The 65,012-nt window shown below is 37.5% G+C and overlaps 1 protein-coding gene across 1 annotated transcript; it reads left to right on the top strand.

Moving 5' to 3' along the window:
• The first annotated feature begins 9,004 nt into the window (after positions 1 to 9,004).
• On the top strand, positions 9,005 to 58,052 carry RHOBTB3 (Rho related BTB domain containing 3). Its single transcript, XM_016159778.2, has 12 exons — positions 9,005 to 9,139; positions 9,318 to 9,543; positions 14,268 to 14,454; positions 24,143 to 24,297; positions 27,216 to 27,327; positions 29,610 to 29,975; positions 36,848 to 36,960; positions 39,860 to 39,980; positions 44,291 to 44,464; positions 46,070 to 46,236; positions 50,650 to 50,746; positions 56,947 to 58,052. Coding segments are annotated over exons 1-12 (1,836 nt in total). The 5' UTR covers positions 9,005 to 9,137; the 3' UTR covers positions 57,063 to 58,052.
• Positions 58,053 to 65,012: the final 6,960 nt, after the last annotated feature.

The raw sequence follows: 65,012 nt of genomic DNA, 5'->3' as shown, positions 1-65,012 counted from the left end.
AGCTCTGCTTCACTGAAATTAGTCCAGAAGCACCTTTGCTTTGTTTTCCTTTATCACTTCACTGAGAAAGCATGAATACCTTTTAGTGGATTGAATTGCCCTTGTCTCACCCTGGTCTTAAGACCAGACAGAGCTTGTAACAGTAGAACATCTTGAGAAGCCCACATAGAACAAGCCTCTTCATTAGTAGAATGTGGGGAAGGGTAGGGCAGTTACTGGTTGAGGAAGGGGTTTGGATCTGGTAACTACAGTGGGGAAAGGAACTGGTAGCATAGCGGGAGACATAATAATTACACAAGTCCAGATGTTTTAATTTGAAGGTGAAAGGAGAGAATATCAATCAAAAACAATATTGAAGTCCTAGATTAAGATTTTAAAAAACAGAATGGGCTCTAAAGAGGAACATGGAGATCAGTGTAAAAATGTGTCCATGGGAATCTCTTGAGAAAGTGAGAAGCGGGAAGAAAGGAAGAGAAAAAAATGTCCCTCAGATAAGCCAAAAAATTTAAAGGCCTCTGCTAGGCGATTTGTTAGAAAGTCAAAAGGACGATTCACCAAGGATACAAACTGCCAACTTCATATTTAATTGTATCAGCTGAGCTTTCCTCAGAAATAAAGCTCTATAAGAAAATTTCAATTGCTGTTCACTGTAAAATAGAGTTTTAAACTGCAGATGGGATTATAGATTCGGACATGAAAAGTAAAAAGCAAGTCTAGAAAAATAAGAATCAGAAGTATTGTGTGAGGGCCCAAGTCAGGTTAAGTGGCTTGTGACAGCTGCTGAATGAAAAAAGAGAACATTTCAAAGCATATGCTTGTGAAACGTCCCAGTTGGGATAATTTCCAGCTGATGGCCATAGCAGGGATGCATGAGCATGACAAGTACAAGGAGTACAAAAGATGGAGAAGAATAAGAAGATTTGCAATTGTAAATGAAACAGCTTTTAATATACTTAAAATTAGAGCCAGATCATAGTAATACTGAAAAATAATCTATGTTTTAATGTATTTGAGTTCTTCAAAAAAAGGTCTATCCTCAAAGTATTATACCATTTAAATCTAATATCCTTTATTTCTGTATTTAGCTACAAAGGGAAAATGTCAAAAAATATTGTACATAAATAAATGATATAATCCATAGTGTTTGCTTATGATACTTGTATATATATTTTTCCAGGGCTAAATAACAGAGCAGGCATACTAAAGGCCAAATGACCAGACATCTTTGAAGTTCAATCCTTTGAAAAATGCTGGTAGAAACAGGCAGTCCTGGTTCAAAGGAACATATGCTCTGTTATTTTAAAGTAGCATTTTAACTGAAAAACAGAACAGTTGTTTGAAAAACTCAAGTGCGCACAATGATGGAAGTAGGTGGATAACTTAAGTGCAAACATATAAACAAATGAACATTTTAGACTTTTCTGAAACAGCTTAGGGTAGTTGCATTTTGCATGTAAATGACATTTTGGATTCCCACTTTAGTGTCTCCAAACAGAACTAATAATATTGTAGCCTTGCAATTTAGAAGTAATCCACAATTTAGAAGACAATTGTCAGCTCTTTTTCTGGGAAAAATTACCCAGGTAAAAAAACAAGTAGGCTTTTCTTACGACTAACTGTAATGGTTACCGACCTTGGTACATGACTTTGCTTAGGTTACTCCATATGAAGTGTATACCAGCTCTTGAAAAAAAAAATAAAAAATAAAAAAAATAAAAAGCTAATCTTAAATTTTAAGATTTTTGTGTAAATTTGCAAACTTTATCTCTCGTTAGATTATTTAATACAAACACATTTTTCACCAGGCTGATTTCTAGGCAAGTAGGTCTGCAGTTTATCTGTGTTGCCTTCTGCTATCTCCTCCTTACTTCCTCTCTCACAGCCTCCCTCACTCCCAGCAGCCAGATGCCAGACCGCATTCTCTGTTCTGCTTCCTGGCAGCCCAGGACTGCACCATGGTGTCTTCTAGGCTTGCTCTCTAGAGCACAGCCCTAGGCACGGCACCAAACTGGGAGGTCTGCAAACTTTATTATTTAATTTATTTTTTTTTATTTTTCAGTTACAGTTGACATTCAATGTTGTATTAGTTTCAGGTGTACAACATAGTGGTTAGACATTTCTATAACTTACCAAGTGACCTGCAAACTTTTTTAACTGAGCACAATAACAGAAAGAAATTTGCACACATCCCAGTATCTTTAGAGATTACATGCATACATTGTCAATATATTGAACACAACAAATTTTTAATAAATTATAGTTTAAATCATTGAAAATGTATGAATAATAACACAAAATACATTTTCCCCCTAAAATGCTATTGTTAATATGCCTTATTATTTTTAAAATCTTGGTTTAACATTTTGTGATACAGCAATGCAGATAGATGTCTGCTTTTACATTCAGTTTACGTCCAGGCTCTCTGAGAAGAGCTCACAAAGATATGTGGATTAAAATGAAAGAACTGCTTCATTAGCTGGGTTGCTAAATCACAATACTTATTTTTCAGGCCCGGCACTCATCATGCAAAGATTCTGGCTGAAATCCGATGACACCATCTTGTCTACTGCTATTCATTTGTTCCTGCGAGTTAGAAGGTGTTATACATTTTTATATTTTTAACAATTGGCTTCAAAATCCAGAGAAATCCTATTTGGAAAATGTTTGGGTTGGTTTAAAAATCCTATGAGTTTTTATAGGTGACATGCATTATTTTTGATCCCAAGAATTACACAACAAGGAAATAACAAACACCAACACAGCATAGTGAGGAAAGGCAGAGACTGGAGCCAATCACCTGAGTCGGAATTCCAGCTCCTCTACTCACTGCTTGCATAGCTGGGGGCAAGTTACTTGGCCTCTTCATGCCTCAATTTCCTCTCCCGTAAATTATGAAGTAATAGAACCTACTCAATGGGGTTATTATGATAATTAAATAAGTCAGAATTTGTAAAGCACTTAATATAATATCTGGCATATAGTAAGTATATGTAAGTATGTAAAGGATTATAGGGAGAATTCTAATGCCCTGCAATTAGAAGCATAATCATTAAAATCACTTTTGAAATTTGTTGGGTATTATTTACCAAAGTAGGACATACACACAGCCTGTGACCTAGCATATCAAGGAACTATATTTTAAAACTAGAGTAGTCCTGGCAGCTTTGTAATAGGCAAAATCTAGAAATAACCCACATGTCCATCTACAATGGAATGGATAAATAAATGGTTGCATACCTATCCATTGAATGCTATTCAGCAGTAAAAAAAAATTAAAAATAAATAAATAAAAGAAAGAAAGAAAAGAAAGGAAAAAATCACAGCTACATCAATATGGATAAATCTTACAAATGATGAGCTTAAGAACCAAGGCACAAGAGAATATATACATTATGATGCCTCATATAAAAATTAAAGAGAAGTACAGTTTAGGAATGCACAGTTTAAGATTGCACATATAGGTAATAAAGCTATAAGGAAAAATAATCCTCACAAAAGTCAGGCTTGTGATTTTCTCCGAGATAAAGAAGAGTGTAACTGAGGCAGGGCAACCAGGGGTATGTGTACATTCGCAAGCCTCAGCGTGTGGGTGCGTGCACGCTGCATGAGTGCTGATAATGCTGTATTTTCTGACTTGGGAGATGTTCAGAAATGTTTATTTTATAATTATTTATTAACTTATGTACATAGGTATTATGCATTTCTCTGTGTTATATTTCACAATGAAGAAATTAAACTGCTATGCAAATCTTGTTTTCACAGAATTAACCACATTGATAACATTCTATACAGTAATGTGTTCTGGCTCCAGTTTCTTTGCTGGAATAAACTATATATATATTTTTATGTATATATATGTATGTACGTGTATACACACACACGTACTGTGAATCTTAAGTGGTTGCTCTCATTCTAACCTTAGCTTAGATTCCTTTATTTAAAAACAATTTTTTTTAGTCTAAATAACTAATCCATCAGAGGTTACACTTACACAAGTTTTGTAAGTATAAAATAGTTTTATTTCTTAAAAATCAATTATTATTTCAAATATCATTGCAAGATGTAGGAGATGGAATACCTTCTCTACTATAGCTCTCCTCTGATGGCTCACACACAAAAAAATGTCATTTTAAAATTATTTCATTATTAAAACACAAGTTAGTAAATACCGCACTGAAGCAGAATCTATTAAATACCATAGCATGAGACATATTAAAAACATCTGTGGTTTCAGTTGACTCTTGTTGTAAACTTCCCACACTATGTAACTTGTTCCAAAACTTTTATCCTTGGGTCTAGGGTAATGTTTTCTATTCTCAAGGTATTTGTTCTCAAAAGAATGCAGTTATTTTTTTTTTTTCCATTTGTGTTCCACAGTATATTTCAGCCATTTTTATCTTGGCAGGAAGAAAACTGCATGTTGCTTTTCAACTTTCATTTTTAAGAAGAGGCTTTTTAGTGTTTATACTGTGTTTCATTTAAAATATTAGCCTGAAGAGTACTTTACTTAAATATCCTGGAAATAGTGCTGTTTTATCTTCGTGTTTGAATGTCTAGTTTTTAAATGGCTAGCGAATTGTGATAGTTGATAATATTGCTATTACTATAACACATATAGTTAAGATGATGTTAGTAAAAGTCGATGTAAATTCATACTTAAAATAGTGTTTTTGTAACTTCAATTATTATGGCCAACTTATTGTCATATCTGATCTGTCACTAGTTTTTCACCTTCCATTGTGGCTCCCAGAAGTTGTCAGAAATGTCAACTTTGCCAGTTCTAGCATTATTAACACTATGTCTATTGATCCATGTTGTGACAGTTAGTTTAAATATCATCCATAAATCTACTTAGATTCAGAAATTGCAACATGTGGCAATATGTTGAAAGTGACTGAGGAGAGAGCCTCCCCCTACTCCCCATGCTGTGTTCTCCTCTACTCCCAAGAACACTGGGTGACTGCCTACTTATGGACCAAGTGGGGGTGCCAGTGCCAATACTCACATTAAATATTAGTAAAGCTTAATTTCTTTCCCTCTTTTTGGAAGAAAAAAACAACAGCACAAAAATATGTTAGTAAACAGAAGTTCAAATATCCTGTTCTAGAATTTCAGGGGTCATCTGTACTCCACTCTGGAGACTCTTACTGTAGATTAGTACTCTTACAATTTTATTTGTTTTTAATGTTAGATACCCCCTCTTTTTAATGAAAATCAACATGAAACTCTAATATTAAAAAGATGCAATAAGACTGCTCTGATTGGCTTTGAGATGGGAGGAGTAAGTGCTCAGACTTCTGCAGGCATTTTCCTCCCCCTGCCTTTTCAGGTAGACTTGAAGATTCCTCTGTGGAAACCTAGTTCCCTTGAAACACAGTTGGAAACATCCTATCCCACGCCTAGCTCTTCAGAACTGCCCTTACAGACACCTGCTTCCTCTTTAATGATTAAAGAACCAGCATTTTTTTCAAAGGCTGGCATATTAATATTCATCATCTGGAGACCAATAATAGCTCACTGAGTTACCTTATAGATATCTTACACTCATACGTGGCTATATGTTATCTGAAAATAAGAACACCTATCGAAATGAATGGGAAATGGTAGCATTTCAGCCATGACAAGAGGAAAACATATTGCTGCGTGGAGGCGCTTCCTTTGTGTTTTCCCCAATAACCTTGAGGTTGGAGGGCATATGATAATCCAATTTGTTACACCACTGTTTAAAAAAATATATATATGCTACTGATGAGGGAAACTATAACTATATAAACCAAACACAAATTGAAAATAAAGGAAAATAATTAAAAGTCTTAAGATAATTATGAAAAGAATCATTAAGATATCAGGAGGTGAACCATCTGTGATATTGTATTACCCAAGATAAGTAAGACTAACTGCTGTAATAACTGAACCCAAAATGTCTAGCTTAACTTAATGAAGTTCTATTTTCTCACTCATATCACAATACAATTCATGCTGTGAGGAGGCCCTGCTGTGACCAGTCATTCAGGGACCCAAGCTTCCTGGACATTACAGACAAACCAATTCAAACACATGGTGTCAAGGTTGACCTGGTTTCATCGGGTTGGTAGATGGAAAGATAAGAGAAGGCACACCCTCTCTTAACTGCTCAGCAGGGATCATGTTCCACTGATGAGAACTAAACCTGCGGCCCTTCCTACAGGCAAAAATCTTTGGGAAATGTGGTTTAGCTATGGGTCCTGGAGGGAAAAAATGCATTTTGGTCAGCATTTAGTTGGGCTTTGTCATATATACAGAGGTCAGTCTAGGTTTTACCAATTTCTAACTTGAACATCAAGTGTGCCTTTGGAAAGCTCTCAGGAAGTCTCTACCACTCTCTTTTCTGCCTGCTGTAATAAAGGAATCTATATGCCAGCACTGACTTTAGCTCTGTTCCAGAAGCCATGATCATCCATGTCTCTATACCTTTGCTTGTGATTTACATGATATCTATCCATTCTTTCCCTTCCAACCTTCCCTTTCTCCAAATCTAGCAAGCTCTTCATCTTTGAAGACCTGAGACAATGCTGACTTCCTCTATTAACTTCTTTCTGATGACACTGAAGACAGATCTCTTCATAAGGTTCACAAGACTTTATCCTTGTACTTTGTACCTACCTCTATTGCTAGATTCATTAGCCTATATTATAATTATTTAAGGAACCAGTATGTTTTCAAAAGGATCGGGTGCATTAATATTTACAGTAGAGCGACCATTAATAGCAGACTTAGCTTCTCAAGGGTAAGGACTGAGTTTTAGGAATGTTGGTATTTCCCATGCATACTCAGCACAGGTCTGGCTTACATACTCAATAACCAAGGAAGAAAAGGCATGCTATCTCCCTTCCTGCCAATTCCCAGTGTCTGCCTCCCCCCCCCCCCCACCTCCCTATCCCCGCCTTTGGTACTGTAGTAAAAACACACAACATAAATTTAGCATCTTTATCACTTTGAAGTGTATACTACAGTACTCTTAACTATATGCACCTTGTTTACAACATATCTCTAGAACTTGCAAAACTGAAATTACACTCACTGAACAACTTATTTCCCCTTCTTCCCAGCCCCTGGTAACCACCATTCTTTGTTTCTAAAAGTTTGACAACCTTTGCTACCTCATATAAGTGGGAAAATACAGTGTTCGTCTTTTTGTGACTGGCTAATTCATTAGCATAATGCCCTAAAGATTCATTCATGTTGTAAAACATAACAGGATTTCTTTTTTAAGGCTGAATAATATTTTATTCTAAGTATATACCACACTTTTTTTTATCCATTTATTTATTATGTGTGTGTGTTTTCGACCTGTGATTACTGGAGAGGACTATGAGAAAATATATTTTCTTTTAACCCAAGAGAAAAAGTGATCCTGTACTTTTAAGTATTTCAGGATGGCTTAGGTTCTGGAGACTAAAAGAGAAATTATACTGAATGCCAAGGGAAATTATATTTTTTAAAAATCAGTGACTACAGGAAGAATGCCTCCCAGTATACCCTATCTGAGCATAATAAACTATCACACTACTTTCATTTGAGCAACGAGGGCCCATAACAAAAAGCTGTTCACATTCCAAAGGCCTCTTACCACAGCCTTTTCACTCCCCTATTCAGTACCTCCTGTTTCATACCCTAACAGCTCTGTTGAGAAAAAGCAGCAGCAAAATTTTAAAGCAGGGCAAAATAAATGAATAAAGAGATAAACAAGAATTCTTTCAACAGAGAGCACTTGTAAGAATTTTCATGTTTATGGAAAAGCTGAGCCAGAGTAACCTCTGGCCCTTTCCGGTATTAGTGGATTTCAGTGTTCATTTGCATTGAGGTAGTTTGAGGCCCTTTTAGGGACATTGTAACCTTTACTTTAATGCCTTATCATGAAGGAATCTGAAGTATCCTTGCAATTAGCATGAACATTATTTTTTCAGTTGGTCTGAGGAGCTAGCATGAAATATGCAGCCATGTGTACTGAAAAATCTCCAAATAGCATTTAGCTTGTAAATGCATTAAAAACCTCACGTATAACTTGTTTAAAATCACTGAAAGAACCTCAGCACTTAAAATTCTGCCATTTTTGGTAAAATATGCCAAATATACCTTGAAATAGCAAATAATATACTTTGAAATAGTAAATAATCCTTCCCCCGCCCCAGGGCAATATTAGCAAACTGGTGTATAAACAAAGAGCCCTTTCTGTACCAGCATGAACGTTGCCTTTTTTCCCCCTCACAAGCATGATTTTAGAAAACAGCTGTAGTGCATGCTGACAAATGACAAAGCGGTAGACGTGGTAAAACACTTTTGGTCAAGGCCAAGGGGTGGGGGGCTGGGTGGGGGGATGCGCTGCTTGAGCAGCCAACGTGCATGAATCCCTAGCTTCACGAACCTCTCTTTTCCAGTCTCAGGGAGCGGGGGCCTCACCGCCCCACCCCCCTTTCCCTGGCTCTGGTTACAGCCTTTAGAGTTGAACAAACTTGCTGCAGGCGGATTGGCGATCGGGAGCTCTCTGGCTTTAGCGCTGTATTTATTAATTTATATTCCGCGCCCGCCGCTCCTTTGTATCCGGCCGACGCCTCCCGGGCTCCCCGGCCATCGCCTGGAGCGCGTTCCCCGGGCCCGCCCGACCCCCAAGGCCGGCACGTGCTGCGCCCGCCCGGCCCGCCCGGCCCGCCGAGGGGGCGGGCGCCCAGCTTTTCTTCTCACCCCCCTTCTGCCAGGAGGCGGAGCAGCAGCAGCAGCAGCAGCAGAAGCAGCAGGCGACAGCTGCCCGGCCGCGGGAGCGCGGTTTAGAGGGGCTGCAGCGCCCGGCGCCGGCGACTCGGCGCGCGAGGCGGGGGGCGGGGAGCGGGGGGCCGGGAGCCGGGAGCGGCGCGGCCGCGGGGGATGTTCCCCGGCACTTCCTGACTGGCTGGCAGCGCGCGCCCCGCGGGACCCGCAGCCCCCGGCCCCGTCGCCGGCCCGCCCGGGCCCGCTCTGCGTCGGCCGCGCCGCGGTGGAGGCGCGCGAGGGGGCCGCGGCCCGGGATGAGCTGACTGCGGGTAAACACTCCGCGGACGGGCCGCGAGGCCGCGAGGAGCCGCCTTTCTCCGAGTCGCGGCGCTGCCCTTGGCTTTGGGATCATGTACGTACGCGCCGCGGTCCTGCCATTGTCTCTGCCCCGTCGCGCTGGGGGCGCCCCGGGGCGCGAGGCTCGCGCCCACCCGCGCCGCGCGCCGCCCCCGCGCTTCCTGTCCGGATTAAAGTGCTGCTCGCGCTGACCACGCGCCTCTGCTCCCCTCGCCCCGCTCTCTGCCGTGCAGGTCCATTCACATCGTGGCGCTGGGGAACGAGGGCGACTCCTTTCACCAGGACAATCGGCCGTCGGGGCTCATCCGCACTTACCTGGGGAGAAGCCCGCTGGTCTCTGGGGACGAAAGCAGCTTGTTGCTGAACGCGAGCAGCACGGTCGCGCGCCCCGTGTTCACCGAGTATCAGGCCAGCGCGTTTGGGAATGTCAAGCTGGTGGTCCACGACTGTCCGGTCTGGGTAAGGGGCGGCAGCTGCTCTGTGATGAGGCTGACGGAGCTTTCCTTTCATTTGTTCCCCCCTCCTCCCTACTTTTCCTCTTTCAGGAATGGGAAGTGTCCGGGACACCCGGGTAGAGTTTTCGAACATTTCGGCGTAAATCTTTGGTTCTTTGTTTTCATCAGGCGGGGAGCAGCCCAGTCAGAACACTTAAAAGGCAGAAAGCCCCAGTGGGAAAGTGGAGCGCTTACTCTTCACGACTGTGGGTTGTCCCTTGGTAGACGCTGACAGTTGAATATGCCAACCCCAAGAGACGGGGTCACTAAGTTTCACCAGCAGAGAGCAATGGGTTTTTTTGTTTTGTTTTGCTTTGTTTTTTAATGCCTACCCTGTGGGTGATAGTGTAATATTAGTATTCTAAAAATAAAGTCCTCTGAAGGCTCAACACAGGCAAAAATACATTTCACTGGAGCAGTTCAGAAATAGGACTGACCGCTGGAAAGGAGGAGGAAAGACAGGGACTGAGAATTAATTTTAAAAATCTCATTTATATTATCTGCCTTTGAAAATTTTAATTAGTTTTTAATTTTAATAATGCAGATGCCCTGTTAGGCATTTGTTTTTAGTGATTCATAAATCAGAAATGATATTACGAATACAGCTTGGAATTTTTTTTTAAAGCTTTAAAATTTTCAATAGTTGACAAATCATAATTAAGTCGATATATTCTTGTCTAATTCTTGAGTGTTTGATAAAAGGAGAAAGGAATCTACTCCTTGACACACATGTTTTCTGTACACAACGTATTTTGAATGTTTTCATTCAATCTTATTTGAAAATGTCTGATTCTTACTGGTTTTGGAATTATATTGCTGATCTTCACATATTGCTGTTACATTTTGTAACAAAAAAGTTTAGCGTTTGGAAAAGAAAATACAGATTACCATTATGTGAGATTTTTACATTTAAACAGCAATTTTTAAAATGAATTAGGGGCTGTAGTGAACTAATACCTTTCTAAAGAAATGAATAGAATGTACATAGAAGAATTTCTTACGCAAATTTCCGTATTAGAGAAATAAAAGACCACTTGCTCAATAAATTCTCCATTAAAGGAAATTTATGTTAATAGACTAAAATGAAACACAGGCCTTTCCAATTACAGGGGTGCTATTAAACTCCTAGTTATGACAGCAGAGACGTTGATCATAAGCATTGATAGAGAATTTATTGGCTAGAGTCCATGCAAGCAAATGAAACACTTCTTTAAACCAATCATTTCATTGTGAACGATCTTACAGTCTTAAAATCTTACTGGTTCTACATCAAGTTGCACAATTATCGAATGAGTAGAGGAAATCGAGGGAAAATAAAATAAGCTGAATTAGAATCTTAGGACTACCTTTTACATTTTTTCTTTGAGCTGTTAATTCCCCTTTATGTTGTTAATTTAGCAAAAAACAATACTGTGATCCTCTACTTTGTAGTAAATGAATCTTTCAAATGGGTTAAAATAAGCCTCAGTAGTCCGGACTTTTCCCATATACTCATTTGTTATGTTTTATTATGCTAATCACCTTTTGTTTGGTTAGACTCTTGCCCTATTTAAAGCATTGAGTTTGTAACCAATTGTAATTTTCTAAGTTGTTACGGTCTTCAGACATAGTAGAATACAGTTACAGTGTTTCTCTTATAAGGTGTTTTTCTCTTGGTGGTAAAAATCCCATTAGAGATATCAAAGTTGATGGCATTCATCAGCTGATATTTGTCATGCACTGAATCAGAATATTAGATAGAGCAGAGCAGATAGAGCACAGGTTTTGATATAAGAAGAACCTGATTTCAGATCCCCACATTGCTACTTAGTGACTATGTTCCTTGGTAAGTCACTTGTCCTCTCTTAGCCTGTTTTCCCCGTGTATAAAATAAACAATAATTTCTTCTTCCTAGAGCTGTGCTGAAGAGTAAATGAGATAGTACATGTAAAGTTTATACTATAGAGGCTTCCACATTGTAGGTACTCAATAAATGGTAGTACTATAATAATAGAATATTTATTGCAACTTTAGTATAGCCATGTATTATCTAAGCAAAAGTAAAGTTTTCCCATCATTCATGATTTACACAAATACAGTACATTGAGGCAGCAGTGTTAGTAGGTGGTGTATTTTTAGCCCCACAAATCAAGTAAAATAAAATTGTTGTTTTGCTGTAAAACTTCATTTTTTAAAAGATGAATTTTATACTCCAAATGTGGCTCCAAGCCTTGTGTTGCATAACCTCCTAGAGGAAATCCTGGAACTGATTTACAAGGGGTGGGAGAATTTGATTTCCTTCATATTTCTAGAAACCAGTGGAGCATTTTCTCTGACATAGTTTGGGAAGAAATGTGGTATTGTTTCCTTAGAGTTGAAATGAGATAATTGGGCTTCTCTTTTCTAGTTTTCTTCTGTAGATCTGTAGCCTTACTTTGGATCCTTGCCATATATAGTTGACACTTTTAAATAAATGTGCTTCACATTCATTTTATGTAGCTCATTATTTAGTATGTCTCTCTGAAACCCGCCCCCCCCCTTTTGGGTGCAGTTATATTATTATTTCATTTCTAGATCTTTTTCTGTTTACCTAAAATATTCCATAAGAAGTGATTTGTGCACAGTTTACGTGTGCAGGATTTGAAGCTCAGATTTGTATTAAAAATAAAATTATTTATATGTCTTTTGTATCCTCAATAGTACAGTGTGATGATGCTAAAACCTATTTATTTTCTCCTGACATTTTACCTCAAATATTTTTCCCCACCTTCCGCATCTCTCCATCAACTCTGCAATTTTGAACTATTTGGAACGCAAAGAGCAGTTACTTTGATTTATTCTCTCAGAGTTAAATGACTGCTTAATATTGGTCCCACTTATGTTTAGTTTCTGTATCCATTCCTCTGACGTTGCCCTCTTTCTTTGTTACACTTACATACCCCATTATACTTGTATACTTTGAGCTTGGATACTATAACAAATATAGTTGGAACAGAATGGGTTTTGTGGTTTGGGATTTGGAAATTAGCATAGAGCTCTGCTGGGAAGCTTTCACATTTTCCTGGTCTTTGTACAGCTTTACTTCTCCCCCCTCTTACACCCTCTACTGAGTGCAAGACTTTGTACTTTATATTCCCACAGTTTGCCTTTTTTTTTTTTTGGTTCTTTTAATCTTCCTTTAAAAATGCTCTATCCTACTTTCAGTAGGGTATTCATATCTAAAAATTCTGTGATTCTTGGTAGGTACTCTTGAGTGCACATGTAGGAAATGGATGGGTTGGGAGAGCATAGGGACTTGGGAAAGGCTTTGCTGGGGCTGAGGAGGTACTGGTGAAAAGCTCTCCCTGCAAAAGATCATTGCTGTATAACACTTTTCCAGAATCTTCCATTATAAGATGGACACAGATCTTGATTGATTGATTCAAACACTATTGACCCTGTTTTTGTTGTGTTTCCAAATGCAGACTCTCATAGCCCAACAGCGTTTGGGCCTGTTAGCCAGGTCTAGCTATCTGTTGTCTTCCTCTCTCCCTCTCTCCCTCTCTCCCTCTCTCCCTCTCTCCCTCTCTCCCTCTCTCCCTCTCCCTCCCTCCTCTCTTTCCTCCCTCCCTTCCTCCCTCCCTCCCTTCCTCCTTCCTCCCTTCTTTCCTTTCTTTCTTTTTTGGAGGTGAAGGGTGACAGTTTCCAATAAATCTTTATTCACAAAAAAACAGGCATTGGGCCAGATTTGTCTGCATAGCTGTCTATTTTCTTAATCTAACTTTATTATATCCTAGAAGTGCATATTAAAGACCACATGAAAGGATAATGTTTAATAATTGACTAGACTATGAAATCTACTCATGCATATTTAGCAGTGATATTAAGATAAAGATTTTTTTTTATACTACTATTATACAGAATCTTTGAAAAATATTTTAAAAATATTAAAGCACTAAAATTTAAGGAATGGGGTCTGTAATAAATTACTTGGCCCCAATTCTAAATATAAATATTAGTAACTGTAGCACAAAAGCAAAGATCTTCAAACTGAAAAGATTTATGTTGAATTTTTAATTTATATGAGCAAAATACATGAATTGCCAATATATTCCTTACCATTTTAACACCTTATAATACAGTGTTTTTTATTGAGGCACCACCTCATGCATATGGTGTATTCACTGTATGCATGCAGTGCTGTCCAAAGGATATATAAAGTTGAAAAAGTATCCATGTTTTGAAAATATGGATAAAATATATGGAACTCCACAGAATTCACAGTGCATTACAATTCAAAACACTGAACAGTCCTGCAGTGTATAATTGGGTCACGGAAAATCCTTTGAAGCTTCCTTACTCATACTGATGCTTTTGCATCTAATGTATAGTGTTAAATTTTTGAAATTATTGTGATAAAAATAAGGTTTAATTTTAAAACAAAGTGCTTATTTTTAAGCAGATATTAAAAGTGTGTGTACTTATTTCATTGGACTCAATGTCTCTAGCTCTTCTATTTATCCTCATAGTTGTCTAGGCCAAGTGAATAAATAAAAAGTAATAAAGTAGACTTGAAACGTTCAATTTTATGTACTTTTTAGTTGCTTTTATTAAATAAAATTCTTTATTCCAAAAGTTGAAATATAGATAGCAAAAAAATTAAACTATTATAGTTTATTTGATGATCAATTTGAAGACAGACTAAAGATTGCTGTTTGCATTTTGGTTTAGGACATTTTTGACAGTGATTGGTACACATCTCGAAATCTAATTGGGGGCGCCGACATCATTGTGATCAAATACAGTGTAAATGACAAGTTTTCATTCCACGAAGTGAAGGATAATTATATTCCAGTGATAAAAAGAGCATTAAATTCAGTTCCAGTAATCATTGCTGCTGTTGGTACCAGACAAAATGGTAAGTATTTAATTTTCTTTTTTATGATGAGAGTACAGATACCAAATTAATTTTAAGTAGACCTAAGTTTATTAATATTTAAAGAAAAAAATGACTGGATTCAAATGCCAACTATTATCATTGGATACGATAATGAGGAATCAAAGAAAAGTATTGCAAACTTCTGCTATGATTATGATGGGTAAAAACTTGTCTTCTAAATTGCTCTTCTATAGACGTGAAAGAAGTTAGTAACTGTGTTCTTTTGATTAGGAGAGGTATTAAATGACACTGAGCCCTAGAAAACTTTTCGATCATCTAAAGCAGCCATCTCCAACCTTTTGGCACCAGGGACCGATGCTCCTAAGATAATCTAATGCCTGATGATCTGAGGTGGGGCTGAGGTAGTGATGCTACTAGCTCTGGGGAGCAGCTGCAAATACAGATGAAGCTTAGCTAGCTCACCAGATGCTGACCTGCTGTGCGGCCCAGTTCCTAACAGGCCACGGACCAATACTGATCCGCGGCTAGAAGTTGGGGATCCCTGATCTAAAAGTCTATGCATTGGGAAGGCCAGATTGTCCACAAAAGGATGTGGGTTTAGGAGCAGTTTTTAGGGAAATGGCAATGAGTGAGCTGAATACACCTCCTCAGAGAAAGAGTGTTTATTCGGTAGCTGATGGGCTAACTTGGTTCAGTAAGTTTCAGTAGTTGCTGGTATGCTCCTGTTCTTTGATTTACGGGGTATTTTTTTTTCACAAGTTTTTTTATACGAGGTAAATGTTGCACCCACCCACCACTCTTATTTACATGGACCTTTTCTATGCAGTTTCCATTTTTATGTGGTCTTATTTTACGTGAGTCTTTAGATCAAGGTATTATTTCCACCTTTAAGATTAATTATATTAAACGAAGTTTTAATGATATTTTTAATAAGCTTGAAGATAATGAATAATTTACAGAAGCCTGGAATAAATACACAATTTTTAAGTTGTATCAAGACTATTGCTTTAACTTTGAATGCTTACTGGAAAGAAATGCGGCTGGAAGCGATTGTACCTGAGAATATGATTCCAACAAGTGAAGAGGCATTAATTGACATTATTAATTAAATAAATTTCAAGAAGAAGACTGTGACAATTTGTAGATATTAACGAATTACCGGTCGATGACGAATTAACTGATAATGAATTCATTTAATATCTGAAACCCATCCTGCCAGTGAATACAGCAGTGACCTTGAACCAGTTTCATTCACTGCAGAAAATATTTACAAAGTTCTTCAATTGGCCACAAAACCTGACACTGAAATTCTAGATATTAATCCAAATATCCAACAAGCCTTAAAGTTTTGAAAAGTTATTTAAAAATTTTGCAGTGAATATTGAAGAATTTATGAAAACTTAGCAAGAGATGGGGTTGCAAAAGATCATCCAGAAACATAAACATAAATGATGAAACCAAGGTAATTCTAAATATTTCAAGCTATGAAGACAGTGATTTAAAGAGATTGATTGCTTTAGATTACAGATACCATCAGTGAATAAAATTTATTTTGTTTTCTCTGAATTTTCATTATCCTTTTTTTGAAAATATGTGAAATAAATGTTTTTGTGACTTACATTGGCCTATTTCTTTAGCTGACTCTTTTTACAGTTTTCTTCCACATTAAAAAGTGTGGATGGATAATCTGCATAGATCAAGGGATAGGTATATGTATTATTGCCAAATCTCCGGACCACTTAAAATTCATTTGGTGGTATTTTATAGTTCTTCTTAGTGATATTACCTCAGTGAAGCTGTCTATAAAATTTTATTGTTATTTTTATTTTTTGCACTTTTTATTGTATATAGCAAAGGAAAAGAGGTGAAGTTTACTAATCTTAAAGTGCAGCTTAGTGCATTTTTACATATATATATACTCATACAACCATCACATAGATCAGGATATAGAACATTTGCAGCTCCTTGGAAGGCTGTCTCATACCTCTTCCCAGTTAACACCCTTCCCCAGAGGTAACTACTGTTCTGACTTCTAACCACATAGATTAGTTTGACCTATTCTTGGACTTCATACAAATGGAATTACACAGTTTGTAGTGTCTGGTGTCTGACTAATTTCAGTTAGTGTAATACTTTTGAGATTCATCTATGATGTGCTTATCTTAATTTGTTCTTTTTATTGCTGCATATTATCCCTTTGTATGAGTGTGCTATAATTTATCCATTCTTCTTTTGATGATGCTTAGGTTGTTACCTAGGAAGAAGATTGTTGAGTCATAGGGTAGGTATATGTTTATCTTTAGTAGATACAAATAAAGCAGATTTGATCCTTCCTTGATTCCATATTCCCTCTATTTCCTTACGTTTCTTTTTATTCCTGGCCATAATTCTTGAAAGAGTCGTCCACACTACCTCAGTCCACTTTCTGACTTCCCATTCGTTCTTCACTTCACTACAGTCTGATTCTGAATTTTACAATTACAATGAGGTTGTTCTCAGGATTGCCAGGTTATGTGCTCATTGCCAAATTTAATACATTTTAATAATCTTTTTTTGAAATTATTCAAGCATATCTCTTCCTTCTTTTAATAAAGCTACTCTTTCTCAGTTGTTTTAATTCTCTATCTTCTTTACTGGTCCCTCCAACTACCCCCACCACACACACGCACACCTTATACACATACACCAGCATATCCTATAGTCGTTGCCCAGAGTTCCATCCATTGACTTCATCTTTTCTTGCTGTTCACTCTGACTATAAACCCACTAATCTCTTGCCCTGATGATTACCTAGTTTGTTTCTCTGGCTCCAGACACTCTCATGACCCATAGCTCCACAGATATCTTCCTGTCTTCACTGAATTCCCCGTCTTGGTGAATGATGCCAAAGCTATCCATTCACCCAAACTAGAATTGTCCGACCCAACTTTCTCTTCCATTTCTCATATCCAGTTGACTAAGAAACTATTTTGATTTAAAATTTTAAGTAAAACTCATTGAGTCCTCTTCACCTTCACTGGATTTCAGATCCTAGTCATTTAATTATCTGTCATAGTGACCTTCTTTTTGGTCTCCTAAAGGGGCAGTTCCAGATTTTGTTGCGTCTGAAACATACAATTTTAGAGTTTTTTTGTAAGGAAAAAAACTGCAAAAATTACAGAAACATTTATGTACAAAAGTGAATGTTTATTTAGAAAGAGAAGAGAAAGCACAACAAACTACAAACCTGAAAAGGCTGTTAAATACTACAAATATATAAAAAGTATTTCTGTTATTTAACAGCTTGATACTTTAACTTTTCTTATATTTTTTGGGCTGCATAGTCTTTGATCATCTTCATATGATAACCACTTTTTAATATTTTCTATAGAGAGAAGAAACTGATTAATCAGTTTTCTTCCAGCATATTTCTTCTCTCTCCAGTTGATCTGGGCCTTTCGGCTTGGTATCTTTCTGTCATGACACCAAATACATCAGCACAGTGGGTGCCAGAAGCATCCCTAAATGCCATTTCATATACCAGGACACTAAACAGTACAAGGAAATGACTGCAAACTACAAGTAATATCTCACTAAACCTAAATTTAAAGTCGTCTTAGCGTGATCCTCAAAATGCCTCTGAAGCGAGTGGGAAGAGACAGTGGTCTTAACCACTGTAATTAAACTATCTTATTTTGCAAATTTTACAAAAGCATATGACTGTGTGAAAGAGTCTATTGCTCAGGTTCCTCCTAGGGCTGTGGGAAGGACCCACAAGAAAAGGGCCTGAGGCTTAAACTTTATCAGCTTCATGATAAATTGGCCTCTCAGTCTTCTCTTCCTGCTTTGCCTCTTTCTGAAACAAATCCTCTCATGATAATCATCCTAGAATACAAATCAGATCATGACACTCAATACTTTAAATTCTCTAGTAACTTCTTTTTTCCTAACTTTCATTTGCAAAATTTCAAACCTGAGAAAATTTGACAAGAACCACCCAAATTTCTCTCTCCCTCTCCCTCCCTCCCTCTCTTTCCCTGGCTAGTTCTCTCCTCTTCCCCTTCTCTGCCCCGCCCCCCTCCCCCCCCCACACTTCTCATTTGAACCATTTGAAAGTAAATTGCAAACATTATGGGATTTCTTCAATCCTAATTATTTAGGCCTGTATCATTTAAGAACAAAGCCATCCTCCTATTAATAATTGTAATGCAATCATTACTCAAGAAATGTAACTATTATCTATTATACTACTATTTAAAATATAATTTATATTCACATTTTCCCAAATTGTTCAAAGATATTTTGTTTTTTAATCCAGGATGAATGAAATTAAGGACTACACATTTCATTTAGTTGTCATGTCTTTCTAGTCTCTTTTAATCCAGAATAGTCCCAGCCTTCTTTGATTCCATATTCCCTCTATTTCCTTATGTTTTCCTTACGTTCCTCACCCAAGGAAGGGAAGGAGGTGTCTTTCATGACATTACCATTTTTAAAGAATCCAAGCCCATTATTTTGCACAATTTCTTCAGGTCTGATAACTGTGGTTGCAAAATAGTGATGTTTTGTCATTTCTTCTACACTTATTAGTATTCTCTGTAATTAGAGCTTTCCTTTCTGCTCCCATATCTTTTTTTTTTTTAGAATCATTGTGATTCATGGATTTGCACTTTAAATTCAATATTTTATAATCTGTTCTTCTCATTTTTCTTTCTGATGCTCAAATTACCCCAAATTTGCCCAGAGGTAGCCTCTCTGAGCTAGTTCCAATTAATTTTGGGGTCCTTCTGATTTTCTGACACAAGATGTTCCAAGGCTCACCTTAGACTTTGCCGGCCCCTGCCCTGGAATCAGTCATTTTTCCAGGAAGCTCTGGTTCTTTATAGTGAGTAATGATATTTGGGAACCAAGATCTGGGCTGTAGGGGTATTCATTATTTTAGGTGTCATGGCTTCTAGGCCCTTTCATTGGAGAGAGCCATATACACACACAAGCATGTATATATGTATATATATGTTTTTTACATATATGTATATATTTGTATTAAAAGTTTGGCTTCCCATTGATGCTGCTATTCCAACCAGTATTTGTATTTTACTTCAATAATTTCCACTGTATAGTCTTACATAAAATATAAGGCACTTCATGTTATAGCACCTGACTACTTCTAGAACTTCATAGGACACAATCTTCTCTGCTTTATATGCCCATCACACTGAACTACTTGAAGAACTTAATTTTTTTTTTTTAGATCTGGGAAAGTCCAACTTTCTGACTTCTTCGGATATCACCTTCCCTCCATTCTCTGTTCTCTTACTTTGAGATTTACTAGACTGATGTTGAAACTTCTGGATCTCTCCTCCATTTCTCTTCTTTTAAATTTCCTATCTTTTTATTTCTCTCTGTTGGATTATGGGAGAATTTCTTGTTTTCGTTTTTGTTTTGTTTTTTTTTTTTTCTGGCTCACAAATTAGTTCCATTGGGCCTATTCTGCCCTTTGCTTTATTTTCCTTATTTTGACAGTTTTCATATCCAAGATCTCTAATTGATTCTTTTTCATAATTTCTCGTTCTTGTTTTAAGGATGTCAGTACTTAAAAACAAACAAACAAAAAAAACAAAACAAAAAACGTGTCAATTAATTATACTTATTTTAAGATTCTGTTTTGAATGGTCTATTAAGTCTGGAGGGGGACACTTTTTAAGTCTTTGTACTCGATGAGCTTTTATTTCATGGTATAGATGCTTCTCAAATGTTGGATGATTCTTAATTTACCTAGTTTTGCAATTTGGATTCCCTGTTGGCTAGATGCCTTCCTCCTTCCCCCAGCCGCTCTTTAGAATGGGCGTGGGAGTGGGAGTACACACAGGATCTGCAGGCCCAACCACTGTCACTGGGGCGGTCCAGCTCATCTCCAAGCGGTTGCCCTTGGGGCTCTTCCTTTCCCCCACCCCCATCACTGAGCAGTGAGCATGCCTGATGTTGCCACAGCACAGTGCTTGACGTCCGACCTGGACTCTGAGCTTTAGCTTTCCTCTTTGGTCCTGTGCCAGCTGCCTTCAGCCTCTCAGGCGCTCCTAGCATCTGATAAGAATCTTTCTTCTAATTTTTGAGTAGTGCTGTATATGCCCATCTCCCTTCCTTGTTCCTCTCTTCCTCCTTCCCCCATTCCTTGCATTTTTTCTTTTTCTCTCCCTCCTTCTCTTTAGTTCATCATTTCATAATTTGGCAGGAAGAAGACATTGCACTGCGGTCTTAGCGTGCCATCTCGAAAGTGGAAGTAAATGTGTTCCTTTTTTTTCTTCACATCCAGGCCTCTGCATATACTGTATCCTCTGATTGGAGTACCCCTTTGCATACCCCCTATCATACCTGCATAGCAAATTCATATTTATCCTTTAAATTATTACCTCTTTTATGAAGCCTTCCGTAATCATCCAGGCAGAGTTAATTTTCTCTCTTGTGTTCCCATGGTTGATTTTGTACACCTTTATTTTAGCACTTATTATGTTATAATTGTTTGTAGTCATGTCTGTCCTGGCTCAGTTGACTATGAATTTCTTTTATCTGTCTGTCCCTATATCCCTAGTACTTGAAATATGGTAGGTGCTTAATAAACATTTGTTCAGTAAGCAATTAAATGGTTTTATGAATGACATACATAGGTGAAAAAAAATCAGTTTCACTAAGACTAAATTAATTTACCCTGTAGGATATCATGAAGTAATTACAAAGCTAAATCTGGCTGTTCAACTCAAGGATATTTATTGTTCCCCTCCCCTGCCAGTCCCTTGCAATACATAAAACTGCTGGGTGTTCTGGTAATTCTTCTCTTGATCTCTTTAGAATTAGTTCAGCAAACACAATTAGTCTCATCTTTTTCCTTTGTTACACATGTTTTGACAAACTTGACAGTATATGTCTTCATTATTCTTGGTTCTGAATAAATTTTTGGCTTTTACTAAATATTGAGTCTATCTTAAAAGAAGAAATTTTTTTCCAAACATGCCTAGGGTGTATTTATAACCTTCAGCTCCTGAAAATTGGCATCCTGTCGTCTTAGCTTTTTGAATATCTGATAGAGCCTAGTACATTGCTAGGCTAGTTAGTATTAAAAGGATTTCTAAAGTTTCAAGCATAGGCAACAATGTCAGAATCACCCTACAGGTTCTCAAAGCCACTGCTTTGAAGGAGATGCCATTCATTTGAATTCCAGAGTTACACTGTGTTCGCTTTAAAATAATAAGACATTTTGTGATAACACCTTAAAAGAATATATAAGAAAAACAAAAAACTATAGCTTTAACTAGAAGCATAACACTCTGATTCATAGAGTCCCTGTGACCCTCGAGAAGGCACACAGGAGGGAGCTTCTGAAGAAGGCACCGTAGTTCAAAGTTATTTTGAGTCCTCTGATTGTTCCTGATGAAATGTTCAATGACTATTTATGTCATACGTAACTGTTTTGTTGGTTCATCTACCCAACACTGACTAGGCATTTTTCCTTTTTGGTGTGTGTGAACAAAAAGAAATGTCTTCTGTGACATAGAGGCAATATGAGGCTTGGCTATAAGGAGGGACTTTCTAGGCAGGTGTACCGGTAAGATGCTCATGGCTGGTCACAGTGGAAACCCCACTCAGCCGGATTAAACCTAAAATTAGGTTTGATCAAAGTTATTTGTTAAAGATGATTTTGCATTTTGTTCACTTAATTTTTCACTTGAAACTACTGACTTTGCTTTATTTTTGTATAGAAACGAAGTTTAATAAGATGATCTGCCTACTCACCGCATTCCTTCAACATAAGGAGAACTTTGTAGACATAAGAAGGCCTCTGTTTTCAAAAAATCAAAGGCACTGTTTATGAAGATTTTGTAAAGAATGTGAGATACCAATGTGTTATTTTTCAAGATAGGCTAAATTCTGTATGAAAACTTTATTTTCTCCAAATCTAAAATGATCTTAGAAAAAGTAAATTTAAAAACTCAGAATTTTTGGCATAATGTAGAGAATCTGGGCTTAATTTTCAAATTACTATCTGTTTGGAATCAATTATTCTTAACCCAAATTAAATTTTTATTTTATTTTTTGATGTCTCAGACAGTTTTATTGTTTCTCCATCTCTAACATACAAGGAGACTTGGGCAAGTCGTAGCCTCTGTGAACCTCAGTTCTCACCTCTGTAAAACGAGGATGTGAATGTGTACATGGTTTCTGAGCTCTAAAATGCTTTCAGTGAAGCTAAAATTATCTAAGTCATGTATGCATGCACACACACGTATAGTTAAATACATATTATGCACACACACTAAATATCCTTGCTATATACCCTATACGTACATATATGTGCTTCATCCATGTACAGTTCACTAGTAGGAAGTTTGTTGTGTATGCTATGGGGAGTTGCCCAATGCCCTTTCAGGGCCTTTGTACTTTCTCAGTGACTGGGCTTGTTGGCTGCTGATGGTGCACAGCTGAGTCCTCCAGGCATTATTCTCTGCTGATAGAAGCTGCTTGCCCAGTTATGCCCCCTCCACAGGGGCAGTTCTCCTCTAATTACTGATAGATTGAGGACTACAAGTGTCCAGCTGCCTTTCCCCAAATGGGGAACCATTCTAAAGGCCATCTAAGCTCCAGAGCCTCCTGTAGGATCAGCTGAGGTCTCTGTTGCAGCTACATTGCAGTTTGAATTTTTCTGCTGCCCAGTCCTTCCTCCCTCATTCCTGCAAAAAGTTGTTCCCAAGATCACCCCTCAAGTAAACCTGCACACCAATCTCTGTCTCAGAGTTTGCTTCCCAGAGAAGCCAACCTACAATAACATGCATTTCTAGAAATGGATTTACCCTCTTTTGACTTGGCTGCCTTTGAACGGTGATATATCTGATGGTTTGCCATGAAACAAAACAGAGCTAGCTGACAAGTATGGAGTTGAACATACATTTTTAGACTTATTAAGGAGTGTTGCCACCTTATTAAGGTTAATCTGCCACCTTCCTAGTCATAGATCTGTACATGGTACAGCCATGAATATTGGGACAGTTCACGTTTTGAGTAAATACTTTTATTCCTTCAGCTTTTTTATTTTTTAATCCTGAAGGAAAAGATAATTATTGAATGTACTCTGCAGTTGAATGCTGTAGAGTCTAAAATTGTCAGGTCTGCATTAATAAGAATATACTTTTTTTATGAAATCTACAAAGAGAGTGGCAGTTTTGCAGCCTTGCAAATTCAGATCAAATTGAGGATTCTATTAAAATAAAAGTATAACATCTTTTCAAACTTGGCGAATATATTTAAAGTTTATCAAACACACACAAAAAAGAATCAACCCACTGTCTTTCGTGGTTGCTATGGGCAGTCAAGTTGTTAAATTTTTATTGATACCCAGGATGTCAGGGTTGTATAAAAGGAAGCAGACTGGGCATTAGTGGCTCAGTGGTCTAACTACTGCATCAGCCTTTGCAATATCCATTCCATTCACCTACTTCTAAATTCTTCTATTTTATAAAACACTTTTTCTTACAGGTAAGCATGTTTATTTTAGAGACCTTTCTATTATCTTTGACACTTTTTATTCAGAGTCTAGTGGGTTGTGGATATACTAAGTACCCTTGAACTGTGGTTCTGATGTAAGCTCTTAATTTGTTATTTAATATCCAGATTGTCCATGTACATCATTCTCCTGTTTAAATTCAAAGCTCTTTGTTGTTCACATTCATTTTCTCAGAAGAATTACCTTGCACATGCCCACTGTGTACCTCGGACAGAGGGAGCTGTGTCAGTACGACAGAAGGGATCCAACTTGCTAAAGAGCTAGGAGCCACCTATCTGGAACTGCACAGCCTTGATGACTTCTACATAGGAAAATATTTTGGAGGAGTGGTGAGTAGAAATACTTGTTACATAAATTAAAGTCATCTGTCAGGTTGGCTTTTTAACTGTTCCAGAATTTCAGTTGGAACTTTAGTTTTAAAAGCATGATTCGTTTTAACCTTGAGAAATAGCATGAGAGTAAGTAGAAAAAAGATTTTTTAGAATAAAATTATAATTTTATCTTTTTCTTCAAATGAAACATTTTCTGTTGTCTAGTATATTTTGGAATTTCCCATTTGGTGCCACTTTATCAAAGTATGTTTACTTACACAAACCTGAGATGTGAGTTTTAATAGTAATCTTTAAACAGCCTAATGAGCCTGGCAGCCTGAACCAGCAAGCCCCGAAGGTCTCCATTTCTATCTAGTACTTGAAAAGAATACATTATTCTTCTGTAGGTGTTCGGAAAGATTTCATGTACTTCTGATTTTGGCGTAGCTTTAAAACGTCCAGAGGAGCTACTTACGCAGATAGGTTCTGTTGGATGCGTGGGGAGCCAGGGTTTATTGTTCTGTTGCTGTGGCAGTTATTGGGTTCTGCAGGCATTTTGAGGCCCATCTTGGCACACATCACCTCTCTTACGATATTAAAATTGCATGGTCCTTGGAGAATACTGTAGAGTTGTATCATTTAAGTATTAATTGACTTTGGAACTATCTAACTTTCTAAGAAGTGACATACCTGGTAAATATCAATTAGAAGTTTAAACCAAGTAAACCCTACATTAAGCAGGCGCACTTTGGACTTCTCCATCAGTTCCCCAGCTCTTCATCAAGTACCCTTTCCAGTTATGCCAGAATATTCATTATGTAGGGTCATGTTGAAATGTTGATGTTTCCACAGATGGCTATAGAAATTCATTTGTTCTGGAGTTAATAAACTCCAAATAAGAACTAAAAATAAAATAAAAACCGTTAAGGGAGATAGATATAATATTGATATTATCAATGACTGAGAAACTTTTTTCTCATTTATTTATATTGATTAGCAGTGGCTAGAAAGTTAGAGAGGACTGAAATCTAATTTTTCCTGTCAAGCAGATTATATTGTAATGGCTTAAAAAAAAATCTTCATTTAGTTTAAGACTCTTATATTTCTCAGAAATAACTAGGGAGTTGAGGGGAAAAGATAGTTTGGTTTTGTTTGTCGGGGAAGGGGCTGGTTGAGGGGCCTTCGGCCTCCTGTTCCCCTTTCAGGTTCCTGAACCTAAAATTCTCAAGATCGGTTTTCCAACCCCCTAACTCTCACTTCCTCTGGTCTCTTTTTCCTCCTTCCTCCCCTTCATTTCTCCTTGTTCCTAATCCTTGTGTTGCAGTTAGGGTTGGAGGCCTGATAGGAATTGAAGATCGAAGGTTGGGAGAACAACATGTTCCTTTTTCCTTATCTCAAGATTTAATGAGAATATGGACATAAAATCAGAATGATCTCTTTTCAGACTTTTGGAAAGTAAAGTACAACTGAGATCTTGAGTGTAAGAAATAATGATATTTGCAAGAATATGGGTGGAGTTGATGACGTTAGGGTGAAAGGAACATTTAAAATCTTTCGTTTAAGAGTCAAGTATGAAGAGTTGTGCAGTATTACCTTTAGTCTGGGGCAAGATAGGCATGTTTCCTCAAGCTTTACAGAGTCCCATCGAGATCTCCAGTTTCACCCCTCCTCACAGCAGGGCACAAGATGATGGATCAAGGGGATGTGTCCACTAGAGCCAATAGTCCCTTCTAGACATGCAGCATCAAATATAGTAGCCACTAGCCACATGTACCTATTTATATTTAAATTAACAAAAAAATCAGTTCTTCAGGTACATTTGCCATACTTTAGGAACATGTGACTAGTGATTACTGTATTAGCATAGATATTACAGAACATTTGCATCAACACAGAACAGAGAGTTGTGTTGAACAGTGCTATGCACATGCTCCAAAATCAGGGACCCCAGACTTCTCTGGGTAGCTGGCCCTGAGCCTGGTCCCCATCCTGTCTGTGCAGGCCTCTTTTCTGGGTACATCCTCCTGAGGGTAGACCACATTGACGATATATGTTTCCTTGGACCTGAGAGGTAGCTGAGGGGTGACTGTGTATGAGGACTGAAGGAGGGGAGGATGGATGGAGCTTGCTTGTGTAGGCATGGAGGCCTACTTGTATGTACAAACCTCCTTGAAGGTGTGTGATGGAGCAGCAGGTGAGAAGAGAAAGGACAGTCTTGGGGCCCAGGAGTTAGGAACGAGCTCTACCTGTGCTGTATGGAGAACTGGGGAGTCTGAGAATTTAAATTTGAACCTGGCCTTTCAGGCTTTTACAATGATATATTTGTCAAAGCTGGGGGATAGAATGTCTTTCACATAACAGTTTTCTTGATTTATATCATTTAAATATTTGGGTATATAGTACCTGTACCTTCATTTGTACTTTTGCCCCAGGCCTTACAATGTAAAGCACAGGCCTGGAGCTGTGTAAGTACACGTGGTTAAGATTTTTAATCCATAAAATAAAGGATATATTTCAAAGCTATTTATTCAGGAAAAAATAAAGCACATGTGAACTTCCCTAAGTGATATGAGCATATGTGACATAGAGCCATATCTATTCCTTCCTTGACTTTCTCTAATATTAACTACTGTGGTTGGCTATGAGAGGGTTATTGACAGTCACACAGTCACATTGCTTGGTTTACTTGATCATTCAAGAGAATAAATAGTTCCTTTTTGAATGGGTAGTTTCTTTATGTTTAGACAGGGCACAATCTGTTTGACTTGATCCATTTTTTTTTTTAATGAATACATTGCTTAAGAGTGTTTGCTAAAGCTTATGTGTAGATGTTACTGGCGTTAAAAACATTTGGCAAATATGATTTGGGGTACAACTAATCATGTCAGATACATAATTTTGTTAGATCTTTAATTAAAATTTGATTCATTTTTTAGTTGGAGTATTTTATGATTCAAGCCTTAAATCAGAAGACAAGTGAGAAAATGAAGAAAAGAAAAATGAGCAACTCGTTTCATGGAATTAGACCACCTCAGCTTGAACAACCAGGTGCATTTATTAGCCAATGCCTAGACATTCAGTTGATATTTATTGTAGATCATTTCACAAGTCTTAGAGCAATTATTCTTTAATTTGAGTATGTTTAGGACTCACCTGGCATTCTGATTTGTAAATCTTGATAGAGCCTGTAATCTGCTTTTTAAATAAGCTTCTTAGGTGATTCTGAAGCAAGTGGTACTTGGACCACATTTTGAAGATTATTGTCTTAAAAACTTGAACATATAGATTCTTAAAAATGGTATGTGTTATGGAGAGCTGTTCTAGATTGTAGTCTAAAATGAGAAACAAAACCAAATGCAGTCCATGAACCCTGATTGGATAAAAGACGTTCTTGGGACAGTTGGGTAAAATTTTAATATGGACTGGAAATTAGGTGATATTATGGAATCATCTATACGTATGATAATGCTCATGTGGTTAATAGAAGAATGTCCTTATTCTTAGGAGATGAATAGGAAAGTTTTTAGAGCCAGAATATCCTGATGATTGCAACTAACTTTTAAATGGGTCAATGGTGTGAATGCGTGTGTTGTGTTTAGAGTAAGACGAAAAATGACAAAATGTTAATAATTGCAGAATTAAAGGGAAGGATGTATATGTGCTCATCGCATCATTCTTTCAACTTTTTTGAAGTTTTTAAAAATTTTTATAAGGTTAGAAGATATTAAAATTAACTTTAAAAAAATTAATATCAACTGTTACCAGAATTTTTTTGTGTTTTGCCATAGAAGTAATAGTATAGTACTCTGTCCAGATCAATTTGTTATGGATATTGCTTTTTAAAGTAGGTACTTGGTATTTGTTGAATTAATCATTCATTAAAAATCATGAAAATATAATTAGTATGGGAAGTCAATTCCAGGGTTAAAAAATATACAGATGTATAGACTATAAATGATATACACCCTTGGCTTTGAACTTCCTGGTGTGCGTACTGGAAGGAGAGACATGGTCTGTAATGTAGCAAACAGTGGGGCCTTAAAATACTTTCCAGGTGCGAAGACGAGTAGGAAATAGCCAAATAAATAATGCTGACAAATAATTTCTTAGTTTTTATTAATCAAGAAGAGAAAACATACCAGTTCCTCAGAGAAAGCACAAAGCATTTCATGTCATTTAGCAGCAAAAGAAGTTTCTCCTGTGGGTCTTCATTTTGGGGCACCAGAGGACAGGGCCTTCAAGCATCCCATCAGCAAATGCAGTCTCAACTTTCACAAGGCTGTTTCTTGTACCCTTCTGTTAGGAGAGCTGTAGGTATCACACTGAACATAACCCAGGGGGCCAGGACTATGTAAGTCCGTGTATACATTCGTTCTGGTTCTGGCTTATTCTGAGCACAGATCCAGGGCTCTGGAGCATGTGGCTTTTAGACAATTCTCAGCCTTTAAGGGTCTGTAAAGGTGCCTCAGGCAGTGAAAGGGAAGGTGGGTGGGGTTCATGCAGAAAGAGCCTGGCCCTCAAATTATCTTGTTATCATTCATTTTATAGACCAGGGTTTTTGGTTTCAAATAAAGAATTTTTATTGCTAAAGAAGTTTGCATTTGACAGATTTTAGTGAGTGCATATCATTAAGCAGCCCTTCACAAATAACACTTTCCTTGGCTTAACGTTGGATAAAAGTTAGACAGCAGACATTTTACAGGTGGGCTCTGTGTGTTGTTCGTCCTCTGTGTGGATATTCTGATTTGAATGAAGACTAATCTTTGTTAGTGATTGAACTTGGAAATGGAACGTTACATCTTCTTTTGGAAATTAAGAGCCAAGCCTAGGGATACTGAGGGGAAAAAGGTCATTCTGGGGAAGTAGTAGTTTTACTAGGAGGAAAAAAATACTAATTTTACGATCAAAATATAGTAGTTAAGATGGTTTCAAACAATAGAGTCCAAGACTCTTAAGCCCTGGCTTTGAGAAATTGCAGTTTTAATTGTTATCCGTCCACCTCTACTTCTGGTCCCAGGAGGAAAAGAACTTCAGATGTAAGGTTGGCTTGAAGAAGTAATTTTTTTGAATTTTTATATCGGGTGACAGTAAAAAATGATGACTATCAACAACTAAAATTCAGCGTTTGGAGGGCTGTTTTATTTTGAGTCACACAAATGATGAGAAATATTAGTTTATATGGCTTAATTAGCTTAAACCATATAAAAGTGCTGCTTTTTTAGGTCAGAAATGGCCAAATATGTTTTGTTGTGATTTAAGGTAAACCTGAAACGATTGGGTCTACAGACCTAAAGAGTAGTTTACTATTTTTATTTTCTTTTTTGAAACAGAAAAAATGCCCATCTTAAAGGCTGAAGCATCACATTATAACTCTGACTTAAATAACTTGCTGTTTTGCTGCCAGTGTGTGGATGTGGTATTTTACAACCCAGACTTAAAGGAGATTGTGGAGGCCCACAAGATCGTGCTCTGTGCCGTAAGCCATGTTTTCATGCTGCTTTTCAATGTGAAGAGCCCTGCTGATATTCAGGATTCCAGTATCATCCGAACTACCCAGGATCTCTTTGCTATCAACAGAGACACTGCACTTCCGGGTGCTAGCCAGGGTTCTCCAGGCAACCCACCGTTACGAGTCATCGTTAAAGACGCCCTCTTCTGTTCGTGTTTATCGGACATCCTGCGCTTCATTTATTCAGGTATTTTGTCAAATGGTTCTGATACATTCTCTTAAGCCTTTAAAATGAGGTATCCCTGTGGTCCTCAACTGTGTTGGTTAGTGTTACATTTATCTTCTTCCTGTCATTTGAAGTGAAGATCGTACCTGAAATAGTATTTGCTTATGTACAGGAAGGAATTGGTCCAAGCTTTCCATCTTCCTTGTAAGTTTATTTGCCTTGATTTTAAATCTACTTGTAAAAGCAATAATATCTTTTCCTACTGAGGAAGAAATACCCGAAATGTGAAAACACAAGATTTTATTATTCAGTTTCACTTTAAAGAAATAAAATTTTTGAAGTGTATATGTAAACAAGTGCCTATATCTTAAAACCTAGCTATATACTCACTTTTCCATTTGACTCTTAGATTTTGGAAGGATTGAGGAGAGAAATTAGCAAGATCATTACATTCAATTTAGAAACTGGAAACAGTGTCTAAAGGTAGTTGAGGCTGAGATCTGATCAACTTTGGTTATGACTATTTTAGATAACCTTTTTTTCTTACTGTGCCCTTTTTATGATTCATCTTGTCCTTTATGTTTATCCTTATCCTTTTAAAAACTCAATAGCAACCATATTTTAAAGAATAGAAGTTTTATCTGAGTCATTTTGCAAATGAAAGTCAGTAAGAATGGGAAAGAATGAATGCAAAGCGATGTTTAAAGTAAGCATCTAAACATACACATTCAGAGAACTTTAATTTTATTTTTGCTCTTGGGTTTGTGTACTGATGAAATTTTAGGTGTAAGGTCACTCGTTCCCTGGAATGTGTCTAGAGAAACATTTATAATCCGTTTTTAAACATCAAAATTGGGGACAGATAAGAAGTTTATAAAAGGTTACAAGGAAAGGAAGTATCATTTCCTATCAGAGTTCTGGGCAGCCTTCAGGTTGACATGATTGATGGGAAGAGCAAGATTACTTTTTTAATTTGGGTGTGGTTATATCATTTTGTAACTTAATGATTGTGAAGAGTACAGTTACAGCATGCAGATCTAAGTGAATTAAAATATGTAAATCAGAATAATATGGTGTTAGGTGTTAAATCCATTGTTCAGTGACTGTTGGCTTGGAAAGGCATAAATAACCATTCCTATGGGGCACAGCAGTACCATGCCTTCAACATGGCAGGTTCTCTTAGTGTCGGTTGAATTAATGAGTTGTCTTTAGTAGCTGTGAATCATCAAATGAATAAACCAGACTAAAGACTTCACTTAGTATTACAGATTTTTATGTTTAAACCTAGTATCTCACAATTCAGAATTTAAGACTAGTTTTGAAAAACCAAATGTTTACATGTTAAAAGAAAAAAAATATTCTAGTTATATGTTCAGAGAACTACGAGGTAAGTGGCTTTTTTCCCCCAGTGATTTTACTGTCGAAATTATGAATTATGGAACAAGTTTCCCACAGTGTCCATTGAATACTTTGAAAGCACATGAACACTTTGAAATTCATTATGTCTTCTTTAATATTGTAGCAGTAAAATTGCAACATCTCTCTCCAGATACAAAATCTGCTTGTCTTTCTCGTAGGGACTAATTTTTTCAATTGCAAGCTTAATATACGCAGATATAAAAAAGGAGAAGAGAAAAAGTTCTCATCCTCCAGTCTCGGTCCCAAGTCAGTTACCTATTTAGTTTTTCATACGTTCCCTCTATTGCTACTTGAAAGAAATTAGATATTGGGAAACTTGCATTAATGAAAATGTAATCTTTTGTTACTGCTGTTTTTCGGGAACCACAAGTCATTCTTCATGGCTGGAACGTAGAGTGGGAGACAATGGCAGGAAGGAGATGAGGGTGGCAAGGCTGGTGGGACCTGTTCCTGTCATTCTTAGAAGTTGTCCTAGGATTTTAAGCATAATCAGACTGGGCTTTAGAAAACTCAGCCCTGGTGATAGTGGGAGGAATGACTGGAGCAATCAAGACAGGATTCCAGTGAGGAGCCCCCCACCCGCTCTGGGGATCAGCCTCAGAAAGGCCAACGTTCTGACAGCAGGTGGTTGGTGCTACAGTTTGTCCATCATCGGGGCCAGTGCCTTTCAAACTTTAGAGAGCATTCAGGTCACCTGGGGATCTTGTTAATGTGCAGATTCAGATTCAATAGGCCCAGGGTGGAGCATGAGATTCTGCATTTCCAACAGTCTCCCAGGTGATACTGATGCTTTGGACCACAAGCAGTTGTAACACTTGCTCTTGAACGAACTGAGTACCAGTCACAGCCAGGGGATAAGGGCCTGGAACTCACCCCAGAGTCCCAGGAGAGGAACCCAGTTCTCAGCCTTAGGGCACAAAGTCAAAATGGGGTCAGCTATATTATGCTAAGTGAACTAAGTCAGACAGAGAAAAATTCCACATATCAGTAAAATCTAAAGAACAAAATAAACGAACAAACAAAATGAAAACAGACTCATAGATATGGAGAACAAATTGGTGCTTCCTAGATGGGAGGGGGGTTGGGGGCGGGGTGAAAAAGGTGAGAGGATTTAGAAGTACAAATTGGTAGTTACAAAATAATCACAGGGATATGCAAAGTACAGCATAGGGAATATAGTCAGTGATATTGTAATAACTATGAAGGATGCCAGGAGAGTACTAGACTAATCGGAAGGATTACTTCATACATAACGTAAATGTCTAACCACTATGCTGAACTAATATAAATAATATTGAATGTCAACTCTAATTAAAAAATAAAATTAAAGAAAAATAAAAAACTGCCAGAAAAGAAAAAGAGAGCTCCTCAGAGCTAGAGCTGTCAGTGTCCTGTTGCAGCCCCTGCTTGGAAGCTGGGAAAAGGGGATGCTTAGCAGTTGTGTGGAAATGAAGTGAACCTGGGAGTAGTAATTAGCGGGCTAAGGGGCATGATGGCAAGGAAAGCTTGCTGATCTACAAGCCCTTGACCTGTTCAGAGCTCGGCCTTCTTAATCTGACGCTGAGCTGTTGCTTGTGTGCTCTGATCTCTCCTTGTGTGCCATGGCCCAGCAAGAAGTGATGTCAGGCACGAGCAAGGCCACTGGGCCATTCACGTGGGGCTTCAGAGCGACAGCCTGAGGCTGGTTGAGGAGAAGGGAAAATAAATGCTTCCATAAGGTACCTATGAATTATTCTTTAATTATTCACAGAGTATAACCTCGGACCAAAGCAAAAGTTAAATAATGTGTAAGTTATGTTTACAATGATAGTAAAACTGTATTTGCACAGTAAAGACAATTTTGAAAAATAGAAAATTTATTAAGAGAAAAATATCAGCCAGATCCTCACTCTCAAATATCTAAACATTTGTTGATCTTTTGTTTTATCTTCTAGTCTTTATGAATTGGGGTTTTTAAAAGATATATATTTTTTATCCAATCAATTTTAAACCTACATTTTTTTCCTTAGAGACTTCTGTAAAGAGGACAGGCTCACTTTTTTTGTTTTGTTTTTGTTGTTGTTAAACATTGAAAACTTTTGAACAGAGTACGGGTTTTAAGACTCAATTATGAAATGGTTTCCTCACAGAGGTGCTGGCCTACCACAGTTACGTTAGGGGGTTGTCGAAGACAGGAGCTGTTGTGTTCACTTCAGTCGGGTTGGTAAAGCAAAGGCAGAACTCCACGACATGACACACTCAGGGATATGACCAAACACAGGCTGAAAAACCATATTAACCCTAGATCATGCCCTTTTTGTTCAATGAACCAAATTATAAAAAAGTCTTAATTAAAAAAATAAATAAATTTTAAATTAAAAATTTCTTTTTAATCTTCAGGAGTTTGAAATTTTGTATATAAGGACAATTGTGGCCTGTAAGGACAGGAAGAACCCATTCGATAGTCTGGTTAATGCGTTAAACCTGTGTATAACATATCAGTTTATTTTCCTATTCAGATTTCTGAGTAGATACTGTAAAAGTCTGTCCGTTTTGTATATGTTAATTTTCCATTGGATAACAGCTAACATTGCTTGATGTATAAGTATTTAATGACTAACACTAAAGGAGGAGTAATCTGAAAAGTGAGAGAAGCGGTTTCCTGGTCTTCATGGAATAATCCTTAAATGGCATACAATCGTAACATTCTTACACTACTAGACACAGTCTTTATGCTTGCAAATTCCTGAGTCACATGATCTCAGATGGTTAGGAATTGAAATATTTGTAAGCACTTCAAGAATTTAGCTTTGAGTTCTTCCTGCCACAAGTGGCCTGTAGAATTTTACATCACTTATTGAAATGCGGCCAGGGTAAATGAGTATGTGGAAGCATGCTTTCGTCTTCAGTCAGCATAGTTTTCTCCAGCTCTTGGAATTCTGTGGCATGCTCTTTTCTGCACTGCATAAAAATGCAGCTTAGGACACAGGAGTATACCATGTTTTCTAACCGTCTAAGTAAAGTAAATAAATGCTCTGAGAAGTTAAGAAAATCTCAGTTACGCAAGGCACATTAAGTTCTAGAGTTCTGCTGTCCCTACAGCGTCGTGCCTATCATTAACAATACCGTACCGAACACTTAAAACTCTGGAGACATCAGATCTCATAGTAAATGTTCTTACTACACTAAAAAGACAAAGAAAATGCTAGTCTAAGGATTATTGTCTTATTAGGACCGACAAGTATCAAAGATGATATGATTAGCATTTCTAATCATGAAAACAACCTGATTGTTGGAGTACTCACCCTTATGAACTAGTCTTACTTTCATTTTTAGTTATTGGATCTTTCTTTGTTCTCAAACAGATTATTGGCCAATAGGGACTTTCCTGCTTCTAATTCCATATATTTAGATTTCATGATTGCTTTCCTTCAAATCTTCTGCATGGAGGTATCATATAGGTTTAATTTAGTTAATATAATTTTACTTTTAAAAGACAATGTCTGTGCTCTCATTTAACACTCCTCAGTGTAGACAATTAAAAAATACCTAAACTTACTATTTGCTTTATACCAATAACCTTGGGTTTTGATAATGGATGAAATGTCTAAGGGAAGAGCTGTGGTCATCAGCACTCAGTGCACATTATAATAACCTGGGAGGCTTTTAAAATTGATGTCTGGGCCCCTGCACCAGGAATTTGAGTTCAGTTGGTCTGAGGATGAGATCTCCACTGATAGCATTTTATAAAAGGTCTCCAGGTACATGTAATGCACAGCTAGAATTGAGAATCACTGCATAGAGTAAATTTTTTTGATTTGATGTCCCTTGGCTTCTAAAGGGTTTTTTGTTCCTGACATTTGTATGTAGACTTTAATGTCTACGTGTGCATGTGAAATTTTCTGGAGAGACAGTCCAAAGAATTTATCAGATTGTGAAAAGAGTATGTGACCTTAAAGTTAAAAATTATTAGTGCAGGAAGAAGAAAACTAAAACCATAGACTTGTTCTAGACCATACACCTTTGGGAATTTGAGTGGAAGGGGAGCAAACAGTGAAACGAGAAAAAGAGTAATCAGAGGTGGAAACGCGTGGAGTGCTAGAGCCACTGGTACCAGCTTGTGAGAACCAGTTTATTCCCAAATCCGTGCTCTGCAGCGTCATGTTGGTAGCTGGAATTGGGCCCTGGTGAGAGTATTTACACCACAGAAATAGCAGATGCCTCAAATCAGGGCTCTCCTTCTCCCTCCCCATTCCCCCCAGGATATGCTGTAGTCTTCACGAAGGTTAGGGGGAGGAGAAATGTAAAGATACGCAGGGGAGCCAAGTGCTGCCCTTTGTATGTATGGACTGGCTATAACTGCCTGATCTCATTGGTTCAGTATGTGTTTATTATTGCCCTCTCCACTCCTCAGTATCCAGGAAGCATCTGGATACATGAAGGGAAACATCAGAAGAGATAGATGAAGAGCAGATAGAAAGGATCCCAAGTTACCCAGAGAGGTGAGGTGACTTGCTTAAAGTCACATCCGTGATTAATGGCAGAGGTGGAACTAGAACCTGGGTCTCCCAATTACGTCTGCCACACTATGTCTTTTCAAATTATATTTTTAGGAGTTAGGAGTTTCTGTAAGTCATGGGATGAACAGGGTGATCTCTCAGAATGTCGTGATCAATACTTTTGGAAACTTACCAGCATTGAGTAATGGGGTAGATTTGATGATGAGTAGACCAGCTGGGAAGCAGGGAGGCTGCTGTGGGCCAAACAAATGAGAGGGATGCTTGGGGAAAAGGTGAACTTTTGCTGCCCATGGAAAAGGAATTTCCTAAGAGAAAAAGGAGCTAACAGAGTGTGAAATGGAAGTGAAGCGAGCGTAGGAAGAGATATCTTGGAAGAGGTTTGGAGTGAAGACAAGGGGAGGAAGTAACTAGGTGGCGTGATTTCGCTCCAGTGCCATGGTCCCATGGTCATGTAGCTCATCAGAAAATTATCTAGCTCCCCTCTTCAGGTTCTGTAGAGATGGCCATGGAACATTATGTGACGCTGACCTTCTGAATGCATTCTGTTCCTACTTGCTATTCCTCTCCCTGACGATAGTCACTGCTCTCTATGATAAGTATGATTTAATTCAACCTTAGAAAAGACCACATCTGCCTTCTTACCCAGGGCAAGAAAATAATTTGGTTTTTGGACTACTCGAGATGGTAACTCATATTCTGGCCTATGCTGTTATCACTAGCTCACCACCTACTACAGAGGGTTGGCAGCTGTCCAAGGAGGAAGCTTTTAGGTTTTGAATAATTTAGGGGAAGGCAAACTGATTTTTTTTTTTTTTAAATGTGAGAGCTATTTAAATGTTTTAGTGTAATTACAAAGATATATATTTGGTAAAGAAAAATGAGAATACTATAAAAGAAGAAACTGATATCTAATAAGAGATTTATTTTTTGTCCTGCTTTAACAGAAAAATTCAATATATATTAATTTATTTACAGGTGCTTTCCAGTGGGAAGAATTGGAAGAAGATATCAGGAAGAAGTTGAAAGATTCTGGGGATGTTTCAAATGTAATTGAGAAAGTTAAATGCATTTTAAAAACACCAGGAAAGGTAAGTTAGTTTATTGTAAGTTATTTTACTTTGACTTTCTCTGAATTACAAGTGATACACTATGGTGAATATAATATCGAATCATGAGAAGACTCAGTATACAGATGTTTTCCTTAAGTTTATTTTTTACCATTTAAGTATTTTAAATGTAAACACGTTATTTCTCATTATCTCAGATTTTAATTCATGTAAGAAATAAAATATGTGTAAGTCATATCTTTAAAATATTGACTTGTGGATTCCATCCTCAAAATTCCCCTGGTGCTCAGGGAGTATGCGGTCTTTCAGGAATAAAGGGCTGTTGAATTGTCCAGTTACAGCTAAGCTTGTTGGAGGGAATACTTGCTCACTCCTCATAATTTAGTCCAAGTAGTTCTCAGGAGCAAGGCAGTTTCTGTGCTGACTTTTTCAAGAGTTCTGAGAAATCTGTTTGAACAACAGAACAGTTAACGGTTTATTTTTCATCTAATATAGGTTCGAAAGTATAAGATTCAAAGACTATAAAAATAGAGGCTTTGTGTATGGTCATAAACTCGTGCATGTTAAAACTGTAGTTATTTAGATTGTACAGAGTCTGTAAGGGCTTTAAAAGGAAATTTGTTACATTTTAAAGCAACTACATTACACAGTTTGGCCAGTTACACAGTTTGTACTCCAATTTCAGATTCTGTGATAAGCAAATTGATTACAATAGATAAAAAGGTAAGTTATGTGCAATGCCTAATAGACTGTAGATTTATATTAGATATAAGTAAATAGTATTATTCCTTTAATTTTTTCTGCAAATGATTTTGTCAGTTCTACAACCTAACATTTTGAGTTAATATTTTAAAAATGTAAAATTGTACTAGCTTTTAATGAACATTCCCCAACTATTCTTTAATTGTGAAAATAGACTCCTTTTTTTTTTTTTTGACAAAGTAACATGGAATGAAAGGGCAAGACCTTTCTTGTTTCAATAACACATCAAAGCAGTATTCAGAAGCTGTCCAGTTTGACAGCTGTGTGGCACTGTGGTAGTTCCTTGCGGTCTAATTCAACTGAGTAATGATTTTGTAGAAATGTTTACATAAACCTCCATTCTGTTTTTCAAAAGTTCTCTAGATTAACTAGTTTATGGACCAGTGAAAATGTACATCATGTACCTCTGTGTTCTCTCCAAACTCCTGCCCTCACATTCAAGGTGTAGGTGGCAAGGGAATCTGTTTATATAGATGTGTATGTATGTGTGTATGTATATATACATATACATACACACATACACACATAATATACATTTACACAGAATTCATGATACACAAACCCATAACCTTTCTTTATATGAACGGTTAGAACAGAAGTGTGGCCTTTTGTTCTGAGCCTGAGCCTTTCCTTGGGTTTGATTCTGAACACAGTCATTCCTTTGAGTACTAAGAACAAAATAAATTCTTGATGGCGAAGGAGTGGCTAGTGGCTAGGGGCTGTATGAGTCCATGATAATGAACTAAATTCCTTCCTTTACATGGTAGGAGAGAAGAGTTCTTTGGGCTTTCTTCCTGTGCTTTCCTGGGGTAAGGGTCTCTCTCCTTCATGGAGTATGACACAGGGATGTAACACTGAATTTGAAATCAGGAAATGCATATTTAAATTATGCTGCCACGAATTATCTCTGTGGCTTCAAGCAAGTCTTCTCAGGCTTTCTAGAAAATGAGGGCTAAAGCTGGATGATTTCTTAAGTTCCTATACCTCTCAAATTCTATGATGCTTTTTGACTGTTACTTTCTCTGTGTGGCAGTCACATGGATCCTCTCCACCAATCCCTTCAGTGTGTATTAAAGTATATATAGGGTCTGAGAATGTACTTTATAAGACTGGAATTTGTATAGTCCTGTTTTGCTTCTCTGTCTTGCTCATGGATAGCATTCTGGAGTGTTTTCTTCCTTGTAAGGGAGAATAATATTTTTTTCCCCTCTCTACAATATTTTAACTTTCCAACATAGTAGATTAATCTGGAAATTTATTCTTAATGCTAGAGTGGTATGCTTGATAATTTTTTTAGGGATAAATCTTTTTGTATTCCCTGGCTAGGCAGGCAGAAGTCAGAGTTCTGGCCTGGGCTGAAGTTCTGTGATTCAGCAGGGGAGATGGCTGGAGGGTGAGGGAAGAGGGGCTGGCCCTTAACTCCTGGGATGTCTGAAAGATGACAGAAATGACACAAAGCGCCAGATCCTGAGTGGGAGCAGAGGAGGGCTGGAGACCAGTAGGTCAGACAGAGGCACTGTTACTGGAGTCCATCAGCTGGAGTGAGAAGGTGTGAGAGGATGGATAACCATAGAAGAGGTTCTCTGGAGCTCCAGGTCAGAGATCCAGGTAACAGATTCCATTAGTCCCTGCTGTGGCTAGGAATGGTATTATAAAATTGTAGATTAAGGTGGAGATGAACCGATTTATCACTCTGGTATTTTAATAGTGACCTAGTAAGCAGTAGGATGTGGTGTGATAAACGAAAAATTGGTATTTTTTATTAATTACGAGTTAAGTCATTGTGTATGCACTTTCTTAATTAGTGAACAAATGAGCATATTGTATATGTAAACATATTTTTCTAGGCATTCCTATGAGATAGGACCCTTGGAGATTTAGGAACCCACAGCTTCTCGGCCATAGAGTTGAGTTTTCACTTAGCCATTTCATTCAGTGCTGTGAATGCTGCATTGTATGGTGTTGCTCGTTGACAGGTAGCAGGTGTAGTTCTTAAGGGCAGGCTTCCATGAAAGCTGTGATCAGAGATGTCACAAAGTAGGCGATCATTATTTCTTCAGATATTTAGCACAGTTTTTCAAATTCTCTAACCAGCCCATATGTATTAGCAAAGCTTTTTGTATAATATTTACCCTTGTATTTTTGTTTTTCTTTACAGATTAATTGCCTAAGGAATTGTAAAACCTATCAAGCCAAAAAACCTCTGTGGTTTTATAATACTTCCCTCAAGTTTTTCCTTAATAAACCAATGCTTGCTGATGTTGTCTTTGAAATACAAGGTATGGTTCAATTTTTACAAATTTCATCGTTCGCTACATTGTTTTCTTACTTAATTTTTTATTTCAGCTTTGACTATTTGGGGCGTAGGAATGACAATTCTCCGTTGTAAGATGTGAATTAATACTGACTGAATTTTAAGAAAATCTCCCAGGGAAATGAAGTTTTTTATTAAAATAAAAAAATATATTTTTTCCTTAGTTTTTTTGCTCCTTACCATATGTTTTATTAACTTTTAGGGACCAGTAAGGGAAGGAGGGATCTGTATTATCACCCCATTAAATATGTTTGTTTATTTCTTTAAGGTTCCAGTTTTTGAGTCTTCTGAAACCAGCTCCCATAAAATTATATTTATTACCTCCAGCTCATTTTATTCAGCTCTCTTCCTTTCATTTGAGCAGGGGGAACTAACCATGGGCTGGGGATCATACCTAGCTTACACCAGGCGTCTGTAGGTATTGCTACATTGATTCTTCCCAGCACTCTGAGAATTATCACCAGAGCAACTAAGAGCTGCTTTCTTATCTCTGCAGGAAAGTAATGTTACCTAATTTTAATAAAGGTGAGCTGTTTTAATGCCCATTATTGATTATTTGCTTGGGTAATTTTTTCTCTTTAGTAAATTAAAAGCATGATCTTAGAAATGAATGTCAGATACCTTCAATTATGCTAGAAGGAGTTGTTTCCAAATGAAATAAGTATAACTTCAGATGGGCTGTTACTAAAAGGAAGATAGAATTCTGTTCTATGGTAGAGATGTATGGCAGCTAACAGTCATTCAACGTTTAAAAAATTTCCCCCTGAAAAGTTCGTTTTACTTTTAATTTTGGCCACTTGCCAAGACAAACTGAATTGGGAACTTTCCAGAGTGCTCTCTGATAAGCTACTATCAATACTGTCTGCATTGTTAGCTTGGGACACTGAGAATAGGACAATAAGAATGACTTTAAAATACATTAAAAAAAATGATTTGGAATAAAAGAAAGCTAACAAGAGACCAAATCTTATTTGCATAGCAGTTGTTAACACCTGTTTGCATAGGAGGCCTTGACATCAAACACTATGTTAGTATAACTGGAAAAGATTTTCAAAGGGAATATACAACACATGAAAATATATATTATATTAAGAGAAAAGAAAGAAGCAGTGATGTGGAGAATCCTTTCTCCTTATAATCTCTGGCTTTTCTTCCATGATTCCACCTACAAACCCTTTACAAACACTCGCTCACACCCCCACCTGTGCGAAGGCTGAGTCCGGAAGGGCTGGAGGGCTGGTTGTATGAACAGCAGCTGCTGTGATGCGCCTTGTCGCTTCTCCAGCTCCAAAACCAAGGCCTCCCAGGGATTTGGGAGCAAAGAGAAGCAGGAATGGGTGGAAGCAGGAGCAAGCAACAGTTTCTCTGCCATCAGCTGGAGGTGAGACAGGCACAGCTTCTACAGAGCGTGGGGAGAGCAGCTTCCAGAGTGTAGAAGGCAGCTGTGCTGTCTCTGGAGGAGGCATCTTGCTTGGGTAAATATTTACCATATAATAGGTTTGGCTGTGTTACTTTACATTTCTGATCCTTCGTATCCTTGCCTGTAAAGTGGGGATACTAATTTCTACCTGGTAGCGTGGTCACAGGGATTGAGGTGGTATGTAGTAAAGGTGTGTTCGGAGACCTGACTGGTAGACCCCCTTCCCTTGCCCTTGCCGTGGCATCCAGCACTGGTGGGTCAGTGCACGGTTCCCCCTAAACCCAGGGCCTCTTCAGAGCCGCCTTTTACAATGTTCCATGCCATCATCAAAAACTGGCCGAAATTGACATAGGATTATTTACTATCCTTTTAATAATCATCAAAAAAATAATACCACCTCCCAATTTGTTGTTTGTGTTTCTTTTTCCATTAAATAATTATTTAAAGAAGCTAATATAGCAGTTCTAAAAGTAGTCTTGGTAAACATTTAGATCTGATATAGAAGGGATCGGTGTTTCCATTTGACATTTGAATCTGCATCTCATAAAAAGTGCTTTTACATTCTGTCTTTGTTTACTTAAGCAGTACATATTTTAACTAGGCAAGTTTGCGATATTCAGAATAAAAACATTTCTGAAAATCTCTTTTAAAACTTGTCAAGGAAATGTGAAGAAGATATAACAAATGTAGTACTTTAGTATATAATAACAACAAAAATCTTTGAGGATCTATGGAAAATTACTAGAAAACTTGAGGTTTTAAATTTTGTTTTGCTCTTAAAACTCTTTTCCTTAAAAAAAAAAAAGCTTCTTAAAGCTATAACACTTACTAGATACTGCAAAGGAAAGATACTTTTAGGCCTTGGCATTTTCAAGGAACATGTTAATCTTGTAACTAGAAAATTGATTTTTTTCCCCCTTCCTGAGTAATTTTTCAGCTTTATCTTATTACTGTTTAGTGTATAAATACTACATTGTGTTTATTCAGAATGTTTTACAGTGTTTATATATTTGTACAGTTTATATACGGTGTTTAAAAATGTGGCTGTACTGAGGTACTGTATTACAGTTTCACGATAGGCAATATATAACACCAAAGCAGTAGTTTAAAAAGGTGAGAAACAAGTCGATATTTTCCAAGCTAAATTCCAAGCCTGAAATTGGCTTGAGAATGCTAATTTAAGGTACTGGGTGTTTCACTGCTGATTTTGTAACCACATTATCCATGGAAAATTTGTTAAAATTCCAAGGTTACCTACCAAATTCCTTCCCCATCCTATTCACTTGGTATTATTGGCCAATCTTAAATTCCTCTGCTTAACCCAAATTATAGGTTATCTGGTTTGTTGAAGTGATGCTTCTAATTTTCCTTTTCTTTTTTACGTGGTTCCCTATTTAAGATTTTAAAACCTTAAAATTACAAGTCAAATGGCATTACCTGTTTGAATTCTTTGTCAGTTGCCGTGTACAAATATAGCTAGCATGCTTTGAGAGTGGAGACTGGTCATCTTGTAGATAGATGGACACTGATATTGAGGGCAAGTGGCCTAAAGCCAAAGAGGCAGGGGAGGGGAGGGGCCCAGAAGGAGGGAGGGTGTCTGCTAGCAAGCGCGTGAATCACAGTGCCAAGCAGTGAGTTCAAAACTGGCCATGTCGGGAGATGCTTGTGAATCCTGAGGGATTACTGGCTTTGAAGAAAGCCAGTGGAGTTTGATGGAACTCTTCTTTTCTGAGCCAGAGATGTTTTGCTTGGAATTAAAGAGGGTGAAGAATCAAAAACTTATAAATGTTTTAGAGAAGAATATATGCCCTTGAGAAGCATGAGATTTTAGGGATGCATAGGCATAGGCAAAGATTTTTGAGGAGAATAGAGTGGTTTAGCTCAGAGAGTTACTTTTTGGAAGGTGGCAGTTTTCTCACTCAACATTGGCTGTGGTGTGTTCCATCAAACTAAAACCTCGACTACTCCTAAACAGGGTAGCTATGTCTTTCTCATCTCTGTATCTTCAATACGTAATATGGTGAGTGGCACAGGTGGGTGCTTGAGAGTGAACTGTTGAACTTATCTAGACTAAACTGATAGCTGGCTATGGAATCATGGTTTCCTAAGGTGTTGGGAGTGGTGAGAACTGCTTTTCTCTACCCACGAGTCCTACGTGACACGTGTCCCTCTGGCAGGGCCTTGGTGTAGCAGAATAGTAGCTGGAGAAGCAAGCTTTTACTAGAGAGTCAGTTTAGTTTAATGAGCTTCAGTGAGAGATGTGGGCTGAGGGGCCTTTAAAATTTAAAGTACCTCTGGCTCTCTCACAGAGGCAGGTGGTGTTCATCTAGGGAAAGAGAGGTTCTTTATGGAGGTAGTGTGCCGAGAAGACAGCAGGGGACTAGGCGATGCCCTTCCATTTCCAGGAGATCTGAAATGCTCCCCTGGGCTCCACAAGTCCCTTGGCATTCCTTGAGTTGGCCAAAAAAGATAATAGCATTGTTTTCTTGGGAGGCACAACAGGCAGGGATGGGTGTTGGTATTTCAAGACAACTTGAAAGGATTAAAGGATAAATGTTTCATTATAAACACATAAAACAAAATATTTCAATGTTTCTATTTTCAGGAACTATAAACTAAGTAACAGATAACTGCCAACTTTCAAATTGTTGGTTTCAAAGTCAACTTCTGAACTCTTTTTTTCGATTAAAAACCAAAAAGTCTCTGAGTTAATGCTGGTTGTCACCTCAAAATTCGGTTTCCATGTATCAGCTTAGCTGTGCCTAATACAATACTACTCTCATTAGAAGAAAACTTGTAGAGTAATAACTGCAAGCTTATCTTGCTTGGCTTCGTTTCCCTTTTGAACCTCGCAGGTACAACAGTGCCAGCCCACCGGGCCATCCTGGTGGCCCGTTGTGAAGTGATGGCAGCTATGTTTAATGGGAACTACATGGAAGCAAAGAGCGTTCTGATTCCAGTTTATGGTGTTTCCAAAGAAACTTTCTTGTCATTTTTAGAATACTTATATACAGATTCCTGTTGCCCAGGTAAGCAGCATAAATGTTACATAATATCTCACAGTTCTTTCCTTGTCACTCATTTCGATAAATTGCCTTCTGTAAAATCTGTTTTCACTTTAAGTTAATCAGAATTGACATCATGGAATATGCTAAATTAGCAGGTGGAGGTGGTGTTGGGACAACAGTGAATTTTCAGTTAATTCGAGTGGAAGAGCAGTGATTGGGTACCTCTTATGGGCTCTCATACTCTGTCATAAGTTCACATGACCCAGCCAGCAGCACCAACAGCTGGCGGGCACTATGGGCACCTTGGAGATGGAGGTGTCTTGTGCCCAGTGGTCAGTCCAGTTCTACAGATTAGAGCAGAGACCTCCTGGGAGCACTATTCCTTCCATGAGAAATAGAGGATTGGACAACTGCTTTTGTAATTCTGAATTCTGACTAAGGCACTTTAATGGACTTTCAATATTTGAGACCTCCTTAGTCATCTCTCGGGCCCAGAGGATGTGAGTCTTTTAAAGGCCTTCTTCTGACTTCTCCTAAAGTGAGACTCTCCTAAAGCTGACTTCTCCAAAAACTTTTCCTAGGATGTTTAGAATCTCAATGGACTGTGGGATTTATTTCTCTATTCACGACCTAGAACCATCTTTGACTAAGAACTAACTCTCTATGGCAGCTTCAGGTTGGAACAGATCTTACAGGTTTTCACTAGCTGGAGTCTCCTTGGAGAAATTGCAGAATCCTTTCTAAACAGGCCTTAGGATGCAGGCATGGGAGCCCCCTTTGATTAATCTTCATCTTTTGGCCACCAGATGGCTCCGACCACAAACACAACTAGAGTAAGGCCCCAGTGGCTTCCTCCAGGGCCCAGAGATCTTGATTACAGGAACTCTCCAGGTACACTAGCAAATACAAAAAGAAAGCATACATTTCAGACCATACCTCCCTTCAGGTTTACTGCTTTGATTTTTAGATTTGGAGTGTATGCTATGTTTATTATTGAAACCACTTAATTTTTAAAGAAGTAAAAAGTTTTAGGAGCACCACCCCCTCCCCGAAAAAGATTCATTTTTGATGGAATTAATTCTGGTCTTGCAGCTAGCTGGAATATTTTGGAGTCAGTTTATTATTGCTGTTAGTGGTAAAGACTGGCTTACCATTTTTACTTAATAAAAATGAAAGCACCGATTCCCATCAGAACGTGTTAATGTTTATTTTATTATTTAAATACTGGCAAATTTGTATAATAAATTTAAAAATTTGATCAGATTTGAAATAATAAGAAAATTTAATTTCTCATCATTCTCTTACTAAAGTAATTGGTGCTTTGCTTTGATTTTTAGGTTTTATCTAGCTAATTAGAAAAAATGCTCAGAAAAACAATAATAACTGTAGGACAAAGCACTTTAAAAATTGGTAAAAGGTATGGGGGTAAAATGAGTGTGAAGGCTTTAATTCTTTTTTAAATGGAGTAATAGTTAAGAATGCTGACTTTTTAAAGGTTTTTTCCTAGCCATTCTGTCTTAGTTTAGATGATATAGTCAGCATATTTTTTTTTTTCGCTGTTTTGTTTGAGGTCATACAAGAAGTGGTTTTATTGTCCATTTTTTCTTTCTTCTCTTCTTGCATCAGCTGGCATTTTTCAGGCCATGTGTCTCCTGATTTGTGCTGAGATGTACCAGGTCTCCAGACTGCAGCACATCTGTGAGCTGTTCATCATCACACAGCTGCAGAGCATGCCGAGCAGGGAGCTGGCGTCCATGAACCTCGACATCGTCGACCTGCTCAAAAAAGCCAAGGTAACTGGCCCTATCTCTCTGCTTGTTTGCCTTTTTTTAATCTTATAAAAAAATTATATTACTCTTTTCAAAGTTCTATTTATTAAGAGATATATTAGTACCTGTCTTAGTTTGGAAGTGTGGCTAACGTGCCCTCATAATAATTTCTGTGGGTAGGTAATTTTGAAGCATAGGGTTTTTTTTAGCAATCCCTTGCTGAGGAGGAAGAATTTGCTGATATGGAATTCTTTCAAGTGAATGGTGGCCCTTATTAGAGTCATTTTAGTGTGGTGTTATGTATGTCATGTAGACATTATAGGAAATAGAGTTTACATTGAATTTCCCTAAAATGATGACATCTTAGGTTTCCTGCAAGGAAGATGACAGGATTAGTCCATACATACTAATAGAATTGATTAGGCTAAACTGATTTATTTGTTCATTTATTCACTTGTACAGTCACTTCATGTTTTGAAGTTCCAGTAGTTTGTAGGAGGTATTCATGTACTTCATTAATTCTTATAAACCTTTTGTTGATCTGTCTCACAGTATCAGGAATTTATTCAGTAAAAACATTTGAGTTGAGAATCACTACAGTACACCATGCTTTCTGGCCTCTGCTAAGCTCAGGGCCTTTTTGTTTTAAATAATTGGATTGTTGCACTTTCTAGAGAAGAAACAAAGTTTACATATTCAACTAATTGTGACTGTAGTTAAAAAGACCCTAGAGTATGAATCTGACAAAGAACTGGCCTAGGTCTGGAAATAAACTAGGTCTGCTTTTTTGAAATTTACTTCTGGGACTCTCAGATGTTGTCCCAGTGAAACATTTGCCATCTCTTCCTTTCCGTTCTCTTTTATTCCTGGGAGCAGGGAGTTTATCCAGACGGGTCCTCCAACCCTCGCTTATTCAACCATTTCATTGCTTGCCCTAGGACAGTTTTAAGGCTCGCCGCTGTCATGTTACACATGTGTACTGAACTTGCCATCGGCTGAACCTTCCTAGGTCTTTTCACAGGAATGTATTTGATCCATCATTACAGACTGTCAGAACTATGTAAAATGTTACCTAGCATGCAACATATTGGTTAACCCTATCAATTTTGGCATCCCGATTTAAAATATATGACAAGTTTGTCTTCATCCAAGCTGTTGAAACAGAGCCACATAGTGGGGCAAAGGACTGACTCTGTAACAGCTAAAACCTGGCGTCCAGGCTGAGATGAATTCATTAATCAACATACATATTTCTGTGCATAGGTGGGAGCTCACTTAAAGCATCTAGGTCATCTCTTACTATCTTCTTAACTATGTTGGAGTTCATGTCTCATAAACGAGTCTTAAGATCACATGAATTAAATATTAGGGATAAAAACAAATTTAAAAAATCCAGTAACCCTGATCTCTCTTTGTAATGCATTTACATTGAGCTTGAGATAAATAGCTACCCTCTAGATTTAATTTAAAAATCCTTTTTTAACCTTTCTAGCATTTTTACAACCTCAGTTCATTTTTAATGTATCATTTTCATTCTATGCTAACGAGTCTGTCAATCTTTTTTTAAAAAATGGGCACGCCTTATCTTTCTTTATCTTGTAGTTTCCTTTTAAATAGTTCGTGCATAAGAGAACTTCCTGTATGGTTGCTCTGATTTCTTTCGGTTCCTACACACACAGACACACGCGCGCGCTCGCACGCTCTCTCTCTCTCTCTCTTTCCCTCTTCCTCATAGCGTCATTTATGTTTGCATTGTTGAAACTCTTCCTGGCCCGTTTTCCTTGAGTGTGGTTTCTGACTATGTGATTATTGTTATTTTTTCCCTTGAATTATAAAAGTCTAAGATAACACTTTTTTAATTTTGCTGTTTGTTTTTGAATATTTCTATTTGCTAGGATGAAGCCTACATTTACCAGTTTTTCTCTAATTCTAATCCTGGTGGTTCCTAATTTGACAATTAATGGTTCCTAGATACCAGGATAATTTTCTCCCCAAGTTTTCTTTGAACTATCTAGTTTTATAGTATATTTTACCAGCCAGTTCATCCTGTGGTCAGAATTTAGTTAACCATTTCCTCACTTTTTCCTCTGATTTCTAGGAGGTGAAATTGTCTTTTAGCAGATTTAGGCTTCCAGTAGCTCTCTGGATAATTGAAATTTCCAATCCTTCTATCATTTCTACCAGTTTTGTGTTGTGTATCAGGAAAGTATCCTTCATACCTTCAGTATATATGAGCAGTTTTGGTATTCTCTCACTTCTACGCTCACTTTCCCCTAACCTCTCTCAATTTTTTACCTTGATTCTACCTTTAGATTTGTATATTTCCATCAGGTTGAACTCCTGACCTGTAACAGAGGCTTCTTTCTCTTAATCAGATGAGTTTGTTCAGATTGAGGTAGAGATTTCCTTATCTCTACTCCCCTTTAAGCCCTGTCTAGCCAAACTCATGATTCCTATGAAGTTCCACTTACTCTCATATTAAAGTTTTAAAATCACCTTCTTATAATCTGTGCATTAATATTTGGCTATGTTAGGCCACCCATTTTGTTTCTAACCTTTTCCTCGTGAGTTTCTGGGTACTTTCTCCACCATCATTATTCTTTACAGAGTTATTTGGCTTTATGGTTTTCTTTAATGCCTTTCTTTTTTATTCTGTCATTTATTTTAGTTTAACTCTATTTTCTCAGGTCAGCACATATTTTTCCCCAAAAGTAGTTTATAGTAAGATGCATTTCATCTCTTGCCAAGAGCTCACAATTAATGATACCTTAAATCTTGGTCCAAAATGAAATTCTGCATTTGAACTATGTTTTTGTAGCCAGCAATTCATTTCTATGATCTCCTTTTTCTTTCAAAGTCACAGCCATTAGGCAGTGTTCTGAACTCCTGTTGGTAGGTTATCTGCTCTGGGTTAATCGTCTCTTTAATAGAAGCTGGTGGCTTCTGTTAAAATAGCAACATGTTCTTGCTCTATTCCCTTGAGATCATTCACATTGATCTACTAAAAGATACAGTGAAAAAGATTGTTTTTTCAATCTTTTTTTTTTTTGATGTGGGATTAGATAAACTATAAAGTCCCCCACAACTCAAAAATTTTGATTTTGTATAATAAAAGTTAGAGGGACCTAGGAATTTACATGTTAAAATATTCTCACACTGTACCTTTTTAAAAGATTGATATGTGAGTTTCTTTTTTAAGATTTGAGATTACAAATCTTCAATTTAGCATTATTTATTTCACATATAATATTTTTGAGGTGTCATTAAAAGAGCTATCGTTGGCCCAAAGGTAGAAACAGCCTAAATGCCCATCAGTAGATGAATGGATAAACAAAATCTCTCTACATACAATGGAATATTACTGAGCCTTAAAAGGATGAAATTTTAATACATATTGCAACATGGATAAACCTTGAAGGCATTATGCTAAGTAAAATAAGCCAGACAGATAAAAGACAAATACTGTATAATTCAACTAATATGAGGTACCTGGACTAGTCAGATTCACAGAGGTAAAATAAAATAGTGGTTACCAGGGACTTGAGGTAGGAGGTAAAGAGTTATTTAATAGATAAAAAGTTTCAGTTTGAAATGACAAAAAAAAAAATTCTGAAAATAGATAGTGGTGATGGTCACACAATAATGTGAATGTACTCAATGCCACTGAACTGTACACTTAAAGATGGTTATATATATTTTATCACAATAATTAAAAAAAAGAGCTACACTCAGGCACCAAAGTTGCCTGCCAGCAAGTTGTAATCTGAATTGAGTGGTCAGGTGGATTAGGGAATACACTGGATTGGCACCAAGACGGCGATGTCGTGGCCGTGTTGCTGAGATACCCCTGCATTAGCTGTTGGAACTCAGAATGAGAAACGTGCTGGAAATCCTGTTCAGCATAACAGTACATCTGAGATAAAAGCAACTCTCTTATTTCTCATAGAAATATTTACACATTGCAGCCTGTACCCTTAGGCTGATGACATTTCTTCCTCAAAATAATTTTTGGTTTGCTCCTCAGGTGAATTTGTTTAGATTTGACCAAGTATATACCTTTGCTAACCATAATCTTATCTCTGCTACACAGATAGAAGTGAGGTTAGTGAACACCGTGACCTTAGATTAAAAGCTTAAACTAAGTCCCCAAGAACCTCAGATAGTATTCGTTAATCAGAGACGCAACCACGCATCTACTTAAAGACATTCAGCCACTCCAGCAGGGGTAGCTTGTTACTCACTTGATTCAGTTTCTTCATTGATGCAATTTTATTATTTGTTATTAATGCTCCCCTTTCCTTTCTGTTGTCACAGTGGGCTGAAGTCAACATCATGTACAGACACATTAAACATGGATTTGGCCCTGGGTTCTTTCTGATCTAATCATCATATTGATGGTCATGTGCAATTTTGTTTTACTTTCCATTTTTCTTGCAGTTTCACCACTCTGATTGCCTTTCGACCTGGCTGCTTCATTTCATTGCCACTAACTACCTCATCTTCAGTCAAAAGCCTGAATTTCAGGATCTTTCAGGTAGATTGCCAATTACTGTGTTGAAAGAAAACTTTATGTTCTTTGTTCTTAGATTTGAGACATAATTTGTAGAAATAGGGTTTTTTTAAATGTAAAACATTTCTTTTAAATATACAGTGCAGTAATCGAGGACACCGTGACTTATAGTCACCTGTGTCACATAAGTAGATTGACCTGTGTTACTCAAGTTTTCTAATGATTGTTTTATAGCTCACAATAATTTTTAAATGCATTTTTTCCTTAAGTATAGAGATAAGGTGGCCTCAGGTGACATTTGGTTTTAATAAACAAGCTCTTGTTTTTAACCACCCAAGGCAGGAGCAACATTTAAACAGTACAGATTTAAAACTTTTTTTTTTTGCAAAGGAATTGTAATTGTTATGTATTGTCTGTAATATATAGTTCTGTTGAACTGATATCTATATCTATTAAGTATATCTATATAGGAGTTGACTGTATTACTTGGGAATAACCTTTTTTTATTGCTCAAAGAGTGTTGCAAAACTTACTGAACAGGTAATTTTTAAAGTAAATTATAAAGATTAAAACCAGTCAAAGGTTGAGCTTCTTAGTGTTGCATAAGAGGAAAAAAGATGAAAATAGACTGATCATTAGAGTAGCCATTCAGTCTAGATACAGTGGTTTGCTCATCATACTACCTAGAATAGACTCAAGGAATAATCAAGTTAAAAGGAAAAAGAAATTAAAGACAACTAAGTCAAGTAGTTTCAGACTCTAAACAGAACTATTCTGGGAGATGCCTACCCTGGGTGGGGGCAGAGAGTGGGAAGTGAGCGAAGAAAGAGGAGGGAGTGAAGCAGGAAAGTGAAAATAGGAAAGGGAAGGCTAAAATTTGTAGTTCTTGGACTTACCTTTCCCACCTCTAACTAGTTCCACTTTTATCTGCTTTGTATCTTAGAGTTTTACATAAAACTTTACTTGTAAGAGAATCTGCTGCTAAAAGATGTGCAAATCTCTGGTTTCATTGTACAGTTAAGGAAACCAAGAAACAACACAGTTTTTGGCAGATGTGTTGGCAGACCTATTCAGCCAGTCAGCAAGCATCCTATGCCTGTTGGGAACATCCGTATATAGAATTCAGTTGTTAGTGCCATAGAGTAATATAATAAGTCAAAGAAAAATGATGGATATTTACTAACCATTTATACTTTGTGCAAGAAAAAAAAAAGCCCATTCATAAAGATAAAGCATGCTTCTGCTTGCTGTTAGCAGGTACATTCTTATACAGTTAGTCTTTTTTCTTATTTCCCCAAGCAAATGAATACTTTTATTAACATGGTAATTTTTTAACACATGGTAGAGTTTTGACCCCAAATACTTGTCAGTTCTGCTGCTCAGATGAACTTACAACTGGACAGCTTATGAACCTTGAAGACACTTAGTTCCTGTCCACTTTAAGGTCCAGTGCAGACAGTCCTTGCTTTTCTTCTCTAGCCCCTCAAGGGCTTGCAAATATCTCTTTCTTATTATACCCAGAATCCCCTGAAATACATCAGGGTATTACATCAACTTGTACAGAATTCCCAGATTCATCCTCCATTCTAGGTTTCCTGTCAAATAAAGCTGAGTTAGATTGTCCAAACAAACTGACCAGACAGGTTACATCAGATAGTGTGCCACATAAAATTCAGTTTTTAATAAAATACATCTCTCAGTCTTTAAAAAGTCAATTACAAGTGAAATGAATAAACACTTTGATTTTAGAATCACCTTCATTATGCCACTGTAGGTTACCTTCATTTAAGGGAAGAATAATTATTTTCCACTAACTATCTTGTATGCATGTGTGATACACATGAAGAGTACTGTAGCAACCTTGGGAGAAAGATACTGTATAAATTCTTCGAGTTATTAATTTTTATTTTATTACCTATACAATTACCTATAACATATGTTATGATCACCTGGCATGGTGAAAAGCAGAACTCCAAGGTGTATTTTGAGGAGATGGGGTAAGAAGATGAGGTTGTGTCAGTGATTGTCTTATATTTCTTTGATGGGAATCAAAAAGGGTATCGTGAGTGCACTGCATCAGTGGTACCTGTTTATGTCCAGGACCAGCTGTGATGCATCCTCTTGGGCAGAGAAAAAAAGCCACTTGTGGCCAGGAGAGAATTTGATAGTCTCAGTAGGTAGTCACAAACTGGTAGTATGTGGGTTGAATATAGCCTGCCAAGGTGTTTTATTTGAAACACATGGGTTTTTGTTTGTTTCTTCCCTTAAGTTAGTATCAACATTTAAAAATTGTAATGTCACATTTTAAAAGCCAAATTTTTGTCTTATTTCTAAATGTTGGCAGATCTAGCTACTCTGGGCCTTGTTCCCACATGACAGCAACCTGGAACTGAGTAGCACCTGACCACTTAAAGGACCGTGTCCCCCAGAGTGTCACATCCCTTCTCCTCTAGATTGCCTCATTCTTGGGCTAATTCACATGGTCTCTTGAAGTTGAAAAGGGTTCTCCTCACAACCACTTTACAGCTTTCTTTAAGAATTGTCCATTTCAGTTTAAAAAATTATCAAATTATTATTATTGAATTTCTACAAATTGTTTTTTCTTAACTGAGTATTTCTTCTTTAGAGGTGTTTAGAAATTGATAGGTGAGACTAGAAAAGATCTCTTGTCAGTGCTGGCACTGATACATCAGAACTCAGTTATAGAATTCATTAAATATTAGACATTTTATATACTGGACTCTTATGAAAGCAGACAGCAATGCACAGGAATACAAGTTACCCTTGGCATTTATGGATTCATTATTACAGTTAGTTTAACTTGGCTCAGTATTATATTATGTATTTTATATTATAGTTTTTTGTCTTGTTTTTCTTTTCCCCTGGCCAGAGCTTATTTGTGATAACTTTTTTTCTGCTGTTTTATCTTCATTGAGGGAGTAGTCTTACGTCGTCTTTCCTTCCTAATGAAACCTAGAACTAATTTCCCTGAGCAGCTAGTTGGTTTCTGTTTATCCAGACCCCACAGCTGGGATCAGGACCTTGTTAATCCAAATTATAATCGCTGAGGTCAAACAGTAGATGGAGAGGTGAAAACCGACTCAGAAGGAAAACCGGATGCTTATAAAAGGGAATACTGATGGGAAACAAGCTGCTTCACCCAGAAGAATGCCGGGAAGCTTAGAAATTCAGAAAGCAGAATGAGGCCTGAGACCGAAAGCAGTTATTTGAATGTTGATTAAGAAGCATTGACACACACCATACCACCCAGGCAGGCAGTTGCTTCTTTCATGCTATTACAGGGATGGAAGGTTTATTCTGGGAGAAATTAAGGGGAAAAGTTATAAAATCAGGAACTCTGGGTATAACTGAGATCGAGCAAAGAGCTGGATGGAAAACACGGGGGTTATGTGAAAGTGTGCACATTGTATAGTAAACCTCCAGCTTCCTTCTTACGTCCAGGTTCTAGAAGTCTGGCAGCCAGGTATTCGCTACCTTGACTCCCACAGTCTGAGCATGAAATCTTCCCTGGCCTCAGAGGGGAAAAAAAAATGTACAGGTGCAATCATTTGGGAATTATTTCAGTGAATCCAATATTAATCTGCTTGGTCATGCTTCAGCGCATCCCACCAGACAGCAAGTCCTACCAATGCTCTAAAGATTGCTAAACAGCTTTCCAGTATCTCACTTTTCGTGTGAAGAGATAACTGAAGATCAATAGGTATTTGAGGCAGTGTCCAACATAAAAGATAGATACCCAAACTAAAAGAAAATGAATAAAAACAAAAAAGACATGAATAAGAAAACCTACAGTCTTTCTACCAATATATTTCTTTACTCATAAGTCTTTCTCTGGCTCCTTTACTGTTCACACAGAATACTTCACTTAGGACACTTCCGGTCACCAAATGTATGGGGGTTTTACCCCACACCAAGCAATCCTCCACACCACCACCTGAATGTCCTACAATTTCACTCAATTTGGACACTCTGCCTGGAGATAGTGTTAGAGTCAGATCCCACAGGTTAAGGGCTCAGTCCCTCAAGATTTCCACCCACCCCACTTCAGACACCAGTTGAAAGTCCATTGCTTCTGACTGACTGGTTATAGATCAGAGGTTCCAGCAACCCCTTCCTTAGGTATAATTAATTTGCTAGATCAGCTCACAGGACTCAAGGAAACACTTATGTTTACCAGTTTATTAAAGCTACAGATGAACAGTCAAATAAGAGATACAAAGAGTGAGGTCTGGGACGGTCCAGAGTACAGAAGCTTCTGTCACCCTCTCTACATGTGACTGTGTCCACCAACCTGGAAGCTCTCCGAAGCTTGGGATTTTTAATGGAGGCTTTGCTGCTTAGACAGGATTGGTCATCAACTCCACATTCAGCCCTTTTCCCTTCTTAAGAGAATGGGGGGTGAGGGTGGGGCTGAAAAGTCTAAGCTTCTAATTATGGCTTTCCAGTGACCAGCCCTCAATCAGGAGCCCACTAAGAGTTGCCTCATTATAACAAAAGACACTACTGTCACCCAGGAAATTACAAGAGTATCAGGAGGCCCGTGTCTGGGACTGGGATTAAAGACCACATTTTAGAACAAAAGATGCTCCTATTGCTCTCTTATTACTGAGACAATTACAAGGGTTTCAGGCGTTCTGTGCCAGGAACTAGGGGCAGAAACCAATATATATTTTCTATAATCTCACCAAAAGGAACTTACAGGAATAAAAAGACACAAGAAGTAGAAGAAAACCTAAAATAAAACAAACTCTAATATCCTCAAAGACTAAGAGATATACATATATAAAAAAGTAGGGACAGGATATTATTAAAAAGAAACAATATTTGTAAAGACAGAAAATAGAATGATGGTTTCCGGGAACTTGGAGTAGGGAGCAATAGGAAATTGTTTAATGGGTATAGGGTTTTAGTTTTGAAGATGAAAAGAATTCTGGGTCTTGGTTGCACAACAGTGTGAATGCATCTAACACTACTTAGCATGTATTTAATACTTTAAATGGTTACAATGGTTTATTTTATTTTATGTGTATTTTACCATGATTTACAAAAAACAAGAGAACAAGAAGTCATTCTTGGAAATTAGAAATACAATAGCAGAAGAGAAAACAACTAAATAAAATAGTAGAAAGATAAAAATAAGGAAGTCTCCCAGAAAATAGGGCAAAAAGATAAAGAGACAGCTAGGAGAGAAGGATTTTTTTTTTAAAAATTGGAGACTCAGTCTAGGAAGCAAAGTACCTGAATACTAGACGTTAGCACAGAAAGAAAAAAAAAAAAAAAACAGCTGAGAGGAAATTATCAAGAAATAATACAGGAAGTTATCTCAGTAATGAAAGACCTGAGTCAACAGACTGAAAGGATCTACTAAGTGCTCAGCTCATTGAATATACAAGGTACATCATTGCGATGTGTAAAAATACCAGCTGTAAATAGAAAAATCTGTAAGTATACAGAGTTAAAAAAAAAAAACAAAACTAATAGATATTTACCAAGGACTGTGAATCTGAGTGGTGTGGAATCCTTACAACCTTGGGAACTAGAAAACTGGGGTACTGTCTTCAATATTCTGAGGTGCATTTTCTACCTGGAACTCTATACCAAACCAAATTTTGAATTGTGTGCAAGAATAGATTAAGGACTTTTCATCACAAGCAAAGTTTCAAAAATACTTCTTATGCACCCCCCTTTTTCAGGAAGCTAATAAAGTTTCTGCTTCATTAAAACTAGAGGATAAACAAAAGGAAGGACCTGGAGTCCAGGACTAGAGCGATCCAACACAAAAGCATGAAGCAGGCTTAGAAAGCAAGACCACAGGAATGGAGAGGTTATCTAATAACCGTGGCCTGGTGCAAGAGAAAACTGAGAGGACTTTAAAGAGTTTGGAAAGTTGAGTTGGTTACAAAGAGAAACCCAATTATATGAAAAAAAAAAAATTATCATCTCCAGGAAAAACAAGTCTTATTTGGGAGGGAAAAAAAAAGAACATAAAGACTGCTTGATGAAGCAATTTACAAGATGTGTCCTGATGACCAATTTAACCAAAATTGTATTCAGTGATTTTGGAGGGCTTGAGGGAGGAGTAGGGAATAGAATATACAGCAGAGTTTGGATGTCATCCATTAAATAGGAAACCAATGATTAATACCTAAACTTGATCACAAATAAAATATATTCAATTAACATTCTTTTTCTATAAATTTTAGTGGAAGAACGCAGTTTTGTTGAAAAGCACAGATGGCCGTCGAATATGTACTTGAAGCAGCTTGCAGAATACAGGAAGTATATTCACTCCCGGAAATGCCGTTGTTTAGTAATGTAATCTGCGCTTTCATATACATACACTTTTTAAATTATTATTAGGAAGAATGGGATACCTCTGGCTTCCAGTAAAATTCCTGTGACTGAAACCAATAATAAGCATTAAAAAAAAAAAAATCATCATACAGCTTAATGTATTTAATAGCTTTCTTTGAAAAAAATTATTGTGATCTTAAAAGGGAACAAAATAGACCATAAGCTAAATCTAAGGCTTTACTCTAGTATGTAAAGCTGGTGTACAGCTACTTTTACCTTTTAAGATGTCATTACTTTAGTGATATTAATACCCTTCTCGGTTAAGAAATATTTAAATTTTTTTAAAAATCATATAATATTCAGGAATTTCATCAGTCTGATTAATTGCTCTGTTAAAATAAGGGGTATTGAAAGACCCAGTATGACTATTTCTATAATGAAAAATCTAGGGGGGAAGACTGATCAACGTGAGATTTGAGGAATAGAATTTTGCCTGGGATTTTGAATGTGAAATGCCACTTGGTTCCAAATCAGTGACACAGTTGAACCATCATGAGAAAAAAATCTGTTTTTTATCTGAACACCCAACTGAGCCACCTTGTCTCTTCTCTGTGATTTTGAGTAGGTAGGAAACCTAAATAGGTTACTTTTTGGTCAGGTAACCTGTGTGGTTGCACAGGGCCCTACACTTAGAAGGGGTTCTGCCTGGTTCATTACTCTGCTATCACCATCTTGAAATTCGTAATATTGTTTGAAGAAGGGCCTTGCATTTCCACTTTGTGCTAGGCGCCCCAAATTATATCTGTCTCCTAGCAGGATATACAGTATGTTTTCTTGCTCAAACATCATTCTTCCTGAAAGCAGAAAAGAGACACTGACATCAAGGGAAGAAAAGGAGGCTTTCTGGAGGAAAGAGAAAATGGGGATTCTGGGATCTTTGGAGAAGCCTGTCCCACCCAGGGCCTATGCTGCCACCTCAACTGGCAAGTGAAAAATTCTTTGTGTTGTCTTAGCTTTAAAACACTCATAGTTCTGGCTCTTATCACAGTTGAACAACTACTTTCTTGGTCATTCTGTAAGACCATGTATTGGTAAAAGTGACTGACCAGCATGACTTTAATGTGCATTTATCAGATGCTCATAGGAAAGTATGCTTTCTACAGAATTCTCTATCAAAGGTTGAAGACATTTTTGTTTAGGCGATTTATTAAGATTAAGATGTCAGTGGCTTGAATTGTTTGAATTCTTTCTGAGGACCTCAAGGTTATTTGATGAGAAGTAGCATGAATCTTATCCTTCAGAGTTAGAGAAAGAATATAAATGATCAAGTTGTTAATGTAGAGAAAGTGGTACTAGAATAGAGGACAAAATTATAGTTTATGTTACATGTCAACAGAAATAATTACATCAGATGCTTACAAGCTGAGAGATGGAAAACTAGATTACTGTTTTATTGTTAGCATCATTTTCATCTGTAATGCAGTATTGGATGTCTTTTTATTTTAATTTCCATTTACTTTAGAATACATATAGTTTTCCAACTGTTAAAAGGTTTGATTAAACAGTTTTATACTATAGCATTAGAATCACATACAGTTAGTCCTTAGATGTATACCAACACTGTCAGAGTAAAACAGTAAAAATTTCCTACATATATCTTCCAAGAAACCTGATTTTAATTGAATTGCGTTGATGAAGATTACTGGAATACATTTGATGTTTTTTGTATTTTAATCACTTGAGTTGATCAACTATTGGCAAATCCCATTTAACAAGGATTATTAGCCTTGTAAAGGATAATGTAGTAGATTTCTAGAAATTCATTCACTTTTAAGAACTTTTAAAATGCAATGATAAACATTTTGTTCTTCATGAACATATTCTTACCCCTGTGTGAATTACAGCATTTAAGATTCTAAATCAGCAACTTTTAATCTAAGAAATTAAAAAATATAAGTTCTAACGCAAAATATTTTCTTGCAAATACTATTTAACCTTTAAATAGTCCATAGATAGTTTTTGGGTTGTTTGGAGTTTGGGAGTTGATCCTCTGTTGGTGATGAGCTTGTTTTTATTATGAAAGTCCTTTATCACCTGCATGAGTGACCCAGACATGCAGATGTCATGGCTCTCCAGAGCCGGTCAGGACAGTAATTAAATTGGTTTTTAAACCTAGATTAAAACCCTTGAATTAACTCACTAACAAGAAATTAAGCTATCTTGGAGAAACGAGTGCTCTTTGGAGTTTTTTTTTAATTGAAAGATTATTTCAAGATGAATGTATGCTCTCTACTGATTTCTGCTTCCAATATATTTACCAATCATTTTAATTAGAGAATATGATATATGGTAGAACTACAGCCAAGTTTTCACCCTTGTATAACCCTTTGTATTCTTCTGAATACTCTGTTCATGAGATAGGAGAGTAGGCCTATAATATAGAAGTTTCAGTAACATAACTGAAATTCACCCTGTCTAAGCCAGCATGGTGGGCAGTAGCAGAAAACTAAATTGAATAAATTTGACTTCTGAGACAGCTAAACTTTTTAACTGTAATTTTAAAAACTACACTACAGTAATGCACTTAGACAAAAATGTTCTCGAGTATTTTATTTAAAGCATCTGTTTAATTCAGTCTTTAATAATTTTGCAAAGAAGGGTATGTGTGTATTTTAATATAGCTTGACCTGAATTTATATGTTTTTAGCTTTAGTATTTAACATTTTGTAACAAATAAACCTTTTTTTTTAAAAAAAAAACAAGTTTAATACAGTGTTCTGTTATTTTATCTTGGATATTAAAATGCTGGAATGAATTTGGGAATACTGCTTTGTATTTCTCAAACATAATTGTGTTTCACAGGTAATTTCCATTATGTGTAAAATGTTTAGAGTATTGCTGAAATTCTGGATGGTTCATATGCATGTGACGAGATAAATTTATATTACAGCTTGTATAGAAAATTATACTTAACAACCATTACCAGAATTTCCCTTAACAAAATAACTGCTTTTATTTGGAACAATGCTTTGATAATTATTTAATACATAAGTGAGCCCCCATAGGCTCAGCCAAGTCTTGGCTCGGCCAAGACTTTGAGAAGTAGAGAAGCTGCTCTGCATAATAAATGAGAATTTGGAACTTTCCAGAGCCAGGGAGCCCACATAGGAGGAGGAGAGAGGCCAGCCATAACGTGAGGATGGAATATATACTCTATAATATGACCCTTCCCTCAAGAGGCTTCCAAATTGTCAGTAAAGGCTGCCAAACACATAAGGGCTCCCACAGTTCCACTGGAATTGTGTTCCTAACACAAATCTGACCTGAGAATACACCCTTCTAGAAGACCCCTATTGCCTATAGAAGAACCTCCACAGTCCTCACTGCCTTCCATTACATATCACATCTTTTCTACCTTGACTTACAGGACTGTCCATCCAGATTGACTCTACTTGGCCACCTCATATTCTTTCTGTGGCTTGGCTTGGGTTCCCATTCCCCGTCTACTTTGGAAACTCCTACATATCCTGTAAAGCCCAACTTAAATGTTAAGTGTCTTTTGCTTTCCCTGACTCTCCCAGGAAGAATTGATTCTGCATGTGTCTTTCTTAGCTTTTTATTCATACTTTTCTCATGGCACTTACTGCATTTTAGGTATTTGTGTATTGGTGATCTCTCTCTCCTTGGCTGTAACTGGAGGACAGGGACCAAATCTTCATTTATCTTTGTGACTCACTTCCTAACTTTCCATCAAGTACAGGGACTGACATAGACTCTGTCTATAAAATAAATGGCACTGAAAAGGCCAGATTGCCTTATCTGGAACAATTGATCAAAACTTTCAAATGCAAGTAAGTATGCTCACACATGAAGCATTTGCCCTGCCAGGAGTAGCCTAAGTCAGTTGGCATGTGGGACCTTGTGACTAGGGTAGCTGGCTGTCTAGGGAGTTGATGAACATAGAATGGAAAAGTGATAAGTGGTGGACTTTGAGGGGATGCAAAACATGTACAAAATGATATATGGGAGCCCCTCTGCCTGGGAGTCTCTGCTAGATATTGGGCGGCAAGATGAGTTAGGGTGCACAGAAGAGTTCTTATTGGGCGTAATGAAAGGAAAATGGCTCCGTGTTAAACATAGTGTTTGTATGCAAACTATCCTTTACCTGCATGCAAATGATTCCCCTGGCATGTAGGTGGCTATGTTCTCCAAATCTTAGTTTTCCTGCTCTTCTGTTATAATGTTCAACAGGGAGCTAATAACATTTGTATGAGAGTGTCTGACATTCTCGCGGATGTTCAGAGCAAAGGGCTCTCTTATTTACTCCCTTTTAAGAAAATACCATACAATTTAGTGGACACACTATATTACTTATTTTTAAAGATTAGGTGGAAAGGAGATGGGGACCTCACCCCCTCTTCCTTCGCTGGAAACTTGGACTGGAAAGACCCTCAGGAGAATTCTTTAACTCAAAAACAGATGAACCAAAACAGTGAATTTTCCTTCAAGGCTGAGCTTAGTCCCTCGTCTATGACTTAGTGCCTGTCTTGTTTATAATGACAGATTTTGCTACTATCTCAGAATATACTTTTTTTTCCCCTTGAAAATTACCTACCTTACTGTTTTTTGATTTAAAAAAAAAAAAAAAAATTCAGCTGCCCCGTAAGAAATTGGAAACAGTTTTGGATCACAATCATAAATGATGTTTTTAAGACAGAGGGCTTCTAGGACAAAGTTTGGTTAAACCAGCTTTGTGAACCCTATGAATTCTTATCACAGGCAGCAGGAATTTACTAAGTAGCCACTGTCCCCCTCACGCAGGCCTGTCTCACAATTCCGAGTGCTTTTTCTTTGCTCCTCTTGCTTTTGCCTTCACTTTCAGTAAGTTTAAGGCTGTAGAAAAATAACTACCATTCCCTCAGTTCCAGTTTTCATAAAATTTATGTAGCCCATTATTTTTCTACTAAATTGACAATGACTTCCTTTGAGGAATGCATTTCCTCAGAGTAAATGAGACATCCCAGAATCCCTGAGAGGGCACAAACAGAACCTCTCTGGTAATGGTTGGAAAGGCAGATTACGATACTGTAGTGCCCGGGAGTGATTCAAATGCTTTCCTTGACTAGATGGAAAGCAAGTTATTTCTACTGGGCAAGAATTCAAATGTAAGAATTCTCATTTAAATAAAATAGATACTTGTCAAAAATTGCCTGGGCATTTTCCTAAGATACATACTACCACCACCACCACCATCAACAGCCAAACTTTGTTTTATAACCCTCACTTTTATTATTTTTTAACCCTCACTATTTTTAATGAATATGGTAAGAAAGGCAGATCTCGTATGGGACTTTAATAGTAGTTGCTGAAGAAATGTCTGTTGGATGTGACAGGGCACAGGTGAGAGAGTACCCAGCAGAGTTACCGGTCTCCGAGTCGACAGTGCTGACTCTTGTGGCCAGGTGCCCCGTTTCTGCTTAAGGACCAGAGAACTTGACCAGAGGGGCACAGAGGACACCCACAGCAGAAGTGGGTGAGTCTCCACCTTCAAGGGACTTCAAGGGCAGGTTCTTCAGGGAGGGGCAAGTGTGGAAGGACAGGAGAGAAACCCCATGTCAGATACCCCAAGAATAACTTCAAAAAACTTAGGGACCTGTGTCCTGGCAAGTAGAAGTGTAATTGAGTGAAATTTCTGTTACTGCTGTATGAACTCTGTATACTAATGAGGGCTGAGGAAATTGAAGTCTTATTGTTTTAATGTTACCACTGATTGCACTTTTACTAAAGCCAGGCGTTTTGCATGTATTGTTCCTTTAGAAGAGGCAGTATAGCACAGGAAAGTAGTTTGGTGGGATGATTAAACACAAGGGTGTTGAAGCCAGACTGCCCAGGTTGATTCAGATCTGAGTTCTACCTCTTACTGTGTGACCACGGACAGGTGATGTGGCTTCTCGCTGGACTTTGTTTACTCATTTATACAGTGGAGGTAATGGAAATAACATCACAGTTTCATTGGGAGGAGTAAATGAGGTCATACACATTAAATGCTGAAACCAGTTTCTTGCACAGAGCACTCTGTAAGTTTTAGTGCTATTGTCACATCGTTCCTGCAATCTCATGAGCCAGGTACTCTCAGTATCTTTATTCTAAAATGAGCCCAGTAACAGCCTAAGGCCATGTAGTTAATCAGCGTCAGAGCTGGGAAGAACTCAGACCTGATTCCAAAGCAACATTCTCTGCCAACCAGCAAACAGCCTCCATAAGCGCTCCTAGGAAAGTGGAAAATAATCCAGCTAAGGCTGGAATTGAAGGTGCTGCAACCGCTGACTTTGTGGAAAGACAAAACTGGACATGTCCCTGGGAGACACACGCTTTGAGCTTCCTCGCAAGGCTGACTCCAAGGTCAAGGAATCTTCGAGGTCATCACCTCTTCCCTACTTCCATCCCTGCTCAGAAAACTATTCCGAGGTTTAATTCTATCATGATTCTTCAAATGTTATGACTGGTTAACACACCACCTTTGTGGTTAATATTTGAAATAAATAACCTAAGGCCGATGACGGGAAAACAAACAGCATATCCTGATATGGAGTGGTCAGAGGGTAGAGTGGCTGGCAGCAGGGCCCGGCCCATTCCACCCCAGCAGCTGGAATGAGGTTTCTCTGTAAATCCTCTTTCTTTTTAATTAATTTTAACTTGACTAGTTCATTTCACTAATTTTAATTTTATAGTAAGAACCCAAACTGGAGAAATGTGCTAGCCACAGGCACACAACTAAGAGGTAGACTAACCAGGATTTGAATTCTGTTCATGTTACTTCTAAGCTACAGAAATGTTTACTTAGAACAGCAATTTCAGGTTCTTGGGCCAGTTTCTGTAGCAACTCTACAGCTTAGGTTAATGTTCTCTAATTGAATTGTACAACTGAAATGAGTGAATTACATTCGCTATAAAATTTGCCTTAAAGTCATTTTAAAAAGAAAAGGAGAAAGAAAGGGGAAAAAAGAGAAAAGAAGGGAGGGAGGAATGAGTTAGGAAGTATTCCCTCTGCTTCTGTCCTCTGAAAGATTGTAGAGAATTGGTATAATTTCTTTCTTAAATGTTTGCTAGAATTTACCCGTGAATCCATCTGGGCCCGATGTTTTCTGTTTTGGAAGGTTTTTAATTATTGATTCAACTTCTTGAATAGATCCGTAGGCCTATTCAGATTGTCTGTTTCTTCCCGTGTGAGTTTTGGCAAGTTGTGTCTTTTAAGAAATTGGTCCATTTCATCTAGGTTATCAAATTTGTGGGCACAGAGTTGTTCAGTGTGCCTCTATTAGCTTTAATGTCCATGGGCTCTGTAGTGATGTATCCTCTTTCATTTCTGGTATTAGGAACTTGTGTCCTTTCTCTTTTTTCTTAGCCTGGCTAGAGACTTACTGATTTTACTGATCTTTTTCAAAGAATCAGCTTTTAGGTTTCTTGGTTTTTCTCAGCTTCCTGTTTTCAATTTCATTGATCTCTGCTCTACTTTTTCTTTTCTTCTGGTTAATTTGGTTTTAATTTGTTGTTGTTGTTGTTGTTTTTCCTAAATAGAAGTTTGGAAGAATAATTTTAGGTCTTTTTTAATATATGCATTCAATGATAAAAATTTCTTCCAAGCGCCGCTTTTGCTGCATCCCACAAATTTTGATAAGTTGTCTGTTTTCATTCATCAAAATATTTTAAATTTCTTTTTGAGATTTCTTATATGACTCATTTGTTATTTGGAAGTGTGTCATTTAACACTCACGTATTTGGGGATTTTTCAGGTATCTTTCTGTTGTTGATTTCTAGTTTAATTCCACTGTGGTCTGAGAGTAGACATCACATGATTTCTATTCTTTTAAATTTGTCATGGCCCAGAATATGGTTTATCCTGGTGGATGTTCCATGTGAGCTTAAGAAGAATGTCTATTCTGCTATTGTTGGATGTAGTGTATAGGCGTCGATT

Source organism: Rousettus aegyptiacus, unplaced genomic scaffold (assembly GCF_014176215.1).
Source record: "Rousettus aegyptiacus isolate mRouAeg1 unplaced genomic scaffold, mRouAeg1.p scaffold_m13_p_8, whole genome shotgun sequence".
Classification (NCBI taxonomy): domain Eukaryota; kingdom Metazoa; phylum Chordata; class Mammalia; order Chiroptera; family Pteropodidae; genus Rousettus; species Rousettus aegyptiacus.
Note: the sequence above shows the minus strand (reverse complement) of the source record. Positions and strands in the feature narration are given on the sequence as shown.

Excerpts from the sequence above, each read along its gene's own strand:
- RHOBTB3 (XM_016159778.2), top strand. Across the intron at positions 27,328-29,609 it reads ACCTCAGCTTGAACAACCAG|AAAAAATGCCCATCTTAAAG; the intron begins GTGCATTTATTA and ends TTTTTGAAACAG. Across the intron at positions 44,465-46,069 it reads TACAGATTCCTGTTGCCCAG|CTGGCATTTTTCAGGCCATG; the intron begins GTAAGCAGCATA and ends TTCTTGCATCAG.